Source organism: Anabrus simplex, chromosome X (assembly GCF_040414725.1).
Source record: "Anabrus simplex isolate iqAnaSimp1 chromosome X, ASM4041472v1, whole genome shotgun sequence".
NCBI classification, from domain to species: domain Eukaryota; kingdom Metazoa; phylum Arthropoda; class Insecta; order Orthoptera; family Tettigoniidae; genus Anabrus; species Anabrus simplex.
The window spans coordinates 201,819,936-201,892,024 of NC_090279.1; the positions used below are offsets into that span (position 1 = coordinate 201,819,936).

General features: G+C 39.9%; 1 protein-coding gene across 1 annotated transcript; it reads right to left on the reverse strand.

Annotated features, from left to right (window-relative positions):
• Nucleotides 1–900: 900 nt before the first annotated feature.
• Dna2 (DNA replication helicase/nuclease 2) lies at nt 901–55,455 on the reverse strand. Its single transcript, XM_067159586.2, has 16 exons — nt 55,345–55,455; nt 52,454–53,862; nt 48,960–49,100; nt 43,534–43,780; nt 42,344–42,673; nt 34,457–34,587; nt 31,604–31,813; nt 30,609–30,797; nt 26,658–26,888; nt 26,328–26,474; nt 24,837–25,230; nt 21,685–21,878; nt 15,388–15,574; nt 10,369–10,530; nt 9,313–9,501; nt 901–3,893 (listed from the first exon to the last, which is right to left on the reverse strand). The coding sequence occupies exons 1-16, from the start codon at nt 55,453–55,455 to the stop codon at nt 3,723–3,725; spliced, it is 4,443 nt and encodes a 1,480-aa protein (XP_067015687.2). The 3' UTR covers nt 901–3,722.
• Nucleotides 55,456–72,089: the final 16,634 nt, after the last annotated feature.

The following is a 72,089-nucleotide window of genomic DNA, read 5'->3' on the forward strand; positions in this document are numbered from 1 at the left end:
TCATCAGCCATAAAAACTTTTGAGAAAAAGCTACAAGGACAAGGACAAAGTAATACATTAAAATAATTCGGATAACCGAATATGTCATTTAAAATGGTGAAGAATTCAGAACTGTTTTGAGCACAGCACTTAAGAATACCGTTGACATTAAAATTAAAATTGTCCACATGGGATGATTCAGTAAAAACTTTGCGTTAAAATTATTCCTTTTTGTGTGATGTGTTAATATATAATATTCGGTTATGTCGTGAAGGCTTGATAATGAATTGCACAATGTTCATTCCAATAGGATAATAACGATCTATAAGAAATCCAGCGAGCATATGTTAAAGCCGTCTTATTGGTGTAGTGTTGGCATTTCCTATTGAGAAGTTAGGTGGAAAATTTGAACGTGATGACGTAATGTGGAATGTGCAGTAGAGGGCCCTAGAATAAGAAAGGCTTCCACACTGAACTAGTCGCTGTCAGACAGGCGAGAACGTAAGTAATCAGATGTGCCGCACTTCTCATTTTTCATTTTTTCATTACTTTACATCTCAAGACACAAAAACTTGCCTATTTTAACACTAACAACAGCTTTCTTATTCTAGGGCCCTCTACTGCACATTCCACATTACGTCATCACGTTCAAATTTTCCACCTAACTTCTCAATAGGAAATGCCAACACTACACCAATAAGACGGCTTTAACATATGCTCGCTGGATTTCTTATAGATCGTTATTATCCTATTGGAATGAACATTGTGCAATTCATTATCAAGCCTTCACGACATAACCGAATATTATATATTAACACATCACACAAAAAGGAATAATTTTAACGCAAAGTTTTTACTGAATCATCCCATGTGGACAATTTTAATTTTAATGTCAACGGTATTCTTAAGTGCTGTGCTCAAAACAGTTCTGAATTCTTCACCATTTTAAATGACATATTCGGTTATCCGAATTATTTTAATGTATTACTTTGTCCTTGTCCTTGTAGCTTTTTCTCAAAAGTTTTTATGGCTGATGATGTCTACAAGATAGACGAAACATGTCCCGATATAATTAAAAATCATGTAAATATTTAGTTAATAAAGAATCTTAGTATTGTAAAGGTGGAACATTTGACCTAACCTTCAACAGTATACAGTAATCGGGAGATAGTGGGTTCGAGCCCCACTGTCGGCAGCCCTGAAGATGGCTTTCCGTGGTTTCCCATTTTCACACCCGGCAAATGCCGGGGCTGTACCTTGATTAAGGCCACGGCCGCTTCCTTCCCATTCCTAGGCCTTTCCTATCCCATCGTCGCCATAAGACCTATCTGTGTCAGTGCGACATAAAGCAAATAGCAAAAAAAAAATTTCATTAAGATTATCATTATTGTAATGGCAGCAAATAAGGATGAATGGTCCAAAATTTCCTAAATAACAAAAAGAAGCTTTCTATGTGTACAGAGTAATTTATACAAATAAACATGTTACATCTAGCTTTATCTTGTTTCCTAACAAAGCAGGACTTGTGTTAAAATGAAGGATTCAAAGAACTTCTTGAACCAAATATTTCATATCATGCAGTCTTTGAAGAGTTACTGAACAAAGCAACTATTTATCTTATAATGCAACCTAGAACATGAAGACAAGTGTCTTATATTTGGCATATGAGTAGTTTAAATTTTTTTTTAAAAAAGCTCTTGCAGACTGAAGTTATTTACAGAACACAGAGCATAAGCACAGCAGATTACTGGTGATGTAGCGATTATAGAACCAGGATCTCATGCGGTACAGTAACCTCTTAATACACCAAGTCATTCCGTTAAGGATACTGGGATGTGCACGTGGCATATTTTATACCTTTGGAACCTTTACCAGAAGGATATTAAAATCACAACATGCAATGGGAAATTCCTTCTAGGCCAATAATAATAAGAACAACAACTTAATATGTTACTGTTGTTTGAGTCATCAGTCCATACACTGGTTTGATGCCCTTATCCATGCCACCCTATAATTATAATTACCGTATTTTCCCGAATAATACCCACACATTTTTTTTAAAATTTGGGGCACGAAATTGGAGTGCGGGTTTTTTTTTGCGTCAAAGTTGGCATTTCTTTTTTTCAAAATAAGCCTACCCAAAGTTTGGGTGCGGGGATTATTCGGTGGCGGGGATTATTCGCGTAAATACGGTATACCTGGAAAAACCAGCACTTCTCCAAAATGGTTATGCCAACAATGCTATTTCTAGGGCCATGTATCCAAGACAGAAAAAGTTTCACAAGCTTAATGTTAGGGTATGGGGCACAGCGTATTTGCCATACATTCAGGGAACAACCGATCGCTTAGCCAGGATTCTCCGCAAGCACAATGTTAAGACCGTATTTTGAGCATGCATAAAGGTACAGCAAGTTCTTGGACCAACTAAAGATCGGATACCCAAACTACAACATCCAGGTGTCTACGAGATTCCGTGCACTTGTGGTGAAGTTAACACTATTAGACCCCAAGATCGGTATCCTCATGCAATAAGCAACACGACAGATGCATCGGCTTTACAAAACAGGTAAGCTGGCATTATCAGATCGTGCCTCGTCACTTGGCCCTTACGTCATGTTCAAAGATTAAGTACTGACTTGAGTAAAACACAATGGTTCTCGGATGCTATAAGAAGCAATAGAAATATGAAGACATCCTTGTAATTTCAATAGAGATGCAGGTTACATCCTTAGCAGAGACGAGTTCCTAGTAATTGCTTCGCTTAGAGATCAACAATCTGGCTTTGAATAGTCTGGAGCACTGAGAATACGTCTTGACAATCCGTGTTATTTTGTTCGTCAATTGTCTTGATTAAGATTGACATAGGTCAATCGAAACGTCAACACCTTTTCTTCATATTTTGAATAATTTCTCCACATGGTGCAGCCCAAAAAGAATTAGTATAATTTCAGACCGTGAAAGCTTCAGCTATAATGTGAAGATTTTTTCCTTCAGATTATCCCAGATATTTCTAGGGTCGTTGCAGCCACCTGGTTAATTTTGGTTTTAACAGGTTTAAGGCGAATGACCTTCCTGACACAATGCAAATTTTCAGGCAAAAATTCCAACCGAGGATCAACCGGGATTCAAACCTCAGCCATCCGGGTGGAAAGTCAGCAGGTAAAAACTACGCCAATCATGGCCTTAATGACAATAAACCTAACGTAACACGCCTAATTTCATACAGAGCATTTCAAAATTAGCTCAACAAAAATAATTTTATCTTACAGGTTCTACATTTTGGTGCGAAATAGTTCTGTTCAAAGGCCATTAATTTTTTTTCTGAAATGTCAAGAACATAGAGCTTGATAAAATAACCGAGGTTCCATTTATGATAAGTGCCATTAGCTATTAAAATTAAACAAATTAGATTACTTTTTCTTTATAAATTCCAAAGTTTTGCAATTTTAAAATGTTAAAATTAACATTTTGATAAATTTTTCTCCATGGTTTGTTATTTATCACTACTATTTGACTTAGAAAGAATTTCCCATTTCATGTTGTGACAGTAATACCTCTTTGTTACATTGAAGTACATGAACTATAATGTTGAAATGTATCTATTTTAAGGTATCAAGTGCACCTTGCTCACATCCTGGTATCCTAAAGCAAACACGTTTCTCACATCCTTCCTCAAGAAATCAGAAGACTCTTTCACGCATCAATATGATGGAAGTACACTGACAACCTGAGTGATGATTGCCTTAAGAGAGCTCCTTTACAGCCACTATACAGTCTGGACTTAAACTGTTGACGAGCTTGTGGAAGGACGGATATAACTTCAGAGTTGCGATGGCTCCAATCAGAATCAGTTTGTGTTTAGCTCGTGTGATGGCCACCGTCAATCTTCGTTTATCGTTCAGGATTTCAAATTCCTGGGAACAGAAAGAAATACACGTACTGTTTAGTTACACGTAAGGAACTTCATATGTAGATCCATATTGACACAAATTGAGAGTATAAATTTTAAGAAATGCATTGGACCACCTTTTCAATACTAGTAGATATCCCTGAATTTAAGTAGAAGTCGCAGTCATACTAATATGTATTACATGTTTCGTCGTCCTTTGAGAATATTCTCAGCTACAACTGACAGTAAATCATAGTTAAAAAATTCCCATCCAAAAAGTTACACATGTGGAGATCGAAATATATGCAAGATCACATAACATTCAAAATGAACAAAACAAATTGTCAGTATATTTCTTTGTCTTGACACCCACTGTTCCTGTTAATAAGAGTAAAATACAGAAATGCTATCATATAGGCAAAATCCTTACTGTTGTCATAAAACACAACTCTTACTCCAGGCAATGATTACACGTTAAAACTAAAATGTACCATGTAATATCTCAAGGATGTTTCTGCATGGAAAAACTAAAACATCAAAAATTAGATCAGTCCTGCTTGTTGTTCATAGTTAACTCGGCACATTTGACTGGAACTGATAGACCAGAAAACACCCCTTATAAAGAAAATGAACAGGGTTTCCACAAATTTCACTTTATGATTGGGGAAGAGAGACCCATGCTCTGCTACTGCAGATTTTCCCAGTTGGATGAGATGACGACACATACATTCTTTCAGACTGGTGTTAATGCTGCTTTTCATGGTCATGGTATAAACCTTCCCATATGAATAGGGAATGCAGCAGATGCCTGCACTGGAGAGAAGGCCCCAAGTGTCCTTAACTGAGCATAACTGCTGGGATATTTTCTTTGTTGTTACAAAGAGACCAGTGATGAGATATCTTGGAAAGAAGACAGGGCAAGGGATCCATGAAATTTAGCAAGATCTCAAAGTAGTTGGACGTGAGATAGTAACAATTAAAACCCTTCTAAAGATTCACAAGTTATCAGCAGAAATGACACATAGAAGGGCTATAGCGATTTTAGACAAACTGAGAAAATTACAATCGGAACAAATGAAAAGTACTGGACATATCGCAAGAACCAAACGGTATAACCTTCAAAGAGAAAGTGGTCCAATGTGGCTTAAAGTTAATAACAAAGACACTCTCTATGCTGGCCAACGGCCATAGCCGTGTTGAAACACCGGATCCCGTGAGATATCCGAAGTTAAGCAACATTGGACGTGGTCAAGATTTGGATGGGTTGCCACGTGCTGTTGGTGGGGGGTAAGGGAATGAAGGAGCGGAAAGGAACTGACCACCCTACCGCACATACACTCCGGCTCAGGCACACCTCTGCGGAGGTTCGGACCTGCCTTTGGGCAAAATACACCCTTACCTTACCTCTCTATGTTGTGACCCTAAGCAGAAAGAGGCGATGATGAGGATGCTGTATGAAGCCAGCCAATGACTACCAGAGCAAAGGGGAGCATCTCTTCTCAGCTTTACAAGCTAATGGATATTCCAAAGCTGAAATCAAGAGGGCTGTTGAGGCTCCAGGCTGAAAGAACATAAGTGACAGAGTTACCTCATCCAAGTGGAAAAATCGGCAGTGGCAGAGCACGCTTTCTCTTTTCTTGATCACAAAACCAAATTTCAGGAATCTGTGATTCTGGCCATGGACCATCAATATCAGTATCAGAAGCTCACGAATAAGATTTCACTAGTTCCAGTAGCAAACGGAAGTACTGTTCACACACATATGCTGGTCAACTAGTGTGGACACCACTGACACATTTATTTATTTGTAGATTTTTTCTGTGATAATTTCACTTTTCTATAACAGTTTCTCCTTAACAGCGAGGCAAAATCCATAATAATTACTGGCAAACCATAATAGTTAGCACATGTAAATGGACAACGGAGACTGCTGCCTAATGAAATAGTCTATCAGGAAAACTAATCAATTGTGGATACAATGCGAAAAAGGAAAATTGCCTTTTTCAGCCACATAGTAAGACTACCAGAGACCAGACTACTGAAACAAATATTCAATTTCTTTTGGAAAAGTAAAACCAAGAACAATCTGGTTTGTTGAGGTCCAGAATAATTTAGAAGAGCTGAATATAACAATGAAACAAATTGCAGAGAGAAAAGAGGAGAGGATTCAGAGAAGTAGAGATACAAGACTAAAATTAAAAACAGTCAAACGAAAACAGTACACCGTTACAGATGGAGAGAGGGCGGCCAGGTCAGAAAAAATGAAGTTCTGGGATGAGAAGAGGAAGTTGAGAAAACATTACAACTAATATTGTGAAGATTGTAGTGTATATGGATTTGATTTAAGTGCTCCAATGTGGGCATAAACTATGTAAATAAATAATTATAATGTATACAAAGAACACTTCGTTCATACAGATCATGAATCATGAATGATTTAGAGGCATTAAATTTATCAGTGCTCCAAACTGAAGGCAGAGAAGAGGATTCTAAGGAATAAACACTTACGATTCAAACTCATAACATTTCAACGAAGGAAGTACACCATTACTGACAACCAAAGGGCAGCCAGGTCCGACAGGATGAAGAAGTTTAGGGAGCGGAAGAAGAAGCTGAAAAGCTGACTCTATTTAATACTATTGCTAGTGCTAAACTATGTAAAAAAAAATTATATATAACGTATTATTATTTAAGTTTTGGTTTGGTCAGAACAAGGCAATTACAGTGGAACCTCGATTCTCTGTTTTTGAAGGACCATGAAAATAAAACGTACAACACGGGAAAAAGGAAAATCCGGGAATGAATAAAAACCATCAACAATTTGGCTAAACACCACAAAAACGAAATATGTATAATTATAATCTTACAAACACATCTCAACCAAACCAAACTACAGCCCCAATGGGCCTTTGCCTGCCAAGTGACCGCTGCTCAGCCCGAAGGCCTGCAGATTACGAGGTGATGCATGGTCAGTGTGACGAATCCTCTCGGCCGTTATTCCTGGCTCTCTAGATTGGGGTCACTATCTCACCATTAGATAGTTCCACAATTAAAGGTAATCGTATAGGCTGAGTGGTCTGGAACCAGCCCTTATGTCCAGGTAAAAGTGCTTGAATTGGCCGCGAATCGAACACGGGCCCTCCGGATGAGAGGCAGGCAAGTTAGACCGCGCAACCGGCATCAAACATTAATTACCGGTACGCGTACTTAATATTCAGTTTTATAGGGGAAACTTCGTCAGTTTCCCGTGATAGCTTATTTCAGTTCAGCAACTCTGATTAGCCAAACCATGGCCAAAAATATAATAACGCCAAGCCTAATGACAATCGACCACAAAAAAATTTTTAATTCTCTCATCTAATGAAATAAAGCACACTAGATACAAAGCGCCCAACATGATGGCAAAATTGCTTCTTTTCTTATTCTTCCATTGTAATTTGGTCTACGCTATACTGTTCGTAGTCAGTTTCTGCAAATCTTGTAACGCGTAAATTAGGCCTACATCGACTTTTAAAGGTTATGTTGAATTCTAGAACATGGTTTTGAATGTATCGATTCTCAAAAGTTCTTGAATGCATTATATTCAATTCTGCCCATCACTAATCCAATCAAATTTTTAAAAAATCATCAAAACTCCAGAAATTACGGTTATTCGTGACCTTGAGCTCAGCTGGAAAGTGCGCTGGCTGCACGTCAGTACGAGTTGGAAATTATACAAACCATTTAAATGAAACGTGCGCAAATGAAACGACTGCAGTTTTTGACATTTTAACACAAACACGTAAAATTCCCAGTCTTATATCAGGACCAAAACAGTAATAGGCAATCCCAAGACCTTCGATGGCTTTTTGTATGTAAGGTGCAACATCTGTTCTGGTCTTGATAACGTAACATAATCATATACCACATTTGTGTTAAGAAGGAGCAGTTTCGATTCCTGCCTGAAACCCCAGTTACTATACAGTGCCCTGAGGAAAGTGCCGAAAATCTGTTCGGCAATATAATCGAAAAAAGTAAAAATATAAACATCTAACTCTGGACATAATGTGGACATTTTATAAGTGCGAACATTGGATGAAACTCGCTCCGTCCTCAAGTAGAGCTGTTGAAATGCGCTGTGTCTCCTTACAATTGTGGCCACTCTCTGCTTTATGGTTTCCGAGATTCTCTAAACAATACCACCCGAATGCGATGCTAAGATGGTCCCTTACGCAAGTTCACCGCTGATCGCTTTTTCAGTACAATACTTGCTCTAATTATCGATGATCCATAAGTACCGGTATGCCATAGCAGTCCTTTCATGAGATACAGTTTATTGAAAAGCGCCTGATCGAGGATTTAGCATTGATGGGACTGAAAATTTTTGGACGGTTGATCCGGGAAATCGTTTCTTTGAGGAACGGATAATGTAGGATTTTTACAACGTGATTGAATTACGATGCTCGCGGGGCCACATAATTTGAACGCAGTACCCGGGAAAATGTAGTTTCCGAGAACGGATAATCGAGGTTCTAATGTACAAATGAATGTAGGAAAGTTATTATCTATAAAGGTAAACACCTGGAATTACATTATCGATCACTCTGTCAGTCTCTCTCAAAGTACTACTCGCAGCAGCTGACTAGCGTCCCGTCTACATACCCGTCTCGCTTTATCATTCTGTTCGGGCCCAGTCTTAGACAGAAAGCTTAATTTTGACGTGACAAGTTATTTCCCTGTGTTTTCCCAGAAAAAGGGTACCCTGGAATACCGAGAGTCCTAGAGTCACGCAGTACGAATCCCGATGTCAAGACAAGAGTAAGTGCTGCATGGATGAAATGGAGTCCTATGCGATAAGAAAATTCCATTGCATTTACAGTCAGACCGGTGGCTCCTTATGGATTTCAATGCTGACCTACAACTTGGAAGCAGGAACAGGCACTTCATGCAATGGAAATGAAGTTGCTGCGGTGGTCCAGTGGCTTGACTCAACTAGACCATATCAGGAACGAGTGCGGAAGAAATTCAAGGTTCCTCCAATCCCAGAGAAAATGCACGGGGGGCATGTTCTCCGTAGCAGTGAAACCTCAGTTGCAAATACTGCTCTTGAACTTAACGTGGAGGTTCACCGACCTCAAACTCACTGGCTGGACCAGGTAAGAGATACATGTGGTTCACCAAACTCAATCTCCCCCCCCCGCGGGACGCTATGGATCGCCTCAAGTGGAGGAAACATTGCAAGAAGGCAGACTGCACGAAAGTGGGAAAACGCAAAGAAGATACTCAAATTTCCATGTATTGTTCCACTTAATATTTGGAAAGCAAAATTTCCTCAAAAAAAAAAAAAAAAAAAAAAAAAAAAAAAAAAAAAAAAAAAAAAAACCATTGCAAGAGTAAATATGGTAACATAACTATAAATATTGTCTTTGATCGACTATCTTTATTGTTTTTAAATCATTATTTACCTGTGGCTGCCTCTTGTTGTCGGCCTCAACATCCCAGCTCTTGGTGCAGGAGAAGAAGATGATGTCCTTGTCGCGACCCTGGTACTGGTCCACGGTGTTCACCTCCACGTCCCCCGCCACCTTCTTCAGCAGAGTCACCTGTGCTCGGTACGGAGCTATCACGCCCATTCGCTCCTCTTCAACGCCGGACTGCACAAGTGCAATGTAAGCATAAATAATCAATTTGCTATATCAGGAATTTTGTTTCTTACCCAATATCTTACTATACCAAATAATGATTATGATGATGATGATGATGATCATAATAATAATAATAATAACATGAAAAGCCAATTAAAGTTCTATGACTACATTCTGAACAATGACAGGCTCACTGAAAGGATTCTCAACCATGTTCTCTCAATGAAAGTCAAGAACAACTGGCTTAGTGAAACAGAAAAAACGACCTTCAGAAAATTGGCACCCCACAGGAAATTATTCAACATAGACTCCAATTTTTAAAAAAGCAGTCAACAACCATAATTTGCTGAGAAAATGGATACCAGGACCGATAAATCATGGAGTGAAGAACGAAGGAAAATGTTCGCTGCCTAGATGAAGAGAGTTTGGGAGAAGAAGAAAGCAAAAACATCAGCTAAGTTTAACCATAATCCTTAGTTGTAAATAAATACATACATCAATAAATACATAAATAATACTGGTACTGTCAGCATCTTTACGGCACTGAAGCTGAAATAGGAGCATAAAACAACATCCTATGTATAATGACGGTCATCTCGTGGGGTGTGCAGGTGAGTGTACTATGGACAACTGCACTCCGTAGCTGAATACTTTGTGGCAGCCTGGCTTAACACCTCTCTAGTAAAAAAGACTTGAGGTCCAGACGTTTAAGGTAGTATTTCTAAACCAGACCTTGCCAGATTTTTGCGTTTAGGTACCGCAGACCTGCTATTTTATCCGTTAAAAAAGCCGACAGACATCTTTCCAAAACAATGAAGTATTTCTCAAGGTTCGTGGATACACAAGCTGTTTACTTAGCATGGCACAGTGACTCACCTGAGCAAACACCTGAAGAAGTTTCTTCACGATGTCAGCCTCCATCTCATTGGTGTCCTGCGAGCTGTGGCCAGAAGAGCCGCTAGTATCCAGGAAAATGACAGCATCCTCCATCTGCTGGGAGAGAGCCTTCTGGATCCATTGTCTACCTGCCACTAGCTCCTAGAAAGTTAAGTACCACTGATTTCAACAAATTCAGCAACAATAACAAGGAACAAAGATAGCAAAGGAAACTATGTACAAGATGTATTATGTACCCATAACAACTTACGGAGCAGAAACTTGGACAATGACAAAGAAGGATGAAATGATGATGAAGACGACACATACACCCAGCCCCCTGCTAGCGAAATTAACCAGTTAAGTTTAAAATTCCCGACCCTGCCGGGAATCGAACCTGGGACCCCTGTGACCAAAGGCCAGCATGCTAACCTTTTAGCCATGGTGTCAAATCAAAAGACCAGCACCTGGCGAGCCGAACATGTCCTCGGACACTCCCGGCACTAAAAGCCATACGCCATTTCAAAGAAAGATGAGAGCTGAATACAGGCAGCCGAAATGAAGTTCTTGAGGAGAATGATACAGAAGAGTAGAAGAGACAAAATACGGAATGAGAAAATCTGGGAAGAAATTGGAGTGGAAAAAATGAATGATAGAATAGAGAAGAACCGACTAAGATGGTTTGTGTTGTATACATAAAGATTATTGTTTCAATGATTTGATACAATATATATAAGAAATAAAACTGAATTCTTCTGGAAACTTGTTTGAATGCACGCAGTTAATGTTGAAATTAAATCTGAAATTGAATGTCTGTTGCATATGTACAATTATACAATACTAGAGTTCTATATACACTTAGTTCTATCTTGAGGAGATAGTTTGTTTCACTAATAAATTGTCCTGATAGTCGAAAACTATCTTCTGTGAAATTACAAGCGTAATTTGCAGAGAGAGGCAGAGTGCTGGTACTAGGTTTATACTTGCAAGGAACGTGCATTTAATTTATTCAAATAGCAGAATGCTAAGGTGGACGTCGGAGCACTGGTGAGGACTAAAGGGAGTAGCAGAATGCTATACTCGGGGCTCAACGTGGCTACAGGGATCAGGATAACGAGGCAATGTTCAGAGGTGAGACCTCACGGCCAGCAATTTGTCCATCTGTTCAAAACACGTTTTCAAGAGAAATGCCTCCGTGTCTGACTTGCGGTGTGTACTGGTCGTCGAACATGGGGGTAGTCCTGGAGAGGCTCGGAACGAAGTTCCTTATATATCGCTGGCTGACGTCATCGGTGAGCGTGCCAGGCGCAGTGAAGACACCTCGTAGCGGCTAGAAACTTCGGTGCTGCGGCGGGTTGCGGAGCTTGTAGGCGCAGAGCTTGCGATGCAGAGAACACACACAACAGTTTGGGCACATGAAGTGAATGAGTGATGAAAGAATGCCAAAAAAGGTGACGGAAATGCAAATGCAAGGAAGCAACGGCCGTGGACGACCACGACTGAGACGAGAGGATACAATCCAACGCAGTATTATAGAAAGAAACACAGTGTTGGATGAGGAGTGGTGTGGAAAGACTGAAGAAAGTGGAGAGGAACCATATTTGCCCCTACCCAGCTACAGCTGAATAAAGGGAAATGATAATGATGCTGATAATGAAAGATAGGAAACATCAGAAGGGACAATTAATAGGAGAACCACAATGGCAGGTCCTGTATTTGTCTTTCCCCTTTTCCTGTGTTTATCCTGCTTTCCTCTTACCCTACTGCTCCTACATTAAGACAGGGAAATGCATTGTCTCCCCTTATATTAATAATGGTGATGGATGAAATTTTAAAGGAAACAAAGGTGAGATATTCAGAGGATAAGTAAATGTTATTTGAGGATGACAGTGATCTGGGGAGTCAACAATACAGATGTGCAACTCTAACTAGAGGCTTTAAATGACAATATTGAGAAATATGGCATGAAAATCAGTGCGGAGAAGAGAAAAACAGTGGTGATGGACAAGAGGCGAAAGAGAAGGAAAAGAATTGTTAGTATCAGGGGACAAAAACCTTGAGGTTGGTGAATGCTTCAAACATTTGGGAAGTGAAATAATGTAAGATGTAAGGTTGGATAAGGGGATCAGCAGAAGAGTACAAGAGGGAAATACCACCTAATCTCGAATACCACCCGCACTGTTTTTTCAAAAATATCGCTTCCAAAATTGGGTGTGGGTCTTATTTTAAATTTTGGGAAATTTATCTTTCCGAATGTGCGTAAATCAGGCATCACCGCTGGCATGGCTTGGCAACAATGCTCTCTCCGCTCTCAGTATACGTTACTTCCGCGCTTGGCGCCAGTCTCGCACACGTTCTTGGAGTATCAACATGAATTCCACAAAATTGGGGTAATCACATAAATATGATTGTAAATAAAGGGTACAGATCTCTGCACATAGTTATGAGGGTATTTAGGGGTTGTAGTAAGGATGTAAAGGAGAGACCATATTTGTCTCTGGGAAGACCCCAACTAGAGTATGGTTCCAGTGTATGTGACCCTCACCAGGATTACTTGATTTAGGAACTGGAAAAAATCCAAAGAAAAGCAGCTCAATTTGTTCTGGGCGATTTCCGACTAAAGAGTAACGTTACAAAAATGTTGCAAAATTTGGGCTGGGAAGACCTGGGAGAAAGGAGACGAGCTGCTCGACTAAGTGGTATGTCACTAAATTTTACAATATTTAAAATTCTTCCACCGTTTTTTTTTTTTTGCCTATACAAGACGCAAAGCAGCAACAAACGTCCCTCCAGGGCCACAGTAGAACTGGAGTCTACCATAGCAAGAAATTGAAACGAAGCTCCCTTCACAAATATTGTTCAGCAATCAGCTTCAAAGTTCCTCATTAGACTCAATCAAAGGCAGCATAAGCAAACTCATAATATATAACAACTTACCTGGAAGGAACAGAAGATTTAAAAAAAAAATTAAAAAAAAAAAATTCCAATAATCTGAACAGTGTTACGAAGTCAAACATTTTTTAAAACTTTTAACCGCAAACAGACTTTTTAATGTAACAAAATTAAATTTTTAACAACTATTCAAATGAATAGACATAGTTTTTAAGCTGACCACCCATGTAATCATCCGCTCTCACATTATTAACACACTAACCCCTACATTGTTTTTAATATCATTTAATTTAATTGGTATTTTCAGTAGTTTTTAAATGAATCAATGTACCGTACCTGCAAATTAATGTATTTTAAATCTTAGCAATTCACCTAAGCTACAATAACAGCTGAGGATGTTCCTAAATAAGGAACGAAACATGTACTGTTGACAAATAAAAAATTTTTGCCAAAAGGCAAAAAAAAGTATCAAAACGGTGGAAGAATTTTAAATATTGTAAAATTTAGTGATTAAATTTTGATACGGAAAATGAAGTTGATTACTTGCAACAATAAGTGGTATGTTACAAGTTACTATTCTCATTTTGGTTCCGTATTGAAGATGACATATATCACAAATATTATTACCATATTTATAGATCCACCTGTTCAATACAATTGAATAGAATAGAATAGAATAGAATACAATACAATACAATACAATCCACTACTTCATGTGATTAAAATTTATACATAATACATAAAAGTCGTAGGTACATGTTTCATCCTTTTTTACCGGCATCATCAGCGTATATCAATCTTAAAAATTACTGGATATGGGATCTTTCTAATCTTACAAACTATAGAGTAAAATGTTGGACAATGATCTCATAAAATGTTATACCATAACATCTAAAATAGGGATATTGCACAGAAAGTATGTTAAAAAATACTGTGAATTAACAGTTTTCGAAGATTATAACATGGTTAATCATGAATATTTGAGCGTTTAAAACTAAAATGGATCCTCTTCTTATACATCATTAGGACTGTGACGACCTTGAGTGTAAAAGCACAATCATCCAAGGGGGATGTCTGCTCCATTCCCATAGCATGAATTCAAGATAGTAAAATCAATGTCAGTTATTTAAAATAGAAGTGTGAAAGTATCAAATGTGTTAAAATATGTATGGTTATCAGAAAGTCGTAGAAAAGAAAATGGGACTTCTTGTGGAGACGTTGCTAATGATGAATGTTGTGTCAAAGCTAGCTGATATCAGGGTTTAGTTATGTTAGTACGGTAATCAATTGGATCCAAAAGACGGTCAAGTGGGTGTTATTAACCCTGTTGAAACATCTGTTCGAAGAAATTATCGAGTTTTACTCGTACGGTGAGTGTTAAGTAAGTCGGGCGGTTCCAGCAACGCTAGCTTGACTGACCTTTCTAGTAGAAGAGCATCCATTTTGGTTTTAAACGCTCAAATATTCATGATTAACCACGTTGTAATCTTCAAAAACTGTTAATTCACAGTACTTTTTAACATACTTTCTGTGCAATATCCCTATTTTAGATGTTATAATATAACATTTTATGAGATCATTGTCCAACATTTTACTCTATAGTTTATAAGATTAGAAAGATCCCATATCCATTAATTTTTAAGACTGATATAGGTTGATGATGCCCGTAAAAAAGGGGTGAAACATGTACCTACGACTTTTATGTATTATGTATAAATTCCTTTAATAAATCTAAGGTCAGTGCAATAAAGTTAACTGCTATAACAAATAACGTACCTCTTTTTTCTTGCATAATTTACGCACCCTTATTTCAAGACAATCTCCCCACATCCCTCAAAAAAATAAAAATTTAAAAAAATTGAGACATACTCCAGTAAATACGGTAATATATTTTAAAACTCACCCTATCAGTGCGCTGGAAGGGTTCAACAATGAAAATTTTAAAAACTGCTGAAGAAGTTATGAACCTGGGTGGGGTGGGGTTAAAAATCTTGCAGAATAATGTTACTACAGTCATAAAAGGCATGGGATCTGTCATAGAAACTGTACAAGGAAGATATTTCTATGAATACTATTTAGAAGAGAATTTCCACTAAGAATCTCTGTTTCAGTGGGAGTGTTATTAACCTCTTTGACGGTGAGCTTGACGGTAGCATCTGCGACTCTACTGTTGGCACATTTGAGACGGCCTTCGTACGTCAGGGCATTGGCTAGAGCAGTGATAGCGCTGTTCATACGATACTGCTCGTCCAGGCAGACCGTTGCCTCGGGCCTGTCCAGCCGCACGAACAGACTTTCCGACAGTCCTAGTTGCCTGAAACACAACAAGGAAAAATAAAATAAGTAACGGAAAGGAACAAACGGTGGGAGATCAGAACATGAAAAGGAACACGCAATAGGATAAAAAAATGTCAGGTCAGCATTGGAAGAGAAAGAGGAGACGACAAAAATGAAAACACAACAGGACAATCTCTATATTTCTAAATATATATATTTAACATGTTTTTAGATTAAATAGTTTTCACTTACAAAGTGATGTGTACTGATTGGGTGGACCAAAACCTAGCATTATTTCTTAGTTTACTAGATACTAGCCGCAATTAAGCGAATGCAGCTATCGAGCTTGGTGCTTCTTCTTCTTCTTCTTCTTCTTCTTCTTCTTCTTCATTTCCCGTTTGTGGTCTTGTGGATTTGGTTGTGAATTGAGGACCTTTACAGTTTTCTATTTTTCACAGTTTCTCCACTACGAAAACACCAGGAACTGCATGTCGATTTTGGGGGGTGCCATAACAATTTTTGAGGCCTCCACTCACTCTCAATCATTTTATAGGGCTCGATGGGCTCTCCGCAAACAAAGGCATTTTATACCTGCTGCCAGGACGTTTTCAGACTGACCCTATGAACATGGAGCGCAGATGCTGCTAGATGGACTTTGTGGTATTTCCACCACCATTAGTTTATTTTCAATTTCAGGACACTTTGCACTTTTTTGACATGTTACGAGCTTGAATGGAGGCTCTTTTTATTTGTGCCATTTATGCTTTACACTTTTAACACTATAAATTATCAATCAGCAGTTCTGTTTCCATGTTCTTACATGAATTTGATAACTGTTAACTTAAAACCTGCTGTGTAACTTGATTCTGAATCATTTCTATCTATTCCAAAAACACTGCTCATCGGTACAACCAACTACTGCAGGTCTTCTAACAGTACCAAGTTATTAGTCATTGTGTGTATATTGTATGCCTTATAAAAGAAACAGTTACAACTAAAGTTTTCATGAATTCTTGTTTAAAAACTTAAATCTATTCTTCATTTCTCCATCACTGTTACAAAATATGACACACAATGCTATGGAATAATTGCTATCCCGTTCGGCTCCTTGGCCGAATGGCCAGCGTAGTCACCTTTGGTTCAGAAGGCCCTGGGTTCGATATTTTAACCTTAAATGGTGGGGCTGGGTGTTTGGACTGTCCCCAACATTCCTGCAAGTCACACACCACACACATTACTATCCTCCACTATAACAACACTCAGTTTCCTATACCTGGCAGATGCCGCCCACCCTCGTCAGAGGGTTTACCTTACAAGGGTTGCACGAGGCTAGAAATACCCACACAAAATTATTGTTATTATACCTCCACCATGCCTTTGCTGGCAGGACCTAGTGTTTACAGTACACTATGTCTTCTGGTATAGGCTAGAGCAATTTTGTTACTTTCATTGATCTGTCTCTGTCTTATCCTTGGCTTTGACTATATGAAAGTGACTGAGGTTTGAGCGGTGCTAGTAATGCCATTCCTTCTGCAGCCAGTCCCTGCTATGAATGGTGTGAAAATGTTGCTCATAGGGTCGGTTGGTGTATGCATTTCAGTGGGCTTGGCAGACTGATATGTAATAGCAACTTCTGGCTTAGTGAGGAAAGCAACGCGAAACTACCTCACTCCTCATTTCCCTAGTACGCCTCTTCAGTGATGCCTAGGCCATCTATGACAGCTGATGGCAGAGCTGTTGAGGATACAACCAGCCTTAGGGCTGAAGACTGAACATACATACACCTCCACCAAGGGACCATCAGCCGTCCTAAAAAGTCTCACGTGCCCAAAACCATAGCCTCTTTAGATTGTATTCGTATTTATACCCGGGTCCAGGGCTGCCTCTTCTGCCATCTCACCGTAACAAAGTTCAACTTTTCCGCTGTAGATGCCGTTGAGGTCTTCGTTCATAACCCTGAGCCAAGACTCTTACCCGATGCTACACAGCTGGTCAGTGTGCTCTGGGACTGACATAGGCAGGGGCAGAGAGTGCCTACCTGCTACCCTTCCCTCTGAGGTAGAATTAACCCACAGGACCTCTTGCCTGAGATAAGAGGAAACTAAATGGGCCTACAAGGTATGAGATGTGTAACTGTGAGCTTAGATTCGGGAAACAGTGGGTTCAAATCCAAAAATCAACAGTCCTCAAGGCAAATGTTAGGGCTATACCGTAACATACTGGAGCCCACGCCCAGCATAGACTTGGGTGGTGCTAAAAGCTCATGAGACCCAGGGGCCTAGTGTAAGTCATGACCACATTTCTTGTCTGCTATTTGTTCGAGTTACCATGAAATTGTTTGCAAATCTTTGCATATATTGGATGATGGTGCAATCTGACAATAATTTAGAGAATTATTATGAAAAACGAAAAAAACAAAAAAAAAAAAGGCACGGCATACTGGGACCTGATGCAAGGTTTTGGCGTGTTGTTGGAAGTTGTGTTTAGCATGCCTCGTTGCGCGGTAGTATTTATTTATGAAATATGCCTCGCTTACCTAGATTTATTCGGAGTACCCAAGGAAATTGAAGACACAATCAATGAAGGTAATCGATAATTCAGATTCAGAAGGGGAGTTGTCTGCATTATCAGAAGAGGAATACGTTCCCTATAATTCTGGTAGGTTAGGTAGATATTGAAAAGGCTTATGATAATGTAAATTGGGATGAACTCTTCAAAAATTAAATCTTCGGGATTAGACTGGAAAGAAAGGAGGCTGATACTACGACATTATGAAGATCATACCACAATAGTAGACATCACAGGAAGCAGCCAGGAAGTAAAAATCAGGAAGGGAGCAAGACAGAGTTGCACACTATCACCATACCTCTTTAATGTATTCATCGAAAAAGCTATAAAGAATTTCAAGACCAACACAAAAGGAATTAAAATAAATGGACAACAAATCCATTGTATTTGATTTGCAGATGATACAACAGTGGTTGCAGACTCAGAAAAGGAATTATCCAAGATGCTGAATATACCGTCATCAAATTTAGTAGATTTATAGTTAAACATTAACGTGAAGAAAACAAAATTATTAGTTGTAAGTATACATCCTGAGCGAAATCGCACCAACATCAGGCTTGCTAACAAAGTAGTGGAACGAGTCACCAGTTTCCCTTACCTCGGAAGTCTAATCACAAATGATAACCGTTGCAGCAAAGAGATAAGAAGAAGAATAGCGCTTGCCAAACAAGCATTCAGCAAGAAAAGAAATCTTCTGACCAATATACATCTAGATATTGAGATTAGAAAAAGTTTTGTGATGTCATTTGTGTGGAACGTACTCTTATATGGATGTGAATATTGGACAGTCAAAGAACAGGATAGGAAACAGCTTGAAGCGTTTGAGTGGGTCTGGAGGTGACAGTTGGACTGAAAAAAGAACCAACGAAAGTATCCTGCGAGAAATACAGAAGAAGAAACAGCTTATGATAACAATACACAGAAGAGCAGCTAAATTCATTGGACACACAGTGCGTCATAATACCTTTCTAACCAATCTGCTAGAAGGAAACATCTCAGGAAAGAAGGGAAGAGGTCGACCTAGGAAGCAATTCCTTCAAGTATTGATGCAAAACATTGAATGTAGTTCCTACTGCGAGATGAAACGACAAGCTGAAGACAGAAGACAATGGTTGAATCGACAAGGCGTTGCCTTTAGACATTGACTGATTGAAGTTTACGCTACTTTTCTACCTAACGCTGGACAGTTTTTGGTAACAAACACAATATCTTACAATGCGCAAACAGTAATTACTTATCAGGAAAACTGCTCGACTCCTAAGACCTCATATTGACCAACATAAAAGAAAGCCCATCCAACCTGGGTGTGTAAGGTTTGCTCCAAGAAATCCAAGCGTTCTGCTGGAAACTCTTGCAGAAAGGAGACTAGCTGGTGGTGTCCGGACTGTAAAATGCCTCTTTGTATGTCAGAATGTTTCAAACTGTTATCACAAAAGGGCTAACTACATGCACAAATGGCTGTAAATGTTTTATGCAATTTTTTTTCATGACAACTGAGCACTTTCTTAAACTGATCTAGAAAATACAAATACTGATGTTGCCATATGTTTTTTACTTGACTAATAATCCTCCTTTCAAAATATCATAGTAGGATTTTTTACCTAGTCTCATATAAAATAAGTTAAAAAATATGATTAAATTAGGCTTAAAATGCCTGGGATTCAGGTCGTGAGAGGTGAAGAAATGGCTTGGACTCCAATGTGTTAATTAAGGCCATGGCTCTTCCTTCCCTGTCCTATTGCTGTTTTGTGATATTAAACCACTAGCAATTTTAAAAATCTAACTTGAGAGTGTGGGTCAGAAGCTGTGTTTGTCACTGCTACCATGTATAGTAATCGCCACGTAAGGAAATACCCCAGAAAGTAAATATCGCCGCCCGATGCTCTTCTTTTCTCTTTTTTGTAATGGCTGATCACTGCTGCCAACCTGCCTGGTTACATATTAAAATCACCAGACATACCATAAAAAAAACTAACCTCAATGTAAACACCGATAATGAATGTTTCCCTACCCTGGTAAATGATAAAAGAAGATGAAATAAATCAAGATAATTATGAATATCTCGTCGATTTCCACGCTCAATGAGGAATTAAGGAAATAAACACACTTTCTCACTCAAATTATCTGTCTTTATTTTGATATACAGTAGGCGTACTATAACCGTATTCTTGAAAAGCGGGGCATGTTAAACGATGCAGTTTATTTAATAAGTCTTTGCAGTGTGATTTTCGAAAGTTCCAGACATCCAATGACTTCCCTTTCTTTTGCGCGAACATTTCCTTCTCTCTTCAATACCGGTAACCAGTAAGGAGAGAGATTATTGGGCATATTTTCAGCCTGCAGGCTGGTTATATCTTCAAGCTTATCGGGAAACATATAGGAATACTAATGTGCCAAGCTCCGTGAACGGAATTTAGGTCAGCTTTCAAGTTCACTGCGGATTTGAAAATAATAATGTTACAAGTTCTACTGCCAAAATTTCGTCCCGCAAGAGTTATTTCATGTACCGGTAGATCTAGACATGAGACTGGCGTATTTGAGCACTTTCATCATTTCACACAAACAATGTTATTAAATGCATTATCCGAACATGCCACAATTCTACTTACCTGGTATTAGTCAAATATATTTACAATCCCACAGAAAAAGAAAATATACTTTAAATATTCTCGCAAATATATCACTAGTGACTTTAACGGCGATGCGGTGGCAACACGCAATTCACGCTAGAACAGTGATTGAACGTTGCCAACGTGCCAGATTAACGGTAAATGTAAGACGTCGTATCGGCAAGTAGGGTCCCTAAACTGTATGGTTACCGACACTGAAAAAGACCCAACAGCAAGAAAAGTAACTATAAATCAGTACCTTAATATTACAGGGGAGAAAGGATAAGGTTGCACCCTTAGGGTACGTCCTTACACGGAGAGGACTATACTTGCATCAGATTTCTCAATTTCAACATTCCTAAATGACCTTGCGAGGTCAACTCTGACCACAATGGTGTTAGATCTGCAAGGTCAAGGGAGTCTCATTTTCACGCCCTCTGTGGTGCAACTGTTTAACCAGTCATACCTCTTTCTTGTTCCTTTCTGATTAATGTTAACACACTGAAGACTGTTCAAAGATATCTCTATTTTCACGTACTGGCTTAGTTTTCAGCTCGATGTGCTGTCTTAGCTAACATAGCAACAGCAACCTAGTGAGTACATGTTCCAATTTTGATATCTTGAATACTTTTTGAGTTACAGTAGTTGGAGTGCAGCAGTGTAATTTCTTTCTTGGAGGCTTGAACTATCCGGTCTACACAGGGTAGCAGCCCCTGTTCAGTGCCCGTCCTCAATGCTTTAAGAAGGGGATGGTTGACAAGTTGTACTTCCCCTTATAACAATCACCACATCCATCTCTTTTCAGCCCCCAGTTAGCTCGCTTGTGCCTCCCAGGCACATCACGGTGGCAGGTCCCGGCATTCACTGAGAGACCGTCTCAATGCATCCTCAATTTCTGTGTGCGTGTCAACAAACCGATACTTGCCCCCCTCCAAGAGTCCATTTTAGTCCTTAGACGTAGTTAACTTACCCGGCCTTCCTACTTTTAACCACAGGCGGCAGCTGTTCAGGATCACCGACCAGGATGAACTTGTCAGCGTGGAACAGAGGGGTCAACACCAGAGGCTGCAGGACCTGCGTGCTCTCGTCCACGATACACACGTCAAACCTCCGGCGGGTGAACAAGAAGTGGGTGGCGCCATGGCACGTTGTAGCCACCACAGGCTGAAAAGGAAGGAACATTGATAAGTGCTAAAATTATTATTATTATGTCTACATACACAAAGGAAATAACGAAACACGCTGAAGGGCGTCTTGACAGATTTCCTGTCTTCAGGTGCAAGAGTACAATGAGAAGGATAAGCACAGGGAAACGTAATGGACATTAGATTAACTCTTAGAGTGTCAGGCGGTTGATCTATCGGCCATGCGAGCTGCTGCTAAATATGCCGGGGGCCAATCTGTCAGCCGCGTTTTTCTTTTGCCTGTATCTTCAATTCCTGCTGCACGATGGCAGCATGAGTAATACCATCAGAAAGATTGAAGCTTTTATTCTCTGAAAATATCAATAACATGCGATATCGATATGAGTGGGCTTTTATAAAAGCTTTCTTTCAATGCACTGTATGTTTCACACGTGGTAGACCTGCACTCTGCCACTTCGTATCACTTGTTTGTTATCTTGTTTGTTTATACGTTCCTTTATTTAATTCCAATAGTGTAATGATGGATAAGTATATGAAAGATCATTAAAATACGCAATGTTTTAACATTAAGTAATTCATTAGAGAATAATTTATCGACTGACAAGTGTTCGAAGTAATGAAGAGATTATTCTGTGTTCAGCAAGTGCATGCATCTTTGTATTTTTGGATTTGGAAAAAGCTTATGATACAGTTAAGAGAAAACATGTATGGGAATGCCTACTGAAAAGGAATGTACCAAAAACATTAATTAACAAGATAAAAATGTTGTATCATGAGAGTAAAAGCAATGTACAAGTGGGGAGTGGTGACTCTGAAACATTTTATACAAAAAAAAAAAAAGTCTCAAGCAAGGAAGTGCTCTGTCACCATTATTGTTTATTATATTGATGGATGAAATCATAAAACGTGTAAAACAGAGTATAAGTAGTGATGAAGTGAATGCTTTGGCATTTGCAGATGATGTGGTGATTTGAGGAAAGGGAGAAAAGGAAGTACAAACGAGACTGGACGTTTGGAATGAAAATCTGAAGGAGTTTTTTTTTTTGCTAGGGGCTTAAGTCGCACCAACACAGATAGGTCTTATGGCGACGATGGGATAGGAAAGGCCTAGGAGTTGGAAGGAAGCGGCCGTGGCCTTAATTAAGGTACAGCCCCAACATTTGCCTGGTGTGAAAATGGGAAACCACGGAAAACCATCTTCAGGGCTGCCGATAGTGGGATTCAAACCTAATATCTTCCGGATGCAAGCTCACAGCCGTGCACCCCTACGCGCACGGCCAACTCGCCCGGTTCTGAAGGAGTTTGGAATGATAATTAGTAAAAAGAAAACTGTAGTTATGCACTGTGGAAAAGAGAAGTCAAATGAACACAGACGGAGAATGGTTGGAGAATGTAGAACAGTTTACATATCTGGGTAGCATTATTAATGAAAGTAATGAAATCAACCCTGAAATTATTAACAGACTAAGTAAAGGTACAACATTTTATCATCAAGTTAGAGCGCTTTTACGGAATGACAAAGTACCCAAGAAAACGAAATTAACATTATATGAACAGTATTTCATACCAATTGTAACATATGAACTTGAAACGCTGTTAACTAATAAGAGACAAGATAGTAAGATCCAAGCAGCAGAAATGAAATTTTTAAGAACATCGGCTAGAAAGACAAGAAGAGATAGAATTCAAAGTATTAAAATCAGATAAGAGATAAATATAGAAACCGTTAGTACACAACACATAGAAAGTACGACAGAGATGGTTTGGACATGTAAAAAGAATGGGAAATGAACGGGTAGCAAGAAGGGAATTGGAAAGAGAAGTTCAGGGAAAGAGTCCAGTTGGAAGACCGAGAAGAAGGTGGATGGATCAGATTTGGAAAGACATTAGAGAAGCTGAATTGGATGTGGTGCAAGTAATGGAGCAGGAAAAGTGGAATGACAGAAAGGAGCGGAGGAGGCTTGTTAACCACACCTGGGCAGCTGGAGTGGGACATTGATGATGATGACAATTGTTTATATGTACAAAAATGTTACATTCTTCACATTATGCGTAAAATATGTAATACAGTGGAACCTCGATATTTCGAATCACCTCGGGAGCTAAATTTTATTTCGAGTTATTGAAATTTCGAGATATAGCGAATGCCGTTTTTGAGCATGTATAGCACATAATTGAACCATATGTATCTATGGCCTTATACTGAATACATTATTTTTAACAGTATTTAAAAATATACAAACAAACTCTATTTTACGGCATCACTTTAATTACAACCCCTATTATAGTAACTTTTTGGAAGGCAGGATAAAACAAGAAACATACCACCGTTAACACCTTTGGAAAACATCTGTTAGTATCTTCTGCTTGTTACTGTTAAGCTTTCCTCCCTTCACGTTGAAACTTCTCGTCAATACCACGCAGCCGAGATTTGTAAATGGAGCTTGTTATCCGCGACTTTGGGGGTTGCTTTCGTACGTCACCGGTAATTAATTCACACCCGAGAAACAGCGAAGCTTCGTCGATTTTCTGATCACTAGAAGTTTTAGTTTCTTGGTTCGCGTCATATTAGCTCCCGGTATCACTGTAACCCTTTCTTTACTTGTTAACTGTTCCTCACAAACCACAAAACCCACATTGCAGTGTTAATGTCGCACAAAATTCGAGTTACAGAGTCATTTTTGCTTCAATGGAGGAAATGTTTGCTTTGAGAAATAGAGAAATTTGTGTAACCGAATTTTGAGTAATAGAGAAAAAAATACACGTGAAGAATAGGACAAACAGCCGGGAAATTTAAGTTAGTTTGAGATAGTGAAAATTCGAGTAATGGAGGTTCGAGATATCAAGGTTCGACCGTATTACAAAGAATATGTAAAATGAAACCCAAGTAAAAATCCATATCAGTCCAACAATTCATCAACATTTTCTGTGATCTTCAGGTAAAATGATGAGTTCTAGTGGAAACTGCACGTCTCACCTTGCTATTATATACAGCGTCCAAGAGCTCAGGCGTAGAGCACGTTGCCGTGAGCACATCCTCGGCCCAGGGGTGGATCTTGTCGTGGATACGAGTGGTGGAGCCCAAGCGTAGGAACTCCACCCCGCTGTCGACGAGTCTGAGCAGCACGTTGTCGACCGCCGAGTGGGTGTGAGACGTCAGCAGCACCGAGCGCCCTTCGTGCACCAGCAGCCGGACGAGGGCGGCTACCAACGAGGTCTTACCGGCACCAGGACGTCCCTTCACTAGCAGGTAATCTCGAGCAGCCAGCGCTTGCAGCACCGCCTGCTGCTGTGACAGGTTAAGTGTGGCTAAGAAACTGTGGCCCTGCCCGAGAACTTGGGGACGAGTCTTGTCAAACATCGGGATCTCTCTGCAAGAAACCACAAGATACACATTCAAAATAAAATGAGGTAGTACCTTGGAGACATGTAAAGTGAAACCAGGTTATCTTTTGGTACAAATATGTATTATGGCTGGGGGTCATCTGAAAATCTGCATTACGGAAGTTAGCCTGAAGGAAATGTAACCATAGCATCCGTGCAGGCAGTGATGTAAGGTATGGATAGATGGCCAGACAGTGTTACCTAGCAACCGTGCAGGCTGTGATGTAAGGTATGGATGGATGGCCAGACAGTGTTACCTAGCACCCGTGCAGGCTGTGATCTAAGGTATGGATAGATGGCCAGACTATGTTACCTAGCACCCGTGCAGGCTGTGATGTAAGGTATGGATGGATGGCCAGACTATATTACCTAGCAACCGTGCAGGCTGTGATGTAAGGTATGGATGGATGGTCAGACTATGTTACCTAGCAACCGTGCAGGCTGTGATGTAAGGTGTGGATGGATGGTCAGACAATGTTTCCTAGCAACAGTGCGGCTGTGATGTAAGTTATTGTTACCTAGCAACAGTGCAGGCTGTGATATAAGGTATTGTTACCTAGCAACAGTGCAGGCTGTGATGTAAGGTATGGATGGATGGTCAGACAACGTTACCTAGCAACTGTGACGGCTGTGATGTAAGGTATGGATGGATGGCCAGACAACGTTACCTAGCAACAGTGACGGCTGATGGCCGACAGGCTGAGCACTCAGCAACATTGTTGTTACTATTCCCGTTATTATCATTATTATTATATTTTGATTGTTTTGGACATTATATAGGGGTTATTTAGTGAGCATTTTGATGGGCAGGATAGCTTACTGGTAATTTTCCGGTGACGTCAATGCCTTTCGAGGAACTACACCAGAAAATGATGTAACAGAAACTTAGCCTGCCATGTGTTGAGACTTGACATTTTCTGTTTCTCTCCAAATCATGACATCATCAGCAATGTTTGTGGATGGCAAGAAATACGGCTAACTGTTACCTTGTGGAGGCGTACAAGGCTGCAATATTTTCAATCTTGAATATAAGAGTAAGGAAAGGTTCATCATCACACCCAGGCTAATGATTTTAGATTCGTACCTGTCGATGATGAGGCTCCGCAGTTTGGCCATTTTCTTGCTGTTCTCGAACAGAGCACCGAGACACGTGAGAGTGGTGCTCATCTGACCCTGAGACTCGTAAGCGTCGATGTGGAACACTTCGCCAGGGTTAGTCTCTGACAGGTCCCTGATTTCAACAGAAGAACTCTACTTAATCACTAACACATGAACAATCCTCCTTTAAAAGTTGAAAAGCAGTATTTCCGTACTAATTACAAAGACAGGTTTATGATACGATGCTTGTACGGAAGTTATCACTTGGATCTCTAATTTACAGATATGCGTAGGAAGGTGAGCACAAGACACTCACCTGGGGAAGTCCACCGTCAGCGTCTCGTCACCCACGTCGAGAATGGTCCCCATTGCCAGACAAACTCTCTTGTCCGTACTGACCAGGACCATCTCCCCATCTGCAAGCCCCGAGAGACGTAAATCTCCGGCTGAAATCGTGCGCTGGAAGGTGTGCACGCAGCAGCCGGGTCCGACAGTCATGACGGGAGGCTCAAGCACCAGGCCAGCCAGGCACTTCCCTCTCGCCTCCCTGCAAAAGTACAAACCAACAACACTAAACAACAACAAAAAAAAAAAAACACTTATAGTTATTAACACATTGGCATTACCATTTTTCTAGCCCTTCACATGCCCAGAATCAATATTTAATTTACACGAGTCACAGCAATTTATAGGTTCTCATGAAACCCCACGGAATCCCCTGCCTGTCATAAGAGGCGACTGAAAGGGGACCAGGGACTTTAAACTTTGATGCATGGGTTGGCGACCACAGTTCGCTTAGCTGAGTCCTGGCATTGCTTCCACTTACTTGTGCCAGGCTCCTCCCTTTCATCTATCCTATCCCACCACCCTTGTTTTTTAATAACCCCAATGGTATTAGGTCACGAGGCCTAGGGAATCTTTCTCTTTCACACCCTTCGTGGCCCTTGCCTTTCTTTTACCAACAGTTTTATTCTTCGAAATATCAGAACTAAAAATAATAATGTTATTGGCTTTATGTCCAACTAACTACTTTTAGTTTTCGGAGACATGGAGGTGCCGGAATTTGATCCTGCAGGAGTTCTCTTACGTGCCAGTAAATCTACTGAAATGAGGCTGACATATTTGAGCTCCTTCAAATACAACCGGACTGAGCCAGGATCGAACCTGCCAAGTTGGAGTCAGAAGGCGAGCGCCTCAACCGTCTGAAACACTCGGCCCAGTTAATATCAGAACTCTTGCATTCGTGGTGTGGCAAGCCCATCGTAATAACAGCCTTTATGAAGCGTCGAAGTGGATCGGGACATAAGATCTAACGGGTACCGCAGAAGCGACGTGCCTCTCCTGCAGTTTATAAATCTCATATTCACTGTTCCATAATGATACCAATACCATACAACGACCTTGAAAGGAAATAAGTCTGGTTCCATGTTATTCCATACCAATCACATTCTTAACCCTTTTGAGAGTTGGGCTTTCGAAGCACTGACATATCCCACAATTTAGATTTTTGCACACTTATATATAAACCCCACTGTAAGTTACTGTAGAGGCACATAATACATTATATTCTTTAAATGGCCAAGTCACACATGAAAAAAGTGAAAAATCACAAAATCAGACAATCTTCATGATTAATAATGTTTTTGTGTGGTATTTCATAAACTATGATGGTAGACACAGATAAGTCTTTGCACCAATAGAGGGACATTACGGGGGGATTCTCACTCACCCGGTCGCCTGGGCTGTGAACCTGTCTCCCACCAAGCACTCTGCCGTAATGTGACCAGCGCGTGTTTTCGTACAAGATTTCCTGTACTTTATGAAGGTATTATGTGTATACACACGCTCACGTAATGAAAATGGCATTAGAACAACACACTGAGCACTAAACATGTGAACACTTGACTAAACTGAATCTTACACTGATAAAGCTCTCAGCAGACTGCATAGGAGGGGAACTTGTGGTGCCGAGCAGCGCATGACAGCAAAGTTCTTGGCAAGAGACAGGTTCGTAGCACAGGAAAACGGGCGAGTGAGAATCCCCCGAATTGATAAAATAATGTCCCTGTATATGGTCATCTGGTACTCTTTCTGGGCTGATTTTGTCATTTTGAAATAGGTAACTGTCTATCAATTATTGAAATGGAAGAACTGTAGAATTGCTTTATAATGATTACAGAGCACATGTCCAGAAAATATAGGCATGTGGATGAATAGATCAGTATATTATTATACTTCTACGGTTTATGTACATGAATCTCAACATAATTCCTAAGAATCAATGCAGTCCTTTCACAATGACATCAGCCCATATTTTCCAACACTTTCCAACTATCTAGCACTACATCAGCACAACCGGGAGCGGCCACGTTCGTCGGCTAGCAGTTGATTCCCTAAAGCAGTAGACATTCACATACAAAAACTCAGTTTACAGCACTTCCCATGAGGATACGAACAAGCACAAGCTTCAGTAACATAACCAACAGATGGCAGATATGTATGTTTTTGAATCATTGCTCAAAGACATACAGAAGCAAAGATATATGACACTTAGAAATTCAACACGCAATATATTGCCATGCGATCCGCATTATTATTATTAACATTATTAATACTTAAGTCGCACATATTTTCGCTACATGTTTTGTCCTCGTTATAAGACTTCTTCAACCATTACACTTGATAAAACATACTGATGCATGTTTAAGAAAAGTTTTCTAAAATCCTCGGACAATACACAATAAAAACTACTTCACACTATTTGTTCATTACATTAGGAACAAACGATCATTGAGAAAAGCATCTACATCAAATAGTGTTTTTAAGACTACAGTCACAAGATAAAATAACTGACCAGATGAATGAAGAACTTTAAAGTGTCCACTAAAACTGTTGTGATTCATTGGAATGGACATTATTTCACTCTGCTCTTTGTTAAAGGCTCACAAAAACCTTCAGAAATCTTAAATCCAAAGTTAAAATATAGAGAAGATACTGCCAACATGGAACAAAGTAACCATTAAGTGAATAAAAATTTGTAGTGTTCATAAAACAAATTCTATGTTGTCATGCAGATCTGTTTACTGATACATGTTCACGAGGATACTGTAACGAAGAGCCTGTGTCTCCAGGGAAATGCGAGAATATATTTTCATTATCTCAATGATCTTGTATCACCACAGATACTGTCTTGTCAACTAATGAAGCATAAATCACCCAAAAAATATCTAAATGGAAACATTTTCTATTTACGTGAGGGAAATTTGCCCGGACTGTTACGTGGGACCTCTGATCCCAGTGGAATACTTTTATAATGGGACCACGGCAGTCCCTAGAGATTGATGAGACTATTGTCAGAAAAAACATACTTTTCATATAATTCATGTGTATTTAAATTTAGCCCACTGTGTCATATTTAAGAAGAGATTCATAGTCATCACTTTCATTTCCCCTTGTCGAGCTCCTGCCAGGTCGTGGTGTTGATAGCACTTCTCCACTGTTGTTTCTCCTTTCAGAACTCCTCTTCAGTAATCGTATTCCTGTCCAGTCTTCTTTTTCTTATACTTTTCTTGACAGAGACCATCCATCTTGCTCTGGGCCTTCCCCTTGCCCTCCAACACTTGTTTTGGTATCCTCATCACATGTCAAAACCATCTCAATTTATTCTTCTCCATTTTATCACTCAGTTTTCCTACCCTTATTTCTTTTCTGACCTTAAGGTTTCTTACCCTGTCTCTCCTCGCCTTCCCTACCATTCTCCTTAAGAACTTCATCTCACTGGCCTGAATATTACTCTCATTTCCTGCTGTCGAAGTCCAAGCCTCTGATGCACACGTTAATATAGGGGTATAGTACATCTTGTACATTATCTCATTACATTTCATAAGAACTTCTCTGTTCCACACCATGTTCCTTACATTCTGGTAGAACATACTTCCTGCTTGCACCCTCTTGCTGATCTCCTTATCCAACTTTGCATCTTCCATTATTTCACTTCCCACATATCTGAAACATTCAAAAACCTCAAGGTTTTGTCCTCTGATACTAGCGATTCCTTTTCCTTCTAGTTTTCCTCTTACCATCACCACTTTTTATACAAGGCAGAGATTAATACAACAAAAAAAGCACCATCCAGTGGGAAGGTTTTAAAAAAAACAAGTAGGGTGCTGAACGTATTAACTGACGGAAAGTCGAGGAACATTATAAAATCAGAAGATTTGGCAGGTATGAAATAATTATTCTAAAAGTTGACTAACATAGATATTACCTCTGTGCTGGAGTCTTGCACCACAAGTCCTGGAGAGAACTCTTGGCACGTCTCTCGGCCTCTTCAAGCTGAACTAGAGCTGTCCACAGCATGAGATAGTCGACGTGTTTGGCCGTAAGGTGGGATGTCGCCTCAGGGACCAGCTGCCTCATAGCATGACCAGAGCTCAGGTGGTCCATTCCACTTCGTCTGAAATATTACACGAGATGCCATCAGGATACGTATTATAAATTTACTCATTCGGGACAAATATTTCAGGTTCCCTATGGGAATCAACATCTATATCATAAGAGGTATGTTCTGAGCTGTCCGTGGAGAGATGGTGTGGAATGACATTAGTAAACAAATAATTGAATGGAATTATTAATAATAATGTTATTGGCTTTATGCCCCACTGAGTTCTTTTACATGCCAGTAAATCTACTGACATGAGGCTGGCGTATTTGAGTACCTGTAAATACCACTGGACTGAGCCAGGATCGAACCTGCCAAGTTGGTGTCAGAAGGCCAGCGCCTCAACCGTCTGAGCCACTCAACCCGGCAATGGAATTTTCAAAAGTAGAAAAGAGCATAAAGCTGGAATTAAAGAGGATAAATTAGTGCAAATATTAATTTACAAGAAGAGGAAAGAATGGAATAATTTACCAAGGGATGTTTGATGAATTTCCAACTTCTTTGAAATCACTGAAGGAGAAACTAGGTAAACAATTGCGGATCAGTGGAGACTGATTTAGATAATTAGACATTCACACTTACTGAGGAGGCAATTATTGACAGAAATTAGTGCGAGAAATGGAGGATAAGACAACAAAATTAAAACAGGAAAGAAGGAGCAGGAAAATATAAAGATGAGTTTATACAGTTGCACCTACGATAATATCAGTTATAGTCTATCAATTAGGACAACATAGGTTTTCAACACCAATGACCCACTTTGGCAACCTTTGCACTTCCATTATTTTTATTCAGAAATATTGATACAAGCACTGACTTACTCAAGGAAAGCAGAGCACAAGTCCAGATAAGGACACTTGGAGCAAGCTCGGCTGTTATTGATAGGCTCTGGCAAACGAGGAGGATCAAACGCTGCTCCATTAGCAGGTAGGGTAGGGGAGATAGTGAGGTACTCCGCCAGCTCATTGCGGCGGCACATGATGTCTCGCTTCTCGTTGCGTCCCACTTGTATCTTGGTGATGGAGTTCTCCCTGGAAAAAAGGTTTATCATTAAGTAATCTTCCGTTGATATTTTTCAGTCTTAGCATAAATACGAGTAGTATTCTGATGACCAAGCAATTGGATCATGTAGCTACCCGCTTACATTCAGGATATAGTGGGTTCGAACCCGAGTGTCAGCAGCAGTGAAGATGGTTTTCTGTGGTTTTCCATTTTCGGGTAAATGCTGGGGCTGTACCTTAATTAAGGCCACGGTCGCTCCCTTCCCAGCCCTTTCCTGTCCCATCGTTGCCATAAGACCTATCGGTGTTGGTACGACGTAACTTAAAACAAAACCTTAAAATTTCAGAGAGCTTCAAGTATTTGGGAAGCGAACTGATGCGGAATGCAGGGCTCGATGTGGAGATCAGTAAAAGGAGTCTACCAGAGTGTGAGACACCTGGTGTGCAGGAAGGAAGTACCAATGGAGTGTAAAGAGGTGATGTATACGACATACCGACATATGCAGCGGAGATTTGGACACTGAGAAAAAGACAGGAGAATAAAATCCAGGCAGTGAAATGACACTTTTAAGAAGTGTGAGAGAAAAGACAAGAAAGGACAGAGTAAGAAATGAGGACGTCAGGAAGAAGATCGGACTTTACGACAGAATGGAGAGGGATAAATTTAGAAGATCTGGCCCAATTGCTGAATCGGTATTTAGACGATGTCTACGGTTAAACAATGCCTAAGTATGGCTGCCGCATTGCAGAGACGTTATTTATCACTTAGACACTGTCTAAAACCGATGTTCAACTGGTCATGTTTAAACAATGCCGAGAACACTGTTTAACCTCAAATTAGAGGAGTGAATCACAATCAGAGATTATGTACCACGAAATATGTAATTTGAATTATCAAGTTGAGACGTTTCCGGGAAGAAAGGTTAGTCCGACAGCCTCTCTGTGGGTCGCCCGCTGCTGAATCGCAGCAATTCGTTTGACATACACGGGGAGATAATCATAAAATAAGGTTTCACTTTTCGAGAGACTTGTTTCTTGAGACTGACAAAGGGACAGTCCGGTAACTGTCAACTTGAATACAAATCTTGGCAACCGATATATTTTATTATATACATGGGGTAATTTCCATGGAATTATAGGTCACTTCGACTACATACATATCAGAATTACGTGTCACATACATCATCCGGGAGGGATTCACTTATATTTACTGCCAAGTTAACACACATAATAGTGAAAACTAAAAAGTAGGTTGTATGGGGTTTTTATATACGGTATATAATCGTATAAGTTTTCGGCAACTATCAGATAGGAAAAGGCAAGTGGTGGTGATTATCGTTTAAAGAGGACTGGGGAAGAAGAGCCGTGACTCTATTAACAGCCCTACTATTTGCCTAGTGTAAAAATATGGAAACTATGGAAAACAATCTTCAAGTCTGCCGATGATGCGTTTCGAACCTACAATCTCCAGAATGCAAGCTACATCTACATAGCCCATACAACACACTCGGTTACACATTACTATTGCTTCATCTTCCCTTTGTCGAAGCTACCATATTAACAAGCAGATTACACTCACTGTAACAACGCTATAATGAAAGCTACACTTCCCTGTACAGTGGCATGTCGCTTTAGTGTCAATAATATTATGAGACTTAATTTCCACCAAAAGCGATACTCTTATCTGTGGGCAAGCATGCTCAGCCATATTTGAGTAATGTGTAGGAAAACAAACAGCTGACTGGCATACGCACCGACGAATTTCATTGGTTGCGACAAGCAAAGAGTTGCATTATAGGTACTTTTGTATCCATTTTCAAACCAAAATTGAAACTTTAAGCCATGTCCAGTTAAACGTCTACTCAACACTGTTTATGCAATGGAAGATCGTGCTCAATTTAGACGTTGTTTAGGTAGACGATGTCTAAGGCTTAAAACTAGTCATCGTATCTGCAATTGGCCCTTTGGGTTTGGACATGTTAAGATGATGGAAGAGGGAAGAAGCCTGAAGCAGATAATGGGAGACGCAGATAGAAGGATGTAGGGCAAGGAGACCCAGACTAGGGTGATTAAATACGATCAAGAACAGTATAATTAGAAGAAACCTGACTTGAACACAGTTAATGAGAAACAATTATGGCTGCATAGAGGAAGACAGAAAGATGCCATAACCCGCCGGGAGGTGGACGAGGGATGATTATCATACGGAAGGGAGAGGGTGAAACCTCGTGCTAGCACATAGCCTACTCTGTCGAATACACCAAGGGATCTGCTCAAGGCTTAACGTCCCCATACAACAGTCAGATGCCTTCACTCCAAATGAACACTGCAGAGAGGTTTGAAATCTAATCCAGCCTTTTGGCACGTGATCTAGTGATTAGAAATTGTATACCCTGCCGGCCAACATCCTGATGGTAATATAATTTTTCCACCTATGGGACTCAAACCTTAACGAGCATGGACACCGGGCAAGCTAGTGACCAGTTAACTTCAATATTCCTTGCACTGTCCACATACAAGATAAAAAACTGCAGACAATACAAGAAAAATTATCACATTACAAATTTTGTGTGCTAGCATCCTTCCCTATGTAAGTATCGAGCTATGTAATGTTTCTTTCACAGATGCTACACGACACAGAGTGGTAAGAGGGCAAAGGCCAACAACACTCACCTCAGATAAAGAAGCAACCCAGCATCAACACCTGGGCAAGTCTCAACAGCCATGAGGGTGTACAAGATCACCTGTCCTCGATGTTCGATGGAGTTCGTGGCTCGCCCTGTCTTCAATTCCAGAGGCATCATCTGGTGATAAAATAAAACAAAGTAACATAGATATTTTAGAATGTTGTTATACATTTTGGTTTGAAACTACTGCAGAGAAATCATGCTTTACAGTGTCAACTTATTACAGTAATACCATATTTACGCGAATAATACCCGCACATTTTTTAAAAGAAATTGAGGCACGAAATTGAGATGCGGGTTTTATTTGCGTCAATGTTGGCATATTTTTTTCAAAATCAGCCTTCCTAAAGTTTGGGTGCGGGGATTATTTGCGTAAATACGGTACTGTAATGGAAAACTTGCAAGTAGGACAAACACAATTACTTTTATATATAACAGTAATATACTGTCGAAATTGGTTATAACAACTGTGAAGGGACTGCCAATCAAGGTCGTTCTAGCCAATAGTCGCACAAACTGTGTTTGGTTTTATCTTTTGCTAAAAATGTTGTATCTAAGTTTTAAGCTCCACATGTATATGGTTATTTAAAAGAATTAAGTTAAAATTTCAAAAACGTAACTGAAATAAGTAGGCCTACTGTATTTGTGGTGTGGGACTACGATGAATTTCATTGGCTTTCGCTTGAAGAACAGCTCCATTATCGACACATTATTTGCTCTTTGCTGATTAAACCATCTAAGTAAAGATTCTTCAATGTCTTTGTGCTCAGATGATCTGGCTTACTTAATTTTTTAAAGATTTTTCTTCAAAAAGATACTTATTTTCTTGCTGTCTTTCCAAGCTGTACAAATCGTTCAGTATGATACATCCAAATTCCTACAATGGTGGGAGAAGGGGGTGAACACTATTTAACAGATACTGAGAAAGCAAACCTCTTTAGTAGGGAATTCAGAGATTCAGTAGAAGATTGTCAGGACTTGGAAACCATAACAGAAGATAGAAAGGGAGAGACACATAGGGAAACAAGAAGCTTCTCATTCACAAATGAAGATATTTTCAGAGAAATCCAACAGCTTCAGCAAGGAAAAGCAGCAGGAAGTGATCAAATTACTGGGGAGGTATTAAAGACAATGGGGTGGTATATAGTGCCTTATTTAAAATTTCTCTTTGACTATGTCATAAATAATAGTGTAATACCAAAGGAATGGAAGGAATCTATAATAATACCAATTTATAAAGGAAAGGGTGATAAAAGGAAACCACAGAACTACAGACCAATCAGCCTGACCAATATAGTTTGTAAAATACTGGAGAGTTTAATATCAAAGTACATCAGAGGGATATGTGATGATAAAAATTGGTTCATGAGGAGCCAGTATGGATTTAGAAAGAATTTTCTTGCGAGGCACAACTGGTGGGATTTCAGCAGGACATATCAGATCAGTTGGATTCAGGAGGCCAGTTAGATTGCATAGCCATAGATCTTTCCAAAGCCTTAAGAGTGGAACATGGAATATTATTAAAGAAATTGGAGGGAATAGGATTGGACGTAAGGGTAATACGTTGGATAAGAACATTTCTAAATTCAAGGGTTCAGAAAGTCAAAGTAGGAAATAATATATCACAGGAAGAGAAAGTTTGGAAGGGAATTGCACAGGGTAGTATAATCGGTCCGTTACTTTTCTTAATATACGCAAATGATTTAGGGAACAATATAACATCGAAAATAAGATTGTATGCAGATGACATAATTGTTTATAGGGAAATAAATAACATCGAGGATTGCTCAGAATTACAAAGGGACCTTGAGAGTATCCAAGAATGGGTTGAAGAAAATAATATGAAGATTAATGGAGGCAAATCAACTGTTACAACATTTACAAACAGGAGCTTTAAAACTGAATTTGAATATACTTTGGATGAGGTAGTTATCCCTAAAGATGGCAAGTGCAAATACTTAGGTGTGAGATTTGAAAGTAATTTGCACTGGAAGTGTCATGTTGATGACATTGTTGGGAAAGCATACAGGTCGTTACATGTCATAATGAGGCTACTTAAAGGATGCAACAAAGAATTAAAAGAAAAAAGTTACTTAAGTATGGTTTGTCCATTATTGGAATATGCAAACAGTGTTTGGGATCCTCACCAAGAATACCTAATAAAAAGAACTAGATGGTGTGCAGAGGAAAGCAGCAAGGTTTGTAACAGGGGATTTCAGGAGAAAGAGTAGTGTATCAGAAATGTTAAAGGAACTTGGGTGGGAAACTTTAAGGAAGAGAAGGGAGAAAACTAGACTTATAGGATTATATAGAGCCTATACAGGAGAAGAAGCATGGAGAGATATCCGTGAGAGGCTTCAGTTGGAAAATAATTATATTGGTAGAACTGACCACAAGTACAAAATTAGTAGGAATTTTAGCAGAAGCGATTGGGGTAAATTTTCATTCATTGGGAAGGGCGTGAAGGAGTGGAACAGTTTACCAGGGGTAGTGTTTGATCCTTTTCCAAAATCTGTACAGATATTCAAGAAGAGAATAAACAACAACAGAGAAAATAAATGAAATTTTAGAGGGCGTTTGACCAGTGCAGGATATTGTAAATAAAAAATGTGTGTGATTTAATTCCATCCCCTGGTCTATGGAGTTTGGACAGCCCAAGTAGGGGACTGCCTGTAGGGGTGAAGTACAGTGGGGACTTCGAGGGCCCTGGGACCGCTACGGTAGCTGTGAAGGCCCTTCAGGAACTCTGAAAAGTGGTGGCGAAAGGGGCTCTGGTTAAGACGCAGCAGGTCGTTATGCTACTTAGGTTCCAAAATGGGTAAAATATAAATATGTAAATAAATTCAATGTTAATTTTAATCTTATACCAGTTGTATATTATTATTAGAAGTAATATCACATACTGTATATGAGTTGACTATGTTTGTAAGATATTATAAGTAGAATTTTGTAAACAATATAAATTTATTAAGGATGATGTGTGTGTTTAATAGAACAAATTATTAGCGTAAATTGTATAATATTGTATTCTAGGAAAATTTTCTTCGTCTCTTGTTAATTTAAAATTTAGTGCTTGACAATAATGTATTTTAGTGTACCATTTGCCACCGAGGTAGACACCTCATTTGCAAATAAAGAGATTTTGATTTGATTTTGAATTCCTTTGCTATGCTGACGTTTGTATTCCCATTTTCTAATTGCCATATTATGCGTGACTTTTCTTCAGTATTAAAACACTTTTAATTTGCGTGATCTTCGCAGCGATGCTTGCCTTGTCTATTTAACAGACGGACTGATTTGAAATCTACAATAATAAGCGTAACATTGTTTTCAGCAATCCTCAACTATGTAACAAACAAAAATGAACACTGGATGTTGTACTCGAAACATTCATCAGAAAACATGATCAAAATAAGCCATTTTATACGATATTTCATAATAAGCGACATCGTACTAAGCAATTTTTTAAATGAAATGTTTATACAGGATTTAGATAGGACCGTTAGATTTCGAAGTTATATCCAGTAAGTTGTTAAAAACTATGTCGCTTTAAACAGTTTTGACTGTATATAAGAAGAAAGAAACATAAAGAAATACCTGAAGATTGGGCAAAAGGATCCTAGTTCCTATCTTTAAGAAAGGGAGTACAAGGAAAAGTGAAAATTACAAAGGCATTACCCTCCAATCACATGGTCTTAAAATTATGGAGAAGATCATTGAAGCCAGAGTAAGGGATATACTAGAGCCTATCTTAGAAGAGGAACAACGTGGCTTTAGGGCTGGAAAAAACACAACAGATTTCATATTTGCTTTGAGGATGTTGGCACTGGGAAAGACAAAAAGACCTAATCATTGTGTTTATGGACCTTGAAAAGGCATATGATAATGTTCCTAGATCAACTATTTGGAAAAGTCTTAGAAAACTTGGTGTACCGGAGTACCTTATTAAGAAGATCCAAATGCTGTATACTAATTGCAAAAGCTTGTGTCAGTACTGGAGATGGTCACTCTGAATGGTTCAATACAACCAAAGGAGTACCTCTTCTATTCATAGCAGTTATGGATACCATTTTAAATGAACTAAAAGGAAAAGGTAATAAAGATCTTCAGACTCTGATGTTTGCAGACAATGTGGCAATATGGGATGAAACAGAGGAGGGAGTGCAAAATAATCTGAATGCATGGTGTAAGAAGTTTGATGATTATGGAATGAAACTGAACCCATCAAAAAACAGTGGCATTGAAAATCAAACAAATCCCATTCACAGATACGTCTAGTTATAAACCACACCCTGGGACTAAACCTAAGAGTGAACTTGATTCTTTTCAGTTATTCATGACTGACGGGTTATTGATGGAAACTGTGCACAAAACTAACAGGTTAAAAAACTGAACATTGTACCTGAGTATTGTCTTACACATTATACACCCTTTGTCAGAAAAGTTCTGGGCCAAGTGTTGTATTTCTGAGGTTGCAATGCGAACAAAGGAAAAAATGTTGGTTTTATGTTACCTTGTATGTGTACGTGCTGAGATGGCCTTGGCCATGTTTCCATGCACACGCACTAGGTGGCAGGGCTGTGCTTAACAACACTCTGTTTGGTTTAGTGACGGTGACACAATGGACACTGATTGTAAACAAAGAGTGAACATTAAGTTTTGCGTTAAGCTCGGAAAAACACCTAGTGAAACGTGGACGATGATTACACAAGCATATGGAGGTGATGCATTGTCATGAAGTTGTGTTTTGAGTGGCACAAAATGTTTTGGGAAGGCAGAGATTCTGTGCAAGACAAACCCAGAACTGGCCGCCCGTCTACAGCACACTCCGATGCAATTGTGGCGTGTGTAAGGCAGTTGTTGCAGGAAGACCTTCGTGTAACTGTGCGTGCGATATCAGAAGAGCTTAACCCATCGGCTTACCTAACCGTCGAATCGATGGGATATGCGAGCCTGTGTCTGGCTTACCTAACCGTTGAATCGACGGGGTAATGCAGCGTCCTGCTTTATTGATGGTAAAGGGAAGGCAGTACATTAAAAACTCAACAGATGGCATTATTTCATTATACGTTCTGCCATCACAGGTTAGGAAATTCAAGCTTCAGTCTTACTTGAGTAAAAAGAAATCAACGGAAACTCCCTTCTTTCGATCTGTGATGCCATATAAACAATTTTTACTACTTTGCCGTTATTTGAATTTCGTAAATAATGATGAGATAGATAAAACCGATAGTTTAGGTAAAATAAGGTCTTGCGTTGAATACCTGAATGACACATTAACAAGAATTACTAGGTGAGTTTATAGTGCAGAGTTCATATTTTTCACTGTAATGTAGCACATTCCATTGAAATGATTATTTTGGGGTATTTCTATGAAAGTTTGACAACATTTGAGCCAGTCGTTGAAGTGATATTATCAATTAAGCACAGTCTTGCATGGACCTTATAAACACCAGCATTTAAATGGTAATTTAAAGGTCCGGAACTGATGTTTATAAGGTAAGCGGATGGGTTAATTTGAATCGTGACGTGTGTCAAGATTTTATACGATTTAGGAAAACGGAAACTGAATGCAAAACTCGTCCCGCACACCTTAACACACAACAAGAAAGATAAAAGAAAAAGAATTTCTTCGGAACTACTGGATAGAGCCAGATGTGATCCCACATTTCCAACAAAGATTATGGCTCGGGATGAAAGTTGGTGTTACCAGAATGACCCCCACATGAAGTGTCAAAGTACAGAATGGCGGGGTCCTGGATCACCAGCCTCGAAAAAAGCCAAACGTCAACCTTCGAGAATAAAGACAATGTTGATCGCATTCTTTGACAATAAAAGGTTAGTTCACCATAAGTAGGTTCCACCAGGTGAAACAGTGAACCGAACTCTTTACACTGAAGTCTTGAAACGTTTGCGACAAGCAATTCGAATTCGTAGCCCTGATCTGTGGCAGTCACAGGAATGGTTCTTACAGCACGACAATGCAAGACCTCACACTGCTTTATCTGTTACCAGTATCTGGCCAGACATTCTGTCACTGTCGTCCAACAACCACCCTTTTTGTTTTTAAAGAATAAATGCTATTTCTTCAGGACGTCGACCTAGAAAAATCTTTTGCCCCTACTTGCACCATCTGTTATGAGACTGCGTGTACTTGGAAATTGCGGAAGTGTAAAGTGTTGAATGTGAGGAAAGGAACGTTAAAGACGACACAAACACCCAGTCCCCATGCCAGGGATATTAATCATTTACAATCAAAAAATCCTCACCCGGCCGGGAATTGAACCCGGGGCCACCGGGTGACAGGCGGAAACGTTGCCCCCTACACCGCAGGGCCGGACCCACATCCACCATACTTGCCCGACCTCTCGCATTGCGATTTTTTTTGCAAGTGAAATTGCGAATGAAGCTTCATCAAGATATTGCAGACATATGACATGTGACATATGAACTTACAAGCATCACAGTTGACAATTTCCTTGCTTGCTTCCAAGACCTCAAGAAACGCTGGCAATTGTGTATAGATAGCAAAGGGGACTACTTCGACAGGATTTAAGATCTTTACCTCGTAAGTGCAACTTTGCTATTTTTTATGACCTCAGTCCTGGAACTTTTCTGACATAGGTTGTATTTATTGGATTTTTATAAATATGCTGCCTATTAATTAACAAGATAAAAATGTTGTATCATGAGAGTAAAAGCAGTGTACAAGTGGGGAGTGGTGACTCCGAAAAATTTTATACAAAAAGAGGTCTCAAGCAAGGAAGTGCACTGTCGCCATTATTGTTGCATGAAATCATAAAACGTGTAAAACAGAATATCAGCAGTGATGAAGTGAATGCTTTGGTATTTGCAGATGATGTGATTTGGGGAAAGGGAGAAAAGGAAGTAGAAAGGAGACTGGACATTTGGAATGAAAATCTGAAGGAGTTTGGAATGGTAATTGGTAAAAAGAAAACTGTAGTCATGCACTGTGGAAAAGAGAAAAAGAGAAGCCAAGTGAACATAGACAGAGAATGGTCAGAGAGTGTAGGACAGTTTACATATCTGAGTAGCATTATTAATGGAAATAATGAAGTCAACCCTGAAATGAATAACAGACTAAGTAAAGGTACATTTTATCATCAAGTCAGAGAGTTTTTATGGAATGACAACGTACCCAACAGAACAAAATTACCATTAACATTATATAAACAGTATTTCATACCAATTGTAACATATGGACTAGAAACGCTGGTAACTAACAAGAGACAAGATAGTAAGATCCAAGCAACAGAAAAGAAATGTTTAAGAACGTCGGTTGAAAAGACAAGAGATAGACTTCAAAATATTAAAATCAGAGAAGAGCTAAATATAGAACCATTAGCACAGAAGATACAGAAAGCTCAACTGAAATGGTTCGAACATGTAAGAAGAATGAGAAAGGAACGGGTAGCAAGAAGGGAATTGGAAAGAGAAGTTAAGGGAAAGAGACCAGATGGAAGACCGAGAAGAAGGTGGATGGATCAGATTTGGAAGGACATTAGAGAAGCTGGATTGGATGTGGCGGAAGTAATAGAGCAGGAAAAGTGGAAGGACAGAAAGTAATGGAGGAGGCTTGTTAACCGCACCCCGGCGACTGGAGTGGGACATTCATTATGATGATGCCCGTATGCTAGCGCAGTCATTTATCCCTCTGTAAGGGTTAATTATGAATATCTTGATTTATTTCATCTGAACTTTTATCATTTACTTGGGTAAGGGAACCTCCTGAGGTTAGTGATTTGAATATGGAACTAGTCAAGATGGCAGCAGCGATGAGCCAATAAAAAGAGAGAACAGGGTGGCGATATTTGTTTTCCTAGTGTAAAAACTTATGTGCCGAGTACTATACCTTGCGCTTGGAACTGCCCAGTTCCTGCACCTCGACACTGATGTCCACTTTGCCCTTGAGTCCGAGCTGAGAGATCCAGTAGTTCTCCTCGACGGAGACGATGGAGCAGATCTTCCCTTGCCAGTTGGGCGGTTTCGCGAACCGCCTGTCGCTCCTCAGGTACACTCTGATGAAGTCCACGATGCTGGGTATCACGGAGAGCAGCTCGTCCCGAGCCTCGGCCGTCGACATCGAGATCGCGTACAAGTCTCTCACGACGTGTGGGGCCTTTACCATCCGTTCTATCAACAAGCGGATTTCACGAGGGTCGTACATCTTGCTCTTCAGCACCTGGGAAAAATACAGCAAACATTCTTTTAACAGGTTATTAAGCAAACTGATTGAAAGATATTAGAACATACATAAAATGATGGTAAAACCTGTTTATTATTATCCATTTTAAATATGTCTAATGTTGGCAAAAATGAAAAGCGACTTAACTTGCATATTTCTGGGGTCACTAGAGCTACCCAGGTTCATTTTAGTTTTTCTTAACAATTGGATTTATGTCGCACCGACACAGACGGGTCATATGCCGACCATGGGATAGGAAAAGCCTAGGAGTGGGAAGGAAGCAGCCGTGGCCTGTTTCGGCACTGTTTGTCTGGTGTGAAAATGGGAAACCAAGGGAAAAGAACTTCAGGGCTGGCAACAGTGGGGTTCGAATCCACTATCTTCCGACAGAAAAACAGTTATGTGTTTTACATTTCTCCCAATATTTCTCATTGAGCATTCTGGAGGCAAATATGAGGTCTACAGTTGATCTTTGAAGTCTAAATCCATGTTGTTCTTCCTCAAGTGTAGGTTCAAAATGTTTTCTAATCCTGCTCTCAAGGAGGGATTCGTAGACTTTCACGGCCATGTGACAGTAGACACCTCTGTAGTTGGTTACATTTTTAAAATTATTTAATAACTAATTAAAACTACACTTACACTGTTCTGGCAGTAAATAGCTTTCACTCTAAATAATAAAATCCATGATATACACCATTTTGGCAATTACTGTAGGCACCCTATTCTGGTCCTCCACCAGCAATATGTGCTCAATAAAGTGCAAAACGACTTGAAATAAATATAGAAAACCTTGAGAGATGGGAGAAAGGCTGAGACTCGAAATATTAAAAGTAGCTCCTTTCATGTTGTGTGCTTACCTCCTGTAGCAGTTCGTGAATGAGACTGCCGGTCACCATGCTCTTATTGCCAGCATCCATACCGCGGAACCAGTCGCTGAGGACGCCCCTTCGTTGACAGTACAAGGAGCCCACGACTGCTGTGCCCGACACCAGCATGTCTGGGTACAGAATGAGGAACCCTTCCTCGTTGTCGACAGTCCAAAGATCGCCAACGCGCCGGGCTAGGACGCTGACAATGGAGCCTGCCTCGATATTGATGTGGGTCCTGAAACAAATGACAACCAGGAGACAACTGATTAAGAGAACCAGTGATTCTCGTATATACCCAACCTCCCTCACAGTACATGGGCTTGGCCATCAAATATTCTGTGCAACAAAAAAACAAAACTCTTTCATTAAACAATGTTCCATCCAAACAATGCATTATAAAATTATTCCCCAGCCCATTTGTCCTCATGTAACAATAATACCAATACAGTTATTGGACATTATAAATTTTCCAGCAAACTCATTCCTGGTTGCCAGCGTTCGCCCCAGTCTGCTAAGTTGGGCTCATCAGTTGGTAAATAGCACACCCACCAAGATGCATGGCTAGTGCATACCGTGGAGGCCACTGCGTAGGCTACTTGGAGCCACCGGCAGTGCCAATGCACTATGCACACTGGGTCAGGTGGTGCTGTTGTCGATGTGTAGTGTGCATCTGATGGACATCCAGTTGGGAGTGTTGTTGCTGTGTGGTGTTGAAACACTGAGAATATGGACGATTGAACCATCATGGTTAAAATTGTTACTCTGGTTTAGTGGATCAGCAGAGGTGAAAGAAGGTGCGTGGTGGAATGGGTCTAACTACAAGTCCGAAAGATGAATTAAAATTTCAATAAAGGTTATATTTTCAATAAACAACAAGATTTAACAAATTTTCACTAGGTGAAATAACAATGAAAAAATCAGGTACAATTGTAACTTTACAAACGAAAGCACAAGTTAAGAGGTCTTTACAAATTCTGGGCTTCGAGCCCCAAGTTATAATTCCTGAGCCCTCAGCTCACAACCACAAATTACCAAAGGGCAGAAAACCCCTCATTACATGGAGCACTTGCTCCCAACTTTTAACCTCAAGCCCCCCAGGGGCACTTTTCAAACACAAGAAAGAGCTGAGCCGCTCTCAATTTTTCAAGCCTCTTAAAGGCAATACCATATTTTACAGTAACTTGCCACTGAGGCACAAGAATTAAACAGGGGTATCTTGTACCCAGCCTACAGGGCCTTATAAGAAAAATAATAGGTTAATTAAATGGCCCGAAATACCAATATGAATGGAGGCGTTGCTTGCGCTCCTACATGAAACCTTATAAAACCTAAGGGGCACTAGGCCGCTGACACAGGGGCTATTCCCAAGCTATGGAGGTGACTCGTATAAGAAAATTTTAAGACATAAAGAGTAGAAAATCGGTTATGAAAACGTAGTCACCTCAACTCAAGATGAAGGGGAGCTCGAGAGGGTAAAGCACCCTCTATCCCCGATTTAAAGTTAAAGTAATAAGAAGGTTTTACATAAGCCGGCACTAAGTTACATTTTTAGAAAGGTAGGTTTACATGAAAAGGATTCGGACCTTCCCCGAGGGCTACACTGCTGAGCTAGCATGAATTAAAGATGTTAAAAGGCCATTACCTTGTAGAAGAGCTGCTGGCGGATGAAAGAGGCGCTTCCCGCCTCCTGCTATACTTCCATACACTAAGCAAGATGTTGTACGAGTGGCGGACAGCCAGGAAAATCAGCAGTTTTTATACTCACGGGGAAGATTCGAGACCTTTCATGAATGATTAAGACACACCCACAGTCGTTTATTGGATAGCTTACAGTCACACATTAAGAATGGGGAAGAAAGAAGCCATTGGCTAAAAATTAATGACAGAAATTTACGAATGGCTAATTTCAAAACTGGCGGAAAGAAAGATTAATATTGCCAACCCACAAATGAAAGAACAACATTTAGTAATAGGAAAACTTATGAGTATAAAATATCTTCAAGAAAAGTTCCTTCACATCGCACCAGGGTGCATGATCATAGTTTTTGGTAGAGACATCTGTGAGAGAATGTCCACACTTCTTGATAATTAGTAAACAAAAACAACTCGAAATTAACACGGTGACATCTTCAGATAAACGGTTGAATTAATTCAGTTTCAAAGTTCAGAGTTTCAACTGGAGAGGAGTACTTAAGGCAGAAAATTATATGTGCGGCGTCTAGGTGTACAAACCGGTACAAAAATAATCAATTTAAAGTGAAGTGTGTCAATTTCCCCGCTTTAAAGCGTGTTTTCAAAAGGTAATCGGCATCCGTGGATTAAAATCTAGGTTGTCCGTGGCAAAAATGTATCAGAATGTCATTGAGGATTATGTGAAGCCTGTGGCGAGAATGCATTACCGTATATGACGGCTACACGATGGGTCAAGGCGTTTCGTGGGGGTCAGAATGAGACTGCGGATTTGCACTGCACAGGTCGGCTGTCGATACCTCAAGATCAGATTTCCATTGTGAGTGGTCTCATTTCTGTAGACCATCGATGGACTGTCCGGGAATTATCTGTAGAGGTTATCAATGTGCATTATGGCCAGGAGATCAACAACTGTTGATAGTTTGGCCGCCAGTGAATTATTGTTGCTCGCTTAGCACCATCCAACATGCACCACCAGACATTATAACTGTTTTAAATACCCAAATTAAACCAGCTGGTTTTGATCTGCCTCGACGTACATGGAAAACTGCCAACAGGATTCGTACAAACCATGGAGTATGTAATGACTTCCTCTACAAATGGAACAAAATTTCTGACCCATCTTGTGTTTGTGGAGCGACTCCCCAGACCATCCAACACATTGTGCAACAGTGTAGTATTACGTCATGCTCGGGAGATCTGAAGGACTTTCTAACGCTTACTCCAGAGGCTGTTAACTGGATAGACAAATTAACTCTCACTATATAAGTGCATACATTATCATTGTGTACGACTGTTTCAAGTCCAATAGTAATAACGCCCTAGTTATTTTAGTATATCATTTATATATTGTTGTACATTTCAATGTGTTGCCATACGCTAAATAATAAATAATAATAATTCACAGAAGTTGGTCTCAGTCCGCGCGGTAGGGTGCTCCGTCATTGTCCTCAACGCAGACCACCTTGCCAAAGGTCCCCAACAGCTTTCCAACATTTGGCCACATCGAAGGAATGTAATTAAATATTGCGTTCTATCAATAAGGCCATTACTGTATTAAGAGCCCTCTTATGTCTTTATGTGACCACCTAGAAAAGATTTCAGTGATGTCTACCACAATCATTAGTAGCTGAAGGTGATAATATTGTGGGTCAAAACAAAACGTGGCGCTTATAGAGCACGATTACTTTTCCCTTTTTTTTTCTTTTTATACAACTTTTTTTTTTTTTGCTATTTGTTTCAAGTCGCACCAACACAGATAGGTCTTATGGCGACGATGGGATAGCAAAGGCCTAGGAATTGGAAGGAAGCGGCCGTGGCCTTAATTAAGGTACAACCCCGGCATTTGCCTGGTGTGAAAATGGGAAACCACGGAAAACCATCTTCAGGGCTGCCGACAGTGGGGCTCGAATCCACTGTCTCCCGATTACTGGATACTGGCCGCACTAAAGCGACTGCAGCTATCGAGCTCGGTACAACTTGCTTCATATTTCGCACCAACACAGATAGATCTTATGGCGACGATAGGATAGGAAAGGGCTATTAGTGTGAAGGAAGTGGAAGTGGCCTTAATTAAGCATTTGCTTGGTAGGAAAATGGGAAACCACAGAAAACCACCTTTAGGGCTGCCGACAGTGGTGTTCGAACCCACTTTCTCCCAAATGCAAGCTCACAGCTGCACGACCCTAAACGCACGGCCAACTCACTCGATAAGGTTTTACAGTTTTGAGATTTTTGTGCTTCTAAAATTGTTGTAAATTTCAGAGTATTTTAAAAAACAGTTCTTGCTTCTAGGTGCAGTACTTCAGAATACATGGTTATTCTAAATTAGTTACCTGAAAGTAACAATGAATAATTCTGAAACTACTCTCCTCGCTTGTCTGGCAGGAAACGTGATGCAGTCGTCGTGGAGGTGCTCAGCAGTGCGGAGCGCATGCAGTGTTGTCTGTGGTTCCATGAAACTAAATTCGTGTATAAATATGTTTCAGATCAGAGTATCAGAAAGCTCTGCCAGAGGTGAAAACTACCAAAGCATGGTATGATCGAGTCACAGGAACAGCTTGTGTGGCACACCAAGAGAAGGGACAGGGACGCCCTCGTGAGAGGAACATATGCACGAAGTATGAAGAAGTCTACACCTAGAACAAGTTTGGAACTGGCCATTCCACAACTTACAGTGTGGAGAATTTAAAATGGTGACTGCAGTGTAAGGTGTACACGTTGCAACTGGGTCAGGGGTTTAGTGCTTGAAACAAGCAGAAACAGCACGAGTTTTGTGTGGACATGATGAACGGATGGAAGATGACGATACTTAATGTATTCACGACCTTTCACTTTAGTGGTACAGTAAACTGCTATAATGAGAGTCTTCGCCATCATCTGTCCAGAAATGCCTTATGCATGTGGTGTTCTTGTGCCAGGCATTTGTTTTACATGTCCATACCATGTTAGTCTCGAAGTCCTTGGCTTCTCTTCTGTCAAGTCCACTTCCAGTTCCATTCTGATGTCATCGTTCCTTGCATGCTTTTTGGAGGGTAATTCCTAGGAACTTCATTTCACATTCTTGCAGTTTACTAACTTCTCTCTCTCTTTCAGTCTAAGTTATATGTTTTTTACACTGTATGTAAGAATGAACACAAGGAATGACTTATACAGAGTCATCTTGGTTCTCATGGGCACTTTCTTATCCCAAAGTACTGTCTTACGAGGTTGTAGAAGTTGGAACTGCTGGAAATCGTACTTCCGAGGTATTTCAATACCTGTACACGTTGAATGTTTTCACCTTCAAGCTTTATGTGGCAGCCATTATCTTTCCTACTCATTTTCACTGCAACAGTGCAAACAAATCTTGACGTTATGTCAGTTTATGCATTGGAAATAAACTGCGTAAGTTAATTATGTATACGGTGTTAATTAATGTTATCGTCAGGCAACCAATTTAGAATAACCCTGTATATTAATTATTGACTGCTGACATTAAGAAAACTATGGTTGAAAAGAACACAAGTAAGGTTTTCATTTATTTTCTTACTAATCATATAAACATTTTCATGGTGTGTAGTGGTGAAGAATCTAACTGCTCCATAACTTAATTTTTTAAGAAGATCCACAAGAAATGCAAGAAGGCAAAACACAAAAATGCAATTTTTACACCTTGACACTTTCCACTGAAAACTTTTGATCCCTTTCTGTGCAACTGGTCACATTTGAAGATTCGTACTTACCAGACCCCTTTCAGAAGACACTCAGCCACAGCACTTGAACTTGAGGAGCACAAACTTAACAGTTTATTTCTACCTTCAGCACGGACTTCCGCTACCTTGCAGCGCTGCCAAGACGACAAATCCAGCTGCTGCTGGCTCTCCCTGAAACAACAAACACATAGCCAATCTCCAGAGTTCAAATTCATAACACACCTTATTTATCAAAATGAAAAGTCACCAATCTTATGCACAACATTTCAAATTGCTTAAGTTACTGATATTTTCGCAAATTTTCCACCGTGTCCTCGAAGTACAGTAAAATAGTAATGGCTTACTTCTGGGTAAGAGAAGAAATGTCCTCCAAAATGAACATAGCAATAAAACGTAGCAAAAATATAAAATTCATTGCCATACATATGTTCTGTGTGAAATGATAGGAGGCTGATCACTTAGATTCCCTTATAGGGGCAGCTATCTGTTGGATATTCTCTCTTCACATGGTCAGTAGTTGCAAAGGAGGCTTTGGCCTACAAGTGCCCACGGCTGGTCCGTGATCCGAAAGCTCTGCACTCCGACTGGCCAAGTGAGCAGAGGAGGGGAGGCGGAGAAAGGCTGGGGCCCCACCGTCGGCTGTCCTGACAATGGTTTTCCGTTCTTCTGCAATAAGGCGAATGCCGGGACAGTTCCTAGTATAGGCCACGGCCGCCAACCCCTTCACCACCTATCCTGAGAGACGGCGTCACCATCTAAGAGGCACGCCTTTCCCTTCCAGGAAGGAATGAAAACTAGTAATAGTAGTAGTAGTCTTCACATGACATAAACACAAATGTTAGGGGTCGTAAAAGAATAAATCTAAACATGAGCTGTTCCAGCTGGAAAATTTCAATCAAATGCGACGACCATATAAGTAACAGATCAGATGTAAGGCTTTTCAGTACCGAGTCTTTTATGGCAAAACCACTTAGCATGTGTACGATTATTCTTGTTGACCATTTATTGATTATGCAAACAAAGCAGATGCCAGAGGAATGCAGAAGGAGTGTGCTGGTGCCCGCCTATAAAAATCAGGGAGATGTTGCCTTGTGTAATAACTAGAGGGATCAAGCTGATGAGCCACACAATGGAATTGTTTGAGAGGAGAGAGTCCTTGAAAGAATGATCAGGAATGAAATGAAATGACGTATGGCTTTTAGTGCCAGGAGTGTCCGAGGACAAGTTCGGCTCGCCAGATGCAGGTTTTCTGATTTGACACTGATAGGCGACCTGGGCCTTGTGATGAGGATGAAATGAAGAAGTTGACACACAGATCCAGCCCACGTACCAGCGGAATTAACCCTGCCAGAAATCAAACCCGGAATCCCTGTGACGAAAGGCTAGCACACTAACCATTTAGCCATAGAGCTGGAAGGATCAAGAATGAAGTTGTGATAAGTGAATAATAGTCTGGCTTCATGCCTGGACCGAAAGAGTTGCACTGTGTGCTCATCAACTCCGAGAAAGTTAGTTTTTTTTTTGTTTTTTTTTTTTGTGATATATGAAACTATTTCTTTTCACCTTCAACTCGGTGAAATGTATAACTGTTAGGTTCATCAGTCCGAAAACAGCCAAAACTGACATTGACAAAATGATCTCCACAGCAATTCTCCATAGAGTTAGTTACCAGCTTACGGACTTCAAAATTCAAACGAGTGTATCGGAAAAAGTAAGTAAGGTAAGGGTTATTCTGCCCGAAGGTAGGTCTGAACCTCCACAGAGGTGTTCCTGAGCCGGAGTTTACGTGCGGTAGGGTGGCCAGTTCCTTTCCGCTCCTCCATTCCCTTACCCCCCACCAACAGCACGTGGCAACCCATCCAACTCCTGACCATGCCCAATGTTGCTTAACTTCGGAGATCTCACAGGATCCGATGGTTCAGCACGGCTACGGCCGTTAGCAAAAAAAGTAAAGAGCGAAAAAAAAAAAAGAAAAAAAAATTGTAAATGAGATTTTAAATAAATTTATAGAGCTAATTTATAAAGTTATTCCAGGCCCAAATCTCACCAATATTCACATACGGATTGCAACTGATATGGGAGTGCCTTTCCAAACGAAATCTACAGGACATCGAACATGTGAAAGCAGTCTACATGAAGAAATTGCTCTGCCTCACCAAATTCACTCCATCCATACCGTATTACAAGTTCATGAGGGAACTTTTCTTTACCGAAGATCTGTGCTACGACCTGGTGTTGCCATCTAAAACTTCCTTTAACCAGATTTTAAAAAAAATTCTTTTTAACAATTTGCTTTACATTGCAACAACACACATAAGTCTTACGGTAATGATGAGATAGGAAAGGGCTAGGAGAGGGAAGGAAGCAACCATTCCCTTAATTAACTCTTATAGTGCCAGACGGCTGCTGCTGCAAAAAATGCCAGAAAGACTGTAGCTTTTACTCTCTGGAAATATCGGTAATATGCTGTATCAATATCAGTGGTGTTTTATAAAAGTTTTCTTTCGATGCATTGTAAGTTTCAAATGTGGTAGCCCTGCACTCTGCAGCTTCATGTCACTTGATTGTTACTTCACTTGTTTATACGTTTGTTTGTTTATCTCCAATTGTATAAAGATGGATAAGTATATGGAAGATGATTAAAATATGCAATGTTTTAACATTAAGGGATTCCTTAGAGAATAATCTATCAACTGACAAGTGCTCAAAGTAAGGAAGAGATTATTGCGTATTTAAACTGCGTGTCCATAATTTTGTAAAAATTCGGAACCCACAAAAAGTAGTATCAAGAACTGCATAAAACTTTTAGTTTTTTATTCAAAATTAACTAAATATTCTCACAAAGGTTACCCAAAATAAAAATTTACTATAAATGTAAAAATTAGGTCAAATTTTGAAATTTAAGTTTTTCAAAAAATAATAATGTTTTTCCACTTTTAAATGAGGAAAATGAAACCCTATTGCAGTTATAGTCACACTCACATGTTCTCTATTCACCTGTATGCTATGGAAATAAAGAGCAGAGATTTACCTCCAAAATTGCAAGTAGGAGAATGTTTTTCCTTAGTGTGTGCATTTTCGTTAAAATTGTCTTGGCATTCTTAGCACAACCACTACATTACAGTCTGGCATCAAAGGGGTTAAGGCACATCCTCAGCATTCATCTGGTGTGAAAATGGGAAAATAATCTTCAGGTCTGCCGACAGTAGAGGGATGGAACCCACTACCTCTCGAATGTAACAGATATAAACAGAGCTGTAGGAAAAGAAGAGATAAATATGGGAAAGTTTACACGCCACAGACGCCATGACTAATAGAGATTAGGTGAAGGAAGACTATGACCTACGACACATAGTAGCTAGGTTTCCAGCTCATTCTCACCATTTAGAGTGTTCCAACAAAGTGTTTCAAATGCCGAATATATTTCCAATTTGTGCAGGGAGACCTGTGAGAGATACCATGCTGCGAACGGCACCAAGAGACAGACCAAACTAGTGAAATTCCGTATATTACTATTCACTTACCCTTCAAACTGCCAGTCATCTAAGAACGCCGACATCTCACTCTCTAGAAGGCTGTTCACATCCCAAACTTCTTGAGACTTCAGACACGTCAACTCCTCAACCTCCATGACAGAGGATTTCTTTACTTCCACTGTCGAATCCACTTGACTAGGATCAGTTTGAACGTCAACAACTATACCCTCCACTTCCTCTTGAAAGTTCGTACCAAGTTCAAAAGAATCTTCAAACATGTATAAAACAGAGACTTCAGTTTTATTCTCTGTCTGAATGTCTGAAATAACAAATTCATTAGCACCTTCTTTTAGCGATTTAGGTGAAGTTTCAGACTCACAAGATGTGTCAACAGCTTTCTCAGACCTACATACATCCTTAGACTTAAGTGATGGGTTGACAGCGTCTCCACAGCAAGAACTGCCAAGAGTTTTATCACTGGCTTTTTCTAAGCTAGAAACAACTTCAGACTTACTAGATGTTTTAATGGCTTTTGTAGAGACGGATATAATTTCAGATTTGACAGACATCTCTGAAACAAGCTTTGAATTTTCTACCAGCTGTTCCTTATTAACATCGACATTAACTTGCAGTACTCTAGCCGTTTTTAGATCACACCTGTTCAACTTATTTTCAGATATACAACATTCATCAACAGCATTTTCAAAGCAAGATGTTCTTTTAGAATTGGTATTTTCTTCACTAAGAACAACATTAGAATTACGAGATATTTTAATGGCTGTTTTAGAAGTTGATACAACTTCAGACTTGATAGACATTTCAACAACTGTCTTTGAATTTTCTAACCGCTGTCCTGTACCATCATCAACGCTAACTTCCGATACACTACTGGATGCTTTGAGTCCACTCTCGTACAACTTCCTTGGTAATTTGTCTTGGATTTCACTATTCTTTGGACACTTTTCGAGTTCATCTGAATCTTTCAAAGCTTCCTTCTGATGGTCCATTTTGCAAATCGTATCTGATGTCTCGGTGGCAGTCGAACAGATCATGATGGTACCTACTTCTTGATCACTAGTCAAATCTACAACTTTAATAATTTTCCCTTCAGATTTCTGACTCTCCGTTTTGGAGACCTCACTGTTGCAGTGCGAAATACTGTTACGTTCTCGTAGAACATTGCTGCTAGAATCGTGAGACTGTTTACTGAAGAAACTTTTTATATTCACTAGTTTCAGTTTTCTCTTCACCTTGCCATCCTCAGGGGAGAGCTGTTTCTTCTTTCTCCTCTTCATCGTCAACACGTCCTCGATATCGCAGACCTCGGCATCGTGAGCTGTAGTAACACTGTCGGTGGCTATGACACTGCTTTTGGGCGAGGCAATGCTCTCGTTCATTTTTTGGACAGGTTTACAGAGAAAGCCATCCAGTCTTCCCTGCAAGGGAATCTGGTTCTCCTGAAAACAAAAGAGCATTAAGATCATGTGTTAGAAGCAGTAGTAGCCTAATAGTAGTACAGTCGAACATCTGTACAATGAAGACAAATATAATGTAAACCTGCATAAAGCGATATTCTTGTATGACAATGCCAATATGCCTGCAGTTCAGGGCGCCATGTGTCTTAATTCTTATCTGCCGGTGCTGATTTTGTGAACTTCCCAAAATTGTAGTATAAATAAAAACAGGTACACATTTCTCAGAATTACTTTCTTCTTTTTCTTTTTTTTACAAGTTGCTTTACGTTGCACCGACACAGATAGGTCTTATGGTGATGATGGGATAGGAAAGGGCTGGGAGTGGGGAGAAAGCGACAGTGACCTTAATTAACACGTTGAGTACCAGCTCCTCAGCAGGTGATTTAAACCTCCAGCCCAGCCTTTTTAAATCTCTTCATCTTTATAGTGCACTATTTTACATTAAATGTTACTTTACGAAAGCTAGTCGCTGAGCCCTTCAAGAATCGGCCTAATTTTGTATAGCCTATTAGGATTCCACTCATAATGACTGCTGACGCTAAAGTGCAAGAATGACAAGATGCTTTGGGACCGGGTTCATGCCATGGTTTTCGAAAAATTGGTGAGCTGAAAGTAGTGTCCTCTGTCCAGTACATTTTCAGATCTGGTTTTTGAATTATTCTGGTTACAAACATTAGTCCTAAAACCTTTTTCATCTCATTTACGTCAACCGGTTTCCACGTCTCAGAAAAAGAATATTTAGTGAATGGACACGGTGCTGCACGAATAACTGGTTTCTCGTAAAGGTTTGTCTGTTGGCATACATATTCAAGGAAATCATCATTTATAAATAAATTAATGAATGACATAATTTCGTTACTATTTACGATGTCAACATTTCATCCTACCCGGCCAGTGACGGATGCATATCAGTTATTTGAATGTGCTGAATTTCATTTTGCCCAGAGTCTGGTATATCATCATTGGAATTGCTTTCGCTATCACTGAAATCAGAGATGAATTCATCACCAGAATCATCGTTCAGTAGTATGTCTTCAATTTTTTCACTCTGTATCCTGTATTTGTAACTCGTCATGTTATCGCGACACAATAACTCACTTCACTACACACCCTCACAACAATACCATGACTGGCTTAGGTCCGTGTTTACTCAAAGAATAAAAGCATTGGAATACACCCTCTGTTCAGGTAGTCAGGATGAGGGACTGTTATGTGCCATCTACGGTTTTCAACACGAACGACTTTGTACGAATTTGGCACTAAATTTGAAACGTTTACATCGCGTAACCTTAAACGCCTTAACTCGGATACGGCCCCGCACATAGGCTCCTCTTGAACGCCTTAAGGCATCTACGGGAGTGAATGTGTTAAGGTACGGCTCCAGCATTTGCCTGGTAAGAATATGGGAAAGAACAGAAAACCATCTTCAGCGCCGCCAACAGTGGGTCACGGAATGAATATTACGTATTCTGCACGTAATGAAGTAAAGGACCGAAGTATGCTGTTAGCTCCAATCGGCACACCAGTGAACTGAATGATTTTCTTTGGATGTTCAGGATTGAGGTAGGCTACCATTTTAAGCCTTTATGAGGAGTGATCAAATCTGACTTCCTGTTGCGAGTGACATCACCTATTAGGGCCCACCCTTGCGCTCACTTCAGCTACAAATCGTAGGCAAACCCAATTTCTTTCTTTTTTTATTTTTATTTGCTTTACGTCGCACCAACACAGATAGGTCTTATGGCGATGATGGGATAGGAAAGGGTTAGGAGTGGAGAGGAACTGACAGCGGCCTTAATTAAGGTACAACCCTGGTATCTGCCAGGTGTGAAAACAGAAAGCCACAGAAAAAAAACATCATCAGGGCTGCTGATAGTTGGGTTCGAATTGACGAGCCTGAGGCCCAGGGCCAGCCATCCTGACCTCCTTTTGGGCCTTCCTGGCGCCAGCAGGAATGAACAGAAGGTCTAACCGGAACCTTTGATTTCCCAAGAGATCCAGGGACTTCTCCTTGTCTGAAGAATCTGCAAGGGCTGCTTCCCCGCTATAAAAGGTATGCCGAACTAGTCCCAGCGGTTCATTGTGAGCTCAGTCAGTCGGTGGTTGAGAGCAATAGCGATTGTGATGGTTCAGTTCTGTGAGGGCAGCTCTGAGGAGCGAGTGCTTTTGGAGTACTGGAGTGTTGGCCGTGAACGGAGGACTGCTGTGTGCGAGTGTGAACTCTATACAAAAAGATACTTGTGTGACCACTACAGTTGTTCAGTTAATTTATTCGTAAACTACACTAGGGTACAAGCGATAGTGTACAGTGCATGTATGTGTATGTGAACTGTGTAGTGTAACTCTCTTAACCCATAAGAGTAAGAGTGAAATACAAGTGTAATTAATTGTCTGCCTGCAAGTGACTATTAGAGTTAGTTAATAAATCTTGAGTAACGTTACCAGCCATGTATTTATTTACCCGCTACCCGCCTGGAATTCCCCTCAACAATAATCCATTCAACAGTTGTACTTGTAGTACCATACTTTGAAGTTCATAGTAAAATCCAGTCAACAGATATGAAATTCATCAGAACAATGAACTAAAAGACCAGGAAGGACAAGATTAGAAATGAAGCAATCAGGAAGGAGGCTGGCATCAAAATACCTGTAACCGAGCTTTTAGGAAGACGCAGGCTACAATGGTTTGGACATATGAGATGGACAGAAGGAGAAAGCAAGGAATTATTTTTATAGAGAAGTGAGTGGCTGAACCACTGGTAATGACGGTCAAATTCAAGTACCTGGGTTCTTATATTGCCAACGATAACACGATCGATGACGATGTGAAGCACCACATCAATATTGGATGGAGGAAATGGCACGTGCTGACAGGTGTCTTGTGCAACAGGTAGATGCCTATGAAGCTGACAGGCGAGATACATAAGACTGTCATTAGACCTGCCCTCATTTCTGGCTCCGAATGCTTGGTAAGAGAGAAGAAGCGCTATCAGCAAATGCAGATGCTGCGATGTTCAACGGGTGTCACTCTGTCCGACCAATTGCGCAATAAGCATGTGCAAGGGTCATTTAATACTGTTCCTATCAGTGAGAAACTGGAGGAGCACCAGTTGCTCTGGTATGGGCACATACAATGTCGAGATAAAGATCATACCGAACAGAGAGCTCTTGCCATCAAGGAACCAAGGAGAGGACGAGAGAAATGGCATTCCAGTGACACAAAAATCAAATTGAAGGGAATACTGTCTGAGGATCAGAAGAGCGACCCTGACTAATACTCGGGAGTGTCTGTTATGGGCACAGAGACGACCAGGAAATACTCAGGTAATATTATTTACCTGGTAGATTGTATTTTTTGTCAATTAATTTCTTATACAGGAAAGAAGAAGAAGAAGTGAGAGGTAAGAGACCAATAGGGAGGCCAAAGTCCTGATAGGTTAGACACAGTGAAATTGGTGGCCAGCAAAAGGGTCAAGTGGCAAGTGCTTGTATATCGCATTTGGGAAACTGGAGTTGGAAATTATGAAGATGATGCCTGCCTACACATTACATTATGTTCATATTGCTTCCAATTGTCACCTAACCTATTCTTTTGCATGTCTATGGTGAGCGATGCCAACAATATTTCTACCTTAAGATGGCAGACTGTTGATGAATACTTCTGTAAGAGCAGCACATCATGCAGCATCTTGTGTATTCCTTTTTAGATGCTCTAAGGTAAACAAATATGAATTTTCATATTTTTATTTACTGAAGTTACCGACATGCATAACACCAAATAGCTCAGTGTCCTCATGAAGTAAAACATAATTTCAGGCATTGAGTCGTCATATTCTGGCACTCCAGTGGCACAGGCGACAAAGATAATCCACGTAAATAATAAAACAAATGCTTCACAAAATTTGAGTTGTGTCACTATTCTTGTGGAGGTGCGATATAAAATATGAACAGCCTGGATCCAAAAATATTGTTACCGGTATACAGAGATTTGACAGTAGTAGTAGTAAAGGTAATTGTCATAACAACATTGACATGACGCTATATTCCCCTCACTCTCTTCTCATTCTGCTGTTCTCCAATCCCCCACTCTCCAGCCACTGTCACATGGCTATCAATATAATAAATGAACAATGCACTAACTGCAGTTTGGACTAATATTACTGTAAGTAACAGGTTCTGGTTCACTGGCAAGCAGGGCTGATGATGGTAGCAGAGTAACAGAGTACCTGTTATGGCGGTTACCCGAAGTAAAAATACTCAGGTACCTGATACTACAGTAGGATCAGCGCTTGTGTGTATTGCGGCATTGCTTCTCTGCTCTCTTTATATAACATCATGCATCATTTTCATTTAGAAGACTGTCCTGACAGCACCCAACAAATTCATGATTTTTTAAAACCTATCCCTACAAAAACTATGAAGGAAATGCCTTCCTTTTTTTCCATTTCAATACAAATTGAAAACACAGAGCTTGAAATCAATCTCAGTTTTAACAATATCCTTTCCAACTGTATAAACCAAAATGTTTAAGCCAATTCATGCCAATAAAAAAAAATAGAATTCAGTTCACATGCTGTGGAACACATGGAACACCTTACTAGAAATTAATGTCAAAATCCAGTTGAATATACGGTTAAGTTCCACTGTCAGGGAATAATATCGAATGTTAATACACAGGAGAGAATATTTTATACCTTCTTTTTCTTCATTTCTGGACCAGATGCGGAAAACTTGATGTATCAAATAAACAATAGTCGTTACACCCGCCAAACGTAAAGCGCCGGTGTGTGTAAACAAATGCCATTACAGGGATACCATCATATTGCAATATATAATCTGATATCACAATAACATAACTAGATTTCATTGGAAAATATCATACATGCATGATTTTAACGAAGTAATTAATTATATAATGTTATGTTTTATCTTCCAAAATTGTATCTTTGAACGATGGTCATAATAGCACATGTCAAAAAATGGTTTCGTTGTTGGTGGTAATGGTGATCAGCTGTTTCCGTTTGCCATTTTCGGTGGGATTTTGTTTGCTTATTTCATTCTACCCTACTGTTTTCTATGTGTTATCCTCTTCTTTGCTCTTCTTTAAATATAATTCAAAGAACGTGATGTGCACATCACTTGGGTAATAGCAAATACAGTAGAGTCTCTACTGTATTTGGTAATAGTAAGAAACCCATGATTTCGTAATGCTAATAGATAAATATGGCCAATATGTAGAAACAAGGACTTAAAAGGGGCATTAAATTGGCAGGTGATAGGTCGATTTCTCCCGCTTGACTTTCGGAATCAGAACTTTAGGCCGTTCTTTTGCTTTTAAATGAACTAATTGTAAGTCCTTAAAACAACGACCCTAATAAGACCATGGCCCGGAAAGTGTTCTATTGATTCCACTGCATGGAATGTTTCCCCAGAACGATGACACAGTAGTCATTCATTATAAATGTTCTATTGATCGTAAAGTGTGGTCTTGCTTTAGTGAAACACGGTCGATAGAACAGATAGAAATTACCATAGCTCAATGGTAGTGGCATTCCAGATTGGAGACCAGCCTGTTACGGCGTAAACTTGACACCGTGGGTAGTCGGTTCGAGTCCCGTTGGTCGAAAAAATTTCACCATCAGAATGTTGAGCAGTAGGGTAGGAGAGGTATACAATATATAATCACTAGATTGCGTACCAAAAGCCTGGATTCAATTCAATTCTAACCTCTGCCCAGTGTTTACACGGAGTGAGGGCATATGACGCTGACGATTCGTCCGTCGCATGGTGACGTTAAGCGTAGAACAGACACCCTCTGTGGGTGGGGGGCGGTAAATAAACCCCACAGTATCCCTTGCCTTTCGTAAGGGGCCCCAGGGGCTCTTAACTTGGGAGTGTAGGATGGCAACTACAGGGCACTTAACTGAGTCTGACATAGCTTCTGCTTTGAAAGTATCTTCACATGCACCTTTAACTATCCCACAGTATTCATCTACCTTCTTTAAGACTTTATTTCCTGCAGCACCTGACTTTGACTGCAAATAACGCCTAATAATAATAGCTTGGGTTCCTGTAGCCTTTATAAAAAATTAATTTCACAGTAATTGTTCGACTGTTTGGTCACTTTTGTAAGGCTAGTTCTGCCAGTGATTTATAAAAAGAAAGTAAATCTAGAGCAATCAGCTCCGTACTTTATTTATGCTAATTTATTTAAGAACTATTATTTGCAGTATTTCTTTCCTGTTTCAAGAAATTTTGATAAACTGTTACCACTCACAAGTTTTTAAACAATTATTTACTTGACTACGCATTTCAGATACTTTGTCCCATTGTTAGATGGTGAAATGGTGACATTTAATTATTGCTCTTTGTGATAGACAATTGTTTTTCAAAGAATCTTATGCTATTTCAGAAGCAGCACATCATATGTACGCTATTTTACGGTGGAGTCGCCATTCCCAGAGGCATTTTATACCTACTGGCAGGTGTAACTTTAGGCCGCTTCTCGGGAATACGGGCGCCTATTGCAACCGCTTCACTGCAGGACAGTCCGCCTCCACAGCATAATGGTTAGGGGTTATTAGCTTCCGTACTCAGGGGCCCGGATTTGATTTCCGGTACTGCCTGAAATTTAAGAATGGCAGTGTTGCGGTGTGCTTATTGAACTGCGTGCCACACGCTTACATCTACAGTCAACACAGCAGAGTGCAGCACTGAATAATGACGTCACGCCAATTTTCAGTATAAATTCGCATGTAGGATGAGCTGCGACACACTGCCGTAGGCCGATCTGTCTACACCGTACTCCAGCCACGTTTGGTATCCCCTATTTGAAAATGTGCTCTGGACAGGTCGGGAGGTTTCACCTCTGCACATGCAATCAGCCATTCCCTTTCTCCATCTCACTGTGATCTTCTTTGCTTTCAGCATTCTCATGACATACTCTATGTCCCATTATAAATTGTACATCATCATCATCAGTTTTCCACTCCAGTTGCCCGGGTGTGGTTTACGAGCACTCTCCACTTCTGTCTGTCCATGTACCACTCTTCTCTCAAGACGACATCCCAGCTGATTCCTCTTGTTCCTATGTCCTCTTTCACTTGGTCCAGCCACCTCTTCCTAGGTCTTCCTACCGGTCGTTTTCCGGCCACAACTGTGTGTAGCCATTGTTTTGCTGTCCTTCCATCGTCCATTCGTTTGATATGGCCAAACCATTTCAAACGGGCCCTTGTCACTTTTTCATTCAGGGATGGGTACACACCAGCTTCCTCCCTTATTCTTTCATTCCTTACCCTGTCCCTTTTTGTCTTCTGTACCATAGTTCGTAGGAACTTCATTTCTGCGGCTTGTAGTTTGCTATCCACTTGTTGGGTTGTTGTGCAGGTTTCTAGGCCATATGTTATTATGGGGGTGAAGTATGATTGGAATAGAATCTGCTTTGATCTTAAGGGAACTTGTTCGTTCCAGAGGAGGTTCCGAACTTGATGGTAAAACTGAGCTGATTTTTGAATGCGGTTGTTAATCTCATTACATGTTATAAACCTCATTTTAGGTCCGTATTGAAAACTTAACAGTTCAACAATGACAAAGGTGTTTTAATTTATTCCACCTATTCAATACTTATATTATCACGTATAGTTGTTACATAATTAAATTCTTAGTTACATGGGACATGTTTCGCCCTCAATTAAGGGCATCTTCAGCCTAAATACAATAATCAAAAATACAACTAAATTAAAAGTGGACGTTAAATACAATCATCAAAAATACAACTAAAATAAAAAGTGGAAGTTAAAAGTTTAGTCTGTTCTTAAAATTCAGAACAATAAAATTGTGAAAAATGATAAAATAAAAAGATGCTAATGGAAAACTGTCTTATGATTAAACTATAATCTTGTCAGAGACTAAAACTTCTATTAAAATTCGAATTAAAACAGTTCATATAAAATATTGGAAAATCAAAGTGGTAGTAATAAAAAGCCAACGACATGAGGGCATGTACACAAGCATAAACTTGATTGTCATGAATACAATCTTTTCAAGGCCGTTGATGAAATTCGTAGTAAGTAAGGCAGAAGCATCTATTGAAAAATTGTAAGAGGCCGTTAGCACCGGTAGGTAATAAAATGGCTGAATCCTTGCCAGAAAATGTCAACAGATGCAGAAATAAGTTTTATGTAAGTGGAAGTTGTTATTTCTTAACTACTGTTGAGTTGGTTGCTGCCCGTCTGTTGGCTCTAAGTCTGGTGTTATAACTATAATTATAATTTAATTATGTAACAACTATACGTGATAATATAAGTATTGAATAGGTGGAATAAATTAAAACACCTTTGTCATTGTTGAACTGTTAATCTCATGCTGTATTCTGTTATCACTTGAAATGATGCACCTAAGATATTTATATTGGTCTACTGTTTCCAGCTGTGTACCTTCCAGCATTATTTTTCCTTTCTTCTTCTGCCTGTTGACAGACATAGTAACAGTTTTCGATTTATTTATTGTTAATCCGTGTGCTTTCAAATGTTCATTCCAGGTGTTCAGCCTCTCTTGGACTTCCTTCTCTGTATTTCCGCAAATTACTACATCATCTGCAAATGCAAATAAATTGTACAGAAGGACTTAATTCCTTACTCTTGATTTCATGCCCTTCCCTTAATATTTGTGTTCTGGCAACGAGAATATTATTATGACTTAAAGCACACTCAGGAACTGACAACAGTCATTCTCACTAATAAGCATAATTTTGTAAATAATGTACATAGTTAATTTACATGGTCACCAGCGAGAACAACCTTTAGTTTCAGTGCAATTTAAAGTGAATGAATACTTGTAAACTGGTGAATCAATAAAAATAAATTTGTGTTCGTACAAGTGTTTGCTTTTGTACACAACAAGCAGGAGGGCTGGTATGTGGTTGAGATGGTACGAAGGTCGATCAAATATAAACAGGATTTTTGTTCCTGAACATCAACAGTTGGTAGGACTGGTCCCGCGCTTCTGCTATGCTTAGGCGGGACCATTAGGAGTGGGGAGAGCGTGCTGTTAGATATTTCCCGCCGTTTCCATCAGTAACGCTCACAATGTCGGAGGAACAAGTGCACCCATCCACTGCGCAACGCATAATTATAAAATTCCTTGCTCGTGAAGGAGTTACAGCGGCGGAAATTTGCCAGAGATTGACTGCTCAGTTCAGTGATCAAACATTGTCAAGGACGCGTGTTTGCCTGGCATAAAAAGTTCAAGGAAAGACAAGAACGTGTGGAAAATCAGCAACACGATCGCCGTTCTCAGACCAGCATTACAAACAAAAATATATGTGCGGTTAAAGACATTAGTGACGACGATCAACAGGCGAGAGTATCAGAAATTGCAGAACAAGTTGGTATCAGTTATTGGTGCTGTAAAGCAATCATCACAAATGACCTACAGTTCCGTAAAGTGTTCAGAGGCTTACAGCAAGGTGATGCATTTTTGAGTCAGATCGTCACCTGCAACGAAACATGGGTCCGCCACTACACTCCCAAATCCAAACAAGCCAGTAATGTGTGGCAGAAGAAAGGGGAGGCAGCACCAGTGAAAGCCAAAACTCTGTCAGCTGGCAAGATTCTTGCAACCGTTTTTTTAGATCGGCAAAGCATTTTGCTGATTGATTTTTTGCACGAGCGACACACAATCAATGCTGCTTACAACTGTGAGCTGTTGAACAAGGCAAGGGTTGCATATTGCTGCAAAAGACGAGACCAACTGATTCAACAGGTTATCCTCCTCCACGATAATGCGCGGCCCCATACTGCACCTCTGTCTCCAAGCTACAGGAAATGCACTCGACTCCTCCTTACAGCCCGGACTTATCGCCCTGCGATTTCCATTTGTTCGGACCGCTTAAAGAACTGATGATGATGATGATGATGATGCTTGTTGTTTAAAGGGGCCTAACATCTAGGTCATCGGCCCCTAATGGTACGAAATGAGACGAAATGGAATGACAAATTAAAAGTCCAAAATCCTCCACTGACCAGAATTCAAAACGTCAGGATGAAGAATGAATGGATGGATATGAATTTAAAACAATCAGTGGATCCGACAAGCAATGTCTCGCATTCACAGAAAATGATGTGAAATAATAGTATTACTGACCAAGGGACTGCGTCAATAGCATAATACTGAATCGATGATGCTTTTAGTCCAAAGGGGTCCAAAATCCAAGTCATCAGCGCCTCATAATGGTACTTATCGCTAGGAAAGTAGAACCATGGTATATGTCATGCTGCAGTACTAATCAAAAGTAGCATAGACTCGCGGTATTCCACACATTATGGTACTACTCACAGGTAATAAAATTCGCACATGTAATACAGACCTATGGGGTTACACACATTGCGGCGCCATTTACAGGCAACACAAACCTATGGTGTTCATCACGTAAGTGTACTAACCACAGGGACTCCTGATATCCCTTGGTGTTCCTCATATAGTGGGTACTTTTTTTTTTTTTTTTTTTTTTTTTTTTAATAATCGTATGGCCTCAGCTACCGTGTGCAGACATTTCAATTTGACGCCATCTGGCTGTCTGCTCGTCAATTTCGACGTTCCGTTTTACTCTAGGCCCCCACTAGATGGCAGACCGAGTAAACCGGATCTCTCTTGGGCGTCTATGGCTGAGATTTAATGAATTTTGTCGGGTAAACACCAAATGTGTCACCAGAGATCTTTTACATGCCGACATCGTACGACATGGAGTGTCGAATGGACTTTTTTCCGCCCTTCAAAAATCCGACTACCTCTGCCGGGTTTGAACCCGCTATCTTGGGATCCGGAGGCCGACTAATCATAGGCAAGCCAGAACCCAGGTGTCGCTCATCCCATGGTATCGCTCATATAGTGCTACTAATCACAGGTACTGTAAAAGCCGTCGTACTCTCGTTTGCTGTTAATCACAAACCTATTTGGTACCTAACATAGTGGTACTACGCGCAAGTAAAATCAACCCACAGTGTTCCCCACGTGGTGGTACTAATCACAAGTAGGTCATGGTTCTAATATAATCATCCCTTGGTTACCCCTTTAAGTCGCCTCTTACGACAGGCAGGGGATACCGTAGGTGTATTCCTCGTCTGAGTCCCCCACCCACAGGGGGTTGTATGTTTGGTCCACTAGAGGTATTTTATTTCCCTCAAGTCCGCCGGCAAGCCGGTTAGGACCCCCCTATTTGCCACCTGGGAGTATCACCTCTCTCCTTGGTTTGTGAAAAAGAAGCTCTACGAGGGCAACAACTTGAAGATGACGAGTGTGTGGAAGACTTCGTGCGCAACTGGCTGGTGATAAGACCCTGTTCTTTTTACGAGGGCATAAAAAAGCTGCCCACACGCTGGGACAAATGCATTTCCAAAGCAGGAAAATATATTGTAAATGCCTTGTGTTTTTCAATAAATTAATTTAAATATAGAATAAAATCCCATTTATATTTGATCACCTGTTGTGCATGCAGCTCACCTCCATTGGGGGTGTGCCTGAAAAGAGCTGAACCACCTCGGGATGAGGATACGAATTTACTTTACTGAAGTGCAGAAGTTCCTGACAGGAGAAAGTTCTTCCCTTTTATCTGCCATTTCGCATCCATACAGTAGCACACTCCAAAGGTCTTGAGAAATGATCTCTCCAAACTGAGATGGCTGTTTAGCACACAACCTGCCCTATATTCATCATGACAAATTCTTCCCCTTTCATTAACTACACTTTGTACAATAAGCTAACCATACGCTCTTTATCCATCAAGAGGAATAAAGATTTTTTAAAGAGATTTTAAAATAAATGAATGCTGTCAGGTTCTCAATTGTATTTATTGCAATTAAGTACAGCAAATTATAAAACTAGACCAATAAGGTACAAACAGCAAAGCATATTTACACTGACAGATATCTCATGTCTTTGGATATCAACAGTACACTCAAATCAAAATTGGGTCAAGGAAAGAACAGAGAGATACACACAGACTTCTTAGGCCTACAATATCCTGTTAGATGCAGTAAACAGACTGTTACATATATCTAACAACATATCAGGGTTCGTACACCATGAAGGAGACAAATGCTGGGAGCTGGTGTCTTTAATGCAAGATATTCAAGGTATAATCAGCCTGGGAACATGTGAGAAGCAATGGAAATATAATTATTAAATTAATGTAATAATGGCCCACCCATACTATGTAATATTCTAAATTTAGAATATTACATATTATAGTATTGAAAGATGGACCATTACTACATTAATTTAATAATCATATTGTACTTACAATTCAATACGGATCAGAACCATGAAGTTTATAACCTATGAATGGAAATATGCAAAAATTCCAATAATTTAGTGGAGATACTCTCTATCAACTAAGCAATACATGGCTGGCAGCCACTAGTGTGGTTGGGAGGCTTATCTACAGCACATAAATGCATGCCAAGTTCTCCATCGATCCAACAATATATACATCAACCATACCTGAGACTTCCATACAAAAAAAAAAAAAAAAAAAAAGAAGTGCTTCGAAAAACTTGGCCTACTCCTGAATACTAAGTACGAATCAGTCAAGGTCTTGCTCCTACGATAACAACTCCGTGAGAAAGAATTCGATGCCTGGTGTGCCTTACCACAAAAGGGTAAGGGTGTTATACTGTATAAGGAATACACACCAGCCAATCAGTGGGTAAGAAAACCCGAAGGTTTAACCAGCAGCGACTGTAGAAATGCCATAAAACTGAGAGCAAATGTAGTTCCAGTTCGTGCTTTACCTGACAGGTCCCAAGACAATAACCACTGTTGGCATTGCCACAGTGAGACTGAAACACTTGGTCACGTCTTGGGTTCCTGTCCATTTAATGACACCCTACAGAATTCACGACAGCATTGTATAAGATCTAAGATTGCTGAAGCCCTGAGAGAAAAGCGTTATACAGTCTAGGAGGAGGTACATGGATTGTCTCAGACAGGGTCAAGCCGGCGGATTGGCATGATAGCTATACCACAGGGCTCAAGTAAAGGGTTCATAATAGACCTCACAATTAGAACCGAAGCATCATCCACTCAACCACATGATGTGCACAAGGAGAAATGTGATATAGATGAACCTAAAATTCCATACTATGCCGAGAAATATCATCTGGACTTCCATAACTTAGATGTTTTAGGATTGATGACAGGAGCAAGAGGCAGCATTACTCACACATTACACAATTTTTGTAAGAAATTTAATTTGCACAACCAATTTATTAAGGACAGTGGGTTAGCAACCCTGAAAGGATTGTTAGCAATAGTAAAAAATAATTTATACTCTTAGCTATATCTTTGTCCTATGAGGAATTCCTCATGGATTTCAAAATTATTGACTGATACAATTTATTATCATGAAGTAGGCTGTACTATGGTATAGTATCATTTAGACATATTTTAAACGACTCTTATAGTTATTAATCAAATTTTTATGTAAGCTTTGTCTTTTTGGCAGCCTCCAAATGGGGGAGCAGAAATAAATGCATTTCTCTGTGTGTCTAGGTGTACAGGTTTCTTTCCTATTATTTGTTATTTACATGTTTGTTTGTTTTCTTCTTTCAAACTTTGTCACGTGATGGACAACAGTCAACACGACAAACTTGACCTTAATTGGTCCGTATTGACTTATAATAACAATCATGTACAACGGGTGATTGTTTGGTCCGCCCTGTCATTATTAATATTTGAATAATTTATACGTACGTTTCGGCGACTCCCTTTGTCAGCGTATTTACTTCAAAATCTACCTTACCTTACCCAAGTCTCAAGATAAATCTTATCATATTAACATTAAGCATTGTCCTGTATAACCTCAACTCTAGAACACTATATGTACACTTTACGTATTTGTATAATAATACCTGTTGTAACCCAACACGTAAGGCATGGAACATATTTTAAAACACTCTTGAATCGTCCCACTCATTCCTCCTATCCTTTACACTCATACAACGTGTATCATCACCCTGGATGGATCCATTAGCTGAGTCAGCCACTGATAAAAGGTTACTTGTCACTGCTTGTATTGTTGCTGCCACTATGAAGCTACCATCTTATCATCCAGTTTGACATCCTTTGAAGTTAATACCCTTCTTATAGGTTACATTGTCCGCCTCCGTAGCATAACGGTTTGTGTTATTAGCTGCCGTCCTCGGCGGCCCGGGTTCGATTCCCGGTACTGCCAGAAATTTAAAAATGGCAGGAGGGCTGGTATATGGTGGAAATGGTACATGCAGCTCATCTCCAATGGAGGTGTGCCTCAAAAGAGCTGCACCACCTCGGGATGACGACACGAGTTTACTTTATAGGTTACATTGATATGTTCATCGTTGTATACACATTAAAAATTTTATCCATGCATGAGGCCATCAGGGCTGATGACGTTTGCTCGATTGTTGCAGGACCGGACTTTTTGAATCAGAGCGGAACTAACCTCCCGTTATGTTTCTGCAAATGCTCCTCTAGTACTATAAAAAAGAATAAAGAAAGAAAAACTATTTTACCTAGTTTAAAAATATATTCAAATACTTTATGATATAAAAACATTCGGACTTACATAAAATGATAAAGTGGAGGAAAACTATACGCTTGCCGGCCAGCCACTAACAGAAAGTATATTACCCATAAACCTGACCATTTAAGCGAGGGGAGGGGGAGAGGTGGGGAGTGGGCCCGACAGTTATAATTGATGCTATCTATTATCCTTTTTTTCTTTCTCTTTACATACTGGTTAGACTTGGGTAAGGTAGATTTTGATGTAAATACGCTGACGAAGGGAGTTAAGGCTCCCAAAACATGTACGTATAAATTATTCAAATATTAATAATATATTGACAGGGCGGACCAAACCATCACCCTTTGTACATTATTGTTAACAGTCAACAAGTCTGCCCTAAACACGCGGTGGGATGACTGGCTCATTGAAGACATGCATGCAATCAGCATCACCCCTTATGACACCTTGGATTAAATGAAACGGCCGAAGGCAACACAAGTGGACCCTGCATCTATGGGGGATATATGCCAGCACAAAAAGTACCCACAAGTTTTTTGATTTGTCTTATGAACTGCAGTAGATGTATGACTCAATGTGGCTATGTATATATTACAATAATACAAAGCAGTGCCTGATGCTGTGCAGCCAAGGTCGTAAAGGAGTCCTCGCTTCAACTGGAATGACGTGGGTTCGAAGCCCTGTTGAGACGTCCAAAAATTTAGCAAAACAAGATTTCCACTTCTGAAAAGCAACATGTCACCGAGGTTCACTCAGACTACACTAAAAAATGAAGATCACATTAATTCCTGGGGGTAAATGAGATTGGACATATATGGACCACTCTACCCCACTTACTGTGCAGGGGCGTACTTGTTGCCTTTCTACCTGAACAGCTAATATTTCAATCCCAGGTGGGAATTTTGACCCGCTCACAATGATCAGCCTCACTTGCGACCAGAGGATGAAAGATAATTTCAAATTTAAAAATCTATCGTATTGTCATCCAACCAGTTGGACTGTATAGTTGCGAATGTTGGCCAGCTACAACCATGGCAGGGTGTCGACTGGGCATCATGGTGACCGAGATGGACAGCTGGCATCACTAAACTGGATTGCATCTCCAATAAAAGCATCGGGGAGAGATTTGGATTTGCACAGATTCAAGACAAAATGTGCGAGAGTCGTCTACGATGGTTTGGTCGTGTACTAAGGACAGGGGCCGACACTACTGTGAAGATGGGTTACACGTTCGAAGTCGTCGACAGGAATCACAATGTTAAAAAGAGAGTTAAGAGGTTCCACCTATTCAATACACTGATATATACAGTTGCACAAACTTATGTTACAACATGTTTAATTCGGGACCGAAGGCTCTTTCAATCAGCTGATGATCGCACCGAATACGTGTCGAAACCGGTCTCGAATTAAAGTTTGTGCAACTGTGTATATCAGTGTATTAAATAGGTGGAACTTCATAACTCTCTTTTTAACATTGTGATTCTCAGTTCAATACGGAACAATTATGAAGTTTCTAACTTTAAATGTCGTCAATAGGAGGCGAAAAGGACGACCAAAACTGTGATGAACCAATACTCTTCACAAAGATCTGAAGAGCGCCAATCTCCACCCTGACATGACCCATGACAGAACTAAATGGAAGATGACGAATCCATGCAGTGGACCCGCCATCAGGAGGGGAAAATATTGAAGAAAAAAGAAGTATTAGTATAAAAGGACTTATCGAACATTTGTGGTTTAGTTTTAATTAGATTGTGTTTCACATGGCATGAGAAAAAAATAATAATCATATGACCTCAGCTACCTTGTGCAAGCATTTTTGAATCTGATGCCATCTATGTTGCCTGACTGTCAATATTGATGCTCTGTTTTACTCTATCACATAGCAAAGTAACACGCAGTGTGAAAAGGTTGAAGGTCAGAGGAAGCAATTTAAAGATGTGATCAAGGCTACAAGGAGGATGTGCAACGATGATATTGATATCCTGGTGGTCATCAGTCCATCCTGGTAAGCTGCATTTTGAAGAAAACTCTAAACAGTGAATGCCAACATGCAGCGTAGACGAGAAAATGAACTGCTGAGAAGAAATGGAAGGACTCTGGCTAGCAATGCCAGTCATCACTACAGCAAATTGTGTGCTGTCAAGTCACCTCTGGTCTTGCAGATAAGAGGTGCTTTGTTTGGAAGACTTGATTCTCAGTGTTTTGTTGTCATAATGTTTATAAAGTTTAACTTTGAGTCTTGTTAAGAGAAAGAGGTACTTAAGATTATCCCCTGGAATACAATGTTCCAAGGTCACTAACACGCACATTAAGATTTCGTAAAATAAACGCTGACGCAACTGAATTTTGTCCTTTCTTCAGACTTGTGAGGCACAGCTGCCAACTGCAGACTAAATATCTGGCAGCTTCTCATTGTCTTTCTTGTTTCTGGAAGATTATCTCAATTTTTGAGAAGATAAAGCTCTTCCTTTATCAACAAAGATGTAAATCCATTTTATAAATGACATCATTGTCAGGTAATGAGCGACAGGAAGGTAGAAGCATTGAACAGCTGTTGTATAAAGTAGGCCCTGTAAAATAACACTCAAAATAAAACTACAAACCATTAAGTTCTAAAATTTTCAAAGTGTACGAACCCTGCATATTCTCTATCGTGGCTGGGGGTATGTTTTCAAGATGATATATAAAATTAATACTTACAGTCTCACTTTTAAGCAAGGGGAATAAAACCCTTTTAATAATAACTAGAAATTTACCATATAGTAACAAATTTGCAGCAAAAGAAGTTCAAAAGTCTCAACAGGTCAACTAAATGTGTGAGAGTGGGAAATTTCTGTAATTTTTAGGATGGTTAACCCATTCCTCACCCAAGCACTCATCTGTTCTATTTCCATTTCTGTCCCAAGTGCCCAAAAGCAATAACTGTAGTTATTAGTCGTCATCTACGGGCCTTTCTTGCTACTTGCTGAAATTTTAGATTATCTGTATACTAACATGTAGAATCAAGAAGGCTGAGGAACCAAAAAATCCAAACATTTGTGGTTTTCGATCAGTTGTTTATCTTAGTTTTAATCTGTAGAATATGGGATACCCAACAGCAGACAGTGAAAGTGAATGAAGGTGACTTTGCTGAAACTAATAACACTATCTCGGTACAGGTCACAAAGGTCCCTGGAGGGTTGAAAGGTAAAGGTCTGCACTATCCATAACCTCGGTACAGGTAGAGTGGTTAGCTCTTTGCCTCCTAAAATTAACCTGATACTCATTTTTGATGAACGCTAAGTGAACTTCTGGGCCATCGGCACCTCCAGAAGTGGAATTCTCAGTTCTTAAATTTTTCACTATGCAACATCTCCTCATCATCATCATATTTTTCCAGCTCCAGTTTCTCGAGTGTGGTGTACAAGCGCTCGCCACTTATTCCTATAAAGTATAGTTTCTGTTCCTCTACGTCCTCCCATTTGACATTCCTCTTGCTGATGTCTGATTTCACTGTGTCTATGCATCTATTCCTTGGTCTTTCTACTGGGCACACCCCTTTCACTTCTCTGTCAAAATAATTCCCTGCTGTCCTTGTTCCGTCCATCCTCATAACATGTCCAAATCACTGTAGGTTGCTTCTTCCTAAAAACTCAGTAACAGGTAT

Coding starts and splice junctions, on each gene's coding strand:
- Dna2 (XM_067159586.2), bottom strand. CDS start 55,455: ATGGTAGCCTACCTCAATCCTGAACATCCAAAGAAAATCATTCAGTTC. Junction 49,101..52,453: donor GATGACTGGCAGTTTGAAGG/GTAAGTGAATAG, acceptor TTGTTGTTTCAG/GGAGAGCCAGCAGCAGCTGG. Junction 31,814..34,456: donor GGGTTGCTTCTTTATCTGAG/GTGAGTGTTGTT, acceptor CCTTTTTTCCAG/GGAGAACTCCATCACCAAGA.